General features: G+C 41.1%; 1 protein-coding gene across 1 annotated transcript; it reads left to right on the top strand.

Moving 5' to 3' along the window:
* The first annotated feature begins 1,631 nt into the window (after positions 1 to 1,631).
* Positions 1,632 to 54,336, top strand: RAMP3 (receptor activity modifying protein 3). Its single transcript, XM_072330195.1, has 4 exons — positions 1,632 to 1,866; positions 25,137 to 25,166; positions 27,283 to 27,415; positions 50,939 to 54,336. The coding sequence occupies exons 2-4, from the start codon at positions 25,148 to 25,150 to the stop codon at positions 51,192 to 51,194; spliced, it is 408 nt and encodes a 135-aa protein (XP_072186296.1). The 5' UTR covers positions 1,632 to 1,866; positions 25,137 to 25,147; the 3' UTR covers positions 51,195 to 54,336.
* Positions 54,337 to 72,089: the final 17,753 nt, after the last annotated feature.

Below are 72,089 nucleotides of genomic sequence, written 5' to 3' on the forward strand. Positions count from 1 at the left end.
ATATCTGAGGTTACAAGGGAAATCAAGCTGATGTTGTTAGGAAGGATGCTATATTAAGTATGCAGCATACAGAGCTTCCTGCATGTTACTATTCTGTGTTCTGTAGTTCCCTCTGGCAGAAGTGGCTTGCAGATGCTCTTGGAAGCAGTCCCTGTGCTGAATGATGACCTCCCTCAGCTATGGGATATTTATGGCTTACAGTATTGTGCAAGATTTCCTCTCAGCTGAGAGGAAATGTAGACAAATAATAGAAAAAAATCATTATAACTGACACACGTCTGCAGAACTACTTCAACACTTGGGATTCACAGCCCTCTCAGTGGCTTCCCAAGTTCTGTCAGTCCAAGTAACTGCATCTGTTGAAGAGTTGCTCTTGATGCCCTGAGTCACTTGCATTTGAATGCATGCAAGGTGTATGTATGGAATGCAAGGTGTAGTTTTTCTGCACAAGGGTCACACTACCCAAATGAGTTTGAAAGCACTTTTCTAGGCATTTGAAGTCCATGGGAGCAAAACAACTAAAAATTAAAAGCATCTCCAGTCTTGTTTATGGCCTGGAAATCTTTCTGAAGTTTAGTTCTACAGTGCACATAGCCTGTGACGATGATGTCTGTGATTTAATGCTTGACTGAAAGACAGTTACTGAGGTGAATTGTGGATTTTTATTCTAGAGCAGTACAAATACTTCTATCTTAGAAAAAGCTTCTTTAGCAGGTTCTCAGCCTTCTGTTTCTTTGTGTACTTCCTTATTTCCTAGAGAGAGAAAGAATTCAAGTTCACAGCATTTAAGTATTTATAAAAACGAGGGTCTTACCATTCTCCCTGTGGGCAGGGCCAGACAGAGATGAAACAACAACACAAAAATAAATCAGGCACTTATACGGAACTTGTGGCTGCTCTATTCTGGGTGTTAAGTTAGCTTTCTGCACATGCTCAACTCTAGATATTAGTGAGTTACTATGTTGGTGCTGCAGGTGAGCTAGCACATGTGGGTCTCCAGCCCTTCATGCCTTCAACGCACTGCTGAGTTGCAGAGGCAGGAAGTAGAGGCTGCTTCAGCTGGAGCAGGTGGAGAGTTCTATACTTCCCCCCTTGGATGCTGGTAGCACATGTTTCCTGTAGATGTGAGAGGGTGAACCCCCCCTTTTAGTTCAGCTTTTTGGGAGTGGTATCCTGCTGCTTGCTTGCTGTGGATTTAAGGGGCCTGGAGGCATGGTTGCATGTGCATGTAGGCATGCATATTGATGTACATGCATGGGTGCACACATGAACCATACAGCTGTATAAATGTATAGGATGTATAAATGCTTGCAAATGGGTGTGCACGTGCATGCACATGGATGTATATTCACTCATTCATGTGTACGTATGCGTGCACACATGGATGCGTGCATATGGATGTGCACAGGCATATGCATGGGTGTGCACATGAATGCACACACGTGCACCCACATGCATGGACACAGGCACGCTCCTGTACACCTGTCTGTGCGGTGTCGTACATAACCGCACACACAAGTACCCGCCCGCTACTCGTGCTCACGGAAAACGCACACACCCGTGCGCACGCTCCTGGCGCACCCCCACCGCATCCCCCGCTCAGATCCTCGCAGCCCGCCCTGCCCCGCCCCGGGAGCACCCCGAGGGCGGAGACGCTGCGCGCTCCCGCACCCGCCTCGCCGCCGCCCGAGACCGCCCGCCGGGGCATGAAGGAGAGCCTGCCCTCTGGGAGGGAGTGAGACGGCCGTGGCATTGCGCGGCTACGGACACTCACCCCATGTGGACTCCGTCCTTCGCGGCCCCATCCGCGCCGGGATGGAGGCGTCCGTCCGTTGCCGCGACACCTTCCCGTCCTACTGCTTTGGGGTAAGCGGGACGCCGGGCCAGGGCGAGGCGGGGTAGTGGGTAGCTGCTTGTCGTGCCTAGGCTTTCCGCCCTCGCAGGCGCGGGGCTGAGCGGCTGCAGGGCGGCTGCGCTGCGGGTGCGGAGCGGCTTCTGCCCCCGAGCAGCATCTCGCAGGGAGATCTGTTCGCTGCAGTACGGTATGTGCATCCCTCCCGAAACTGAGCTGAGCAGCACTGCTTGCCGTTCCAGCTGGGAGCCCCAGTCCGGTGCCTCTGAAGCAGGTCCGAGTGCAGGAGCGGGGAAAATTTTCAGTGGTAAAGGAAGGGCTATTTTGTGTTAGAGAGGCTGGGTTGCTCACGGGCAGTGTTAAAAGTGCAGATATATTTCAGATCTTCCACTTAAGGGGAGATCAGCTCTATTGCCAGAACTACTTGAGTGGCTTATTTATTTATTTTATTATTCATCATGAGGTAGGTTGTGGTCAGTCAGAAGTTTGTGGCAGATGACAGCTCTGAACTTCACTCCACAGTAACCTCCAAGATGCAGCTAATGTGTCATGGATAGGAGAAAAGAAAATCAGCCTTGTAGATTTAGACTGAGTGCTTCATAAACTTTGTTTGTTAACTTCTTACTCTTTCCAAAATGCAAAGCTGGTAAACACCGAAAATACCAATAACTATATTGACAGTTACATTGATAGTATTGGGTAACATTGTCTTCATCTCTCTGTCACAAGAATGTAATGTCAAATAAATAGAGTTTGTGATTCTCTGTGTCTTGAGGACTGCTAAAGCCTTACCTTGATCATTTGGATTTTTTTTTATTTATTTATTTATTTATTTTTTTCCCTTTTCCATCTGTAAAGGAATAATAATAGTAAAAAAAAAAAAAAAAAAAAAAAAGGCTAACACCTGTCTTGGCACATGATAATTTGTGCAACCTTGAGCTTAGTGAACCAAACAATAATTTTTCTGAGTGGGAAATCCTCCTGATGTTACTGTGATTCTTGCAATGTGAAATTACAGAAGATTTTGGAGAGTGTGTAATGAGGAGCAATATTGCTGTGGTTCTGAAAACTAGCACTTATTTTTCACCAGGAAGGAACAGGTGAATCAATTGTAACAGACAGTTTTTGACTGTGCTAGTTGCTTGCTTAATAACACTAACTAAATGGTTTTAAGGATATCTGATGACTGATAACGTGTTACTTTTGCTATAAGTCAGAAAGGATAGATATATTCAAAAACTAGACTAAATCATAGACATTTCCTGGTAGAAAAGCCATTTGGGAGCCCTGCAAATTTTGAAACATGAAATCTTGCGTGTGTATTTCTCTCTGTTTTCTAATGGCTTCTTTTGATCAACCAGAGAGCCATAAATTCTCTGTAAGCTGAAGAGTTGTCCAAGACTGGTAAGGAGTATCTCAAATCAACACTAGTCAATCAGCATCACTTTGTGGATAGTTCTACATTTGACAACATTTCTTTTTGGAATTGTTTTCCTTCAAATGGGAGAGCCCAGGAGTGTCTATTGGCTGAAAATTTGTCCTGTGAGCAAAGAATTCCAGCTTGATACAGAAGACTGGGAAATGATACCACTGTACCCTGTGAAGATGATACAAGCTGACGTCTCCCTGCTTCCTCTTATCTCCTGATTTAAATTTGCAAAGCATGGAAGACAGGACTGAAGGAGAGCTGTCACTCTCTTGAGCAGGCTCGACCACTTTGGACTATAAGTAAGAGGTTGTACTGTTGTCCTACTTATCATCTGAACGGCACAACCTCCTATGAACTACCACTACTGAAGATCAGAATCTGACACCAAGACATCACTGGTTCGAAGAGTTGTGAACCTCTTTGCTTTGCAGTTTGTACATCTGTCCATCTGTGTCTCTTTCCCCATTTTCTGTCTTTTATCTTTACATTCTTTTACTCTTTGTAGTAGCCGTTGCCTAATATTTTCTTACCTATAATGCTCATGAATTGTAATTAGAGAATTAGCCGTGTTTTTTTTTTTTGTTTTTTTTTTTTTTTTTTCTTCCTTCTGAGTATTAGTTGTCGTTAAGAAATCTCAGTAATAAATCGATGTGTATTATTCCTCCGAGTCTGGGATAGCTCCATCGCGGTAGCGACCCCTGCTGACTAGGGGAGACGCGACACGTGAAATAGATTTACCTCTTGAAACCTGCAGAGCGGGACAAGAGTCCTCAGTGTTAGCGCTCACAGAATGCTATAGGAAGCTTGTCTTGGCAGGGACTGGAACCTGACATCCGCATACTCACACCACTGCTTTCTGCCTGTCTTTCTGTTTATGGCTTTTAAAATATTATCATTACGTAGAACCATCTTTTGCACTGTCCCTCTTTGCAAAGAAGGCAAAAAGGCAGTGTGCGTGTTTCCTGGAAGCACAGAAATTATAAAAGTTGGATTTGCTGTGGCATGTATGCACGTCTGTTGGGACAAAGGAATCTGTGAGCTGAGGTAGCTGACACATAGGCACGTAACTGATACTGTTCCCATATGAAGTGTAGATGCTTAGAAGTTATCTACCAACTGTAGGGTAGGATCTAAGCAACTCAGAAGTAATGATGCATCTACAATAACATCCTCCTGGGTTCTTTTGTTCCACTTCTCTGTATGGAAACTGAGACAAAGGCTTGATCAAGATATTTAATAGAGTAATCAGGCTTTTTAAAGAAGTGCTTATTGCCTTGCTTTTGCTCCTTCATTGTTTGCAAGATGTTTGCATTCCAGTGATACTACTTGTGTAGGAGTTGAATGACTTTCTCAGTAAAGCTGGATATTTATCTAAATTCTAGAGAAGTCTGTCAGTATATGTATGAATGCCCATATTGAAAGGGGTCATGTGGTATTATCTGGAATGGTTACTCTGAAGACTTCAAAAATTGGATATAGTTGTTCATGTTTTGTAATCCCATTTCACTGAAGAATCTTTGCTTTATGGCCAGAGGTGAAAAACCAGTCAGATGGAGAGCTAGGAAAAAAGCCTGGCTCCAGGCTCCCATTCTTACTATCTTTTTAAAAGACCATAAAGCATCATGAAAAAAATGCGTACTGAAATCTGAGTTCTCTTAAGTTCCTGTGTTCCCCTAGCACTGAATACAGTGTCCATATCTCCGAGGAAATATGGACTCAGCTGAGGGGGGGGAAAAAAGCAACAAATCGGAAATGAGATTGTTAACCAAACCAACATTATTATTATTATTATTATTATTATTGTGTGTGTTATTTCCTTATAAATCTATCACGCTGTTCTGCAGCTGTGAAGGGTACAAAAAGAGAAAAACAGTGTGGGAGTGTTGAATTTCAGAAATCCATGTGGGTCTGTGAGTAAAACAAACAAACCTTTGCAAGTCAGAACACCTGATTTTGAAACAGAATGGAAAATGATAGCAAAGATGCTTCTCTAACAAAATGAATATGTTTCAAATTCTAAATATGTGTTTTTCAGCACCAAATGAATGGGGAAATAATTAGAAGACCTCACAAACATAGTTTCTGAAAGAGAAGCATCAAATGTAAATGCAACCTGTATTCCAACTTGATGCTATATCCAAATATGCTTCCCACTGTCCTTTGCTCTTTCTATATCTCCTGATTCCTTTTCTGGAAGAAGGTGTTTCTCTTTCACTGAGGTCTGCTGAGGCCATAGGAAATGAGTTCATGCTATGTGCAGAGGACACGGTGACGAGCAGTATTTTACTGTTAGGGTTCAGTTAATCTGAAGTGGCTACAGGTGCACTGTAGGTGGTAGCACAGAGCATTTTCCACAGAGCCATTTCCACCTTTTCTGGTCCTAGAAGCTGGCAGGGACGACATCTGCAGGGCTTGAAGGTAACTCCAGACTGCAGGGCTTGAAGGTAACTCCAGACTGAAGGTGGAAAGGAAGGTGGGCTTTCTCAATCTGATTTATGCCAACATAAGTGAGATCCAATCCTGAAAACTATTTAGGCAGTAAACACTTCTCTTGAGTTAGTAAGATTCCACTTGCTAAACAGTAGTTATTTTTCTAAATATTCCTAAGGTTGAGGTCCTAGCTTTTAAGTTAGGTTTAGCCATCTCTGCAAGGCAAACTATGGGAGCCTGTGGATCTAAGTTAGAAATCTTTACTGAGATAGCCAGGTAGTGCTGTAGGGATGGACATTCATAAGGAGTGAGATTTTTAACAAAAGGCTCTCAAGCAAGACTGAATTGTATCAAGAGGAACTGTGGGAGGCTTTGCCTCAGAAGATTTTTTTAATTTAACCATTGCAGCGATGCCTGCAGTTTTGTATAGCTTAAGTTTTTTTTTTGTTGTTGTTTTTTTTTTTTTTTTTTCCTACCTCTTTAATGGTAACAGATATTATTTATGGATTAGGTTAGAGGCAAATGAATCAAGTCCCAGTTTGTCCTACTTAAAGAAGGAAATGTAGTGAGGGGATTCTTTATAAAGCAGCTTTTACTACCATCTGTGCCTTGATGTTGAAGTTAACACTTGAGAGAGAGATGGGAAGAAAGCAAACTGTATTTTCATTTAAGGCTCATTAAGAATTTATTTGTCACAAAAGCAACAAAGCCTATCTTAATTCACACCTTTTTATTTTGGCAAAAGCTGTAGCATGAATCATCTTATTTCAGAATAGAGGTGCACTATTTTGTGCTTTGTGAAAACATCCTGTGATCTTTCTCTTAAAATAAGGGTCCCTTCATGGATTTCCATATTTTCCATATTTTTTCAAGACAGGCCTGATGGAAAAAAGACAGTTTTTATTGTGACTGTACATGTAAAAAATGTAAAAAGCTGCTTGATGAACTTTTGGGTCATTTGGGAGGAAGATGTGTGGGTATGAGGAAAGAAAGTAGCAGAAAGCAGAATAGAATTAAACCTTCATTTCTAGAAATTTTCAGGCCTGATCTCTGTTCATATTTACACTTCCTTGGAACCGCACTGAAGAGAGGAAACAGTTATTTCTTCTCTAAGGGCTTTAAAAGGCAGTGAGATATTGCAGTTTAAAATGACCTGAAAGTTAGAGAGGATTCCTGACTTTATCATCAGAGCATCTTGACATGAACTACTGTACTGGCTTCAGCAAGGAGTCTGCATAGGAGCTATGGGCCTATTTTTAACACTAGAAAAGAGAATTTTGTTGTGTGAAACAGATAGTCAAACTCATGGCATTTTGCAGAAAAGATTCTTCTTTGTCCAACCTATGCTCCCAGAGAGACTTTGATCTGAAGATGATAATGTGATAGGCTCTGCTGTGGCTGTAGCACAGCACTGAACTGACAAAGGCACATCTTGTTTGCATCTAGCAGGATTAAGCTGAGTAAGCAAAAGACTGTGCAGAAACACCACACCCTACAATAAAGCATCTGTTTTGTTACTTTCACAACCTAATAAATGCAACTAATTTGCCTTTATTTTGGAGAACATGATTTGGGGGAAAATTCTGCAGGCAGTGCAAAAGGAAATGCTGTAATTCACATTGGCCAAAGTTTTGTTTCTAGGTGCTTTAAGTAATCAATTTCTTTTGCAACCCTTGTTGTGCAGAGAGATTATAGTCCTTAGCATGAATTTTTAAAATATCCTTGCATTTCAGTGTCTCAAAAATACAGAGTTCTAGATGCAACAGGATACACTGCCCTCCTGTTTCATTATTATTATAATAAGAGAGTTCACAGCCATCAGTTGTTGTGAACAGGTAGAAGATACTATGACAAAAATAGCACTTTGTGAAGTCATTCAACCCTCACCAAAAGGACATATAATCTAGGTATCTTCCAAGACTTTAGCTCAGAGAGTACTGAGACAAAAGAGGCTTAGACACCGTTGGATTTGATTCACAGTCCTTTGTTTTGTTCTCTCCCTGTTTCTGCCTCTTTGTGTACTGAAGAATATTCTAAAACCTGTGTGAAGATGTCCTCATAGATGTGGTTGCTCATCAAGGTCACGTGGGTGCTCACAGACTAATTGAAAAGGTCCAGCTGTCAGGCATTCTGCAATTTAGAAGTGAAAGGGATCTTCTTTTGGCGGGTATCTCAGCCTTGGCATCTGGGCTTTTCTACCTGGCAGGCACACAGGGCTGTGTTACAAATTTCTTCTTTATGTTTGCTTTTGGGGCGTCACTGCAAGTGTTGAACAGACCTTTTACATTTCATCAGTTTGTGAGCTATTCCAATATGGATATCCACATATCAAGAGCATAACTTGTCCAATTTAATATTCAGAGGTTTATTTAGTTTTTTAGCAGTGTGTCATCCATGTTTATTATGTACATCTTGAAGTTCATATCTTCAAGTGAAAAATGAAAAAAACATATTTGAATTGCTTTCAGTTTTGGGGACACCCAAAACTGTTATTTCCATGGAGTCATTGATTTTAATGCAGCATGTATGAAATCTCCTATATTCCTGTTTTGTTTTTGTAAAAACACATCAATATGTAGTTTTTTTAATAAGCTAAGTTCTTAACACAAAATAGCTCAAACTTAAGCACTTACTGTATCATATTTAAAAAAGTCATTTAAATCTCTTTTCTTGCTTTTAAGCAGGATTGGATGTGCATTCAGGCAAGACAGCCTTTGTGATTAGGTTAATGTTGCTACTGAATGTATTTCCAAGAATATGTTTGGTGTGGGAAGTGTTATGCAATAAAATACTTAGTAATGCACAATGAAATTGAGCTAGTGTTGCTGAACTTTCTTTCTAACTAGCTCTCATAAACCAGAAATAACATGTAAGTCAGAGCAATGTGAACAAAAGTTTAATGTTTGTGTTTTCTTCATATTTTAAGGTTTTGGAAAGAAATTCTAATGCTCTCCTAGAAATAAATTGTATTTTTAATAATGGGGGAAAATATCTGAATGTGTTAATGTAATGTTTTCAGCCTAGGACTATTTAGTAAGTTTTAATTAGGATAGGTTCCAGCTCTACCTTTTTCTTCCTTTTCTGTCAGGACAGTACAGGCCAGGAAGACTGTATATTTTTGGTAAACCAATCTGCTGAAAATTTTAGTGTTGTATGCTTAGACACATTTTCTTTTTCTTCCAGCTACTTCATATTTTGTCATGTAATGAATTAGAAAATACCTTCCTACAAAAATACTTTTTAGGCAGAAACAGTTAAAAAACCCTACCTTTTGTGGGAAGTAGGAGGTTCTTTATCAGTTGCAACCTTGACAGCTATGCTGGAAATATTTGTAAATAATATGCTATCATTTGAGTAGAAGTTAATGGCTCAGTGCAGAAGTTATTGAAAGAGGCTTTGAAAGAGGCTTTTTTCCTACTACCTTTTCTACTGCTCTCTTACATGCCCCAAAAGTCTTGAGGAGAATTTTCCTCAGACTTCAGGGAAAAAGCAAAACAAACGGTGGTTAACCCACAGATGATATCAAAGCCATGGAAAATTTCAGCCTGAGAAGAGTGCATCAGAGACTGTTAAAACAGACAGATTTAGACAAGGTATTTTGCAGCTTCACTGATACACTCTTCACTTGTGCTAAACAATAGGGAATAACAAATATTGGTCAGATTATCCTGTTATTTATTTATTTGTTTGTAATTTATATAGATGGTTATTTATGCATCCTTCCAAAAAGGAGCCTTTATTTTATTCTTAAATTTCTGAAGAAGTTTATAGTATTTATAATGTGTTTGAGGGGATAAAACAAAACAAAACAAAAAAACCAAACCAACCAACCAACCAAACAAAAAAAAAACTGAAAAAGTGAAAAATGTTTGGATAGTGTAACAATAGGATTGCTGTGCAGTACGAAACTCTGATGAAGTATCAGTCATCACAGAGCTCAGAAAATCTTTGGATCTGAGAATCTTCTCAGAAGCTTGCTGCTTGGGGTCAGTTATGTTGAGTAATTCAACCTGACTCCACGTATAGCAATGAATCTGCACTCCCTCAATGTTCTTTTAGTTCAGGGGATGCATTGTAGCATTTTTCCATACAATGTTTACTTTCCACATAGTGGTTTCCTAGAGATAGCACCTGCATGAGCTGTGTCAGGGGAGGGTCAGTTTGGGTATTAGGGAGGGTGGTAGCCCGGAGGGTTGTCAGTTGTTGGAACAGGGCAGCAGTCACAGCACCAAGCTGCTGGAGTTCAAGGAGCATTTGGACAGTGCTCTCAGACATTGGGTTTGAATTTTGGGTGGTCCTGTGTGGAGTCAGGAGCTGGAATCAGTGATCCCTGTGGGTCTTTTCCAACTCAGGATGTTCTGTGATTCTAGGATTCAACTCTGGAGCACTCATAGATGACTTTGAGTACTTAAAAAAAAGCAACCTCATGCTTCAATAGTCAACCCAATTTACTCTTTCATGGTAGGCATAGAGATCACTGAAAAATTGACTCAGTTGAAATTACACTGATAAAATGATGCAACATGGTAAGTAACAACATTAGGAGAGGAGAACTACATGTAGCATCAAAAAAAGGTGGATATACAAGGAAGGAATGTCTTCAAGTGTTCCATGGTTTTAAAGACTTCCTCAGGAGGCAGTGTTTTGTATGATCCTTGACTGTGAAACTTTGATGGGTTGTTTCCCCTTCTCAAGGTTATTTGAAGGGAAAGAAAACATAAATTAAGTTCAGGTTGCTATTCAGGAGCTGATCAGTGGTGTTATTTGCCTTGAAGGACTGGTCATTCATGGGTGGATAGGCACTAAGTCAGTATTGTACTGACCTTACGTTTCCTTATTACAGAGAGTCTTTATGTCCCATCATGTTTTCTTTCGTATTTTTCTGTCTCTTCAACTAATGTCTGGCAGCTGAGTTACCATAATAAGCACCCATTACATCATATAAATGCTTTCAGGTAAGCAGATGCTAGAGTGCTGGACAGGTCCTGGGTATGAACACAACATCTGGTAGATAACAATGTTCTCAAGTAGACTGGGAAAGTCTCCATTGCAATTGCAAGCTGAAAGGCTCTTTTGGGTGAATAGATTTGAACTGTGTTGCCTCATTTATTGATGCCTCTTCTGCAATTAGGAGACACATTTCACATCTGTGTTACAGGCAGAGAGAGGTTGTCATGTAATATGTTTTCTCTGGCAACATTATTTGAGGAAAGGGTGCAAGTGTGTATCAGAAGTCCTCATACAGGACTACTGTACTCATTGTGATGTTGATTTCTATTAGTGGCTTTGGACAAATTTATTTCTAGTTGCATCATTATTTCCATAATTGATGTGAAACAGAGGCTGTAGTAGCAGTACTTCACAAGGCCATAATAAGCCTGAAGTAGAACAGATGTATAGGGGAAAGAAAAAACAAGCTTTTCACCTCCTCTTGCTAGTAGCATATTTATCTGTAATCATTAATGACTAAGAGCTATGATCTGGTGTAGAGATTAGAAATCTGTGTGATTCTTAGTGTATCCTGATATCTCAAAGACCAGGTCTCATGGTGGAACTTTAGATGAAAATGAGCACAATTTTGCAAGATCTGTAGATATATCCTAAATATATTCCCTTCCTAAATTCCCTGGGAACAGGGACAGAAATAATTTCAACCAGTGGCAGTTTGAATTTGTTTGTGTAGTGGAATTCCAGGGTCACAGACTGAACCAATGGGTGAGCTGAGAGAGTATGTGAGTGCCTGAAGCGGCAGGGGGGTCTGGAGCCACCCTACTTCCGCACAGTCTGAATCTGTGTGGGTTCCACCCTCCCTTTTCTCTTGCTGCATGACTGTATGAATGGGGGAGGGTCACATTCCTCATCTCATCCCTTTCTCCAGGCTGGAGGGGTGAGTTCATTCCTTCTGATATCTTTTCCTCTAGCACCTATTTCTCAAGTAAAGTCTTTGCCACTGCCCTCATTTGCCCTGCGTTTTGGCAAGCTAGGCAGCCAAATATCTTTAAAGGTACTCAATTATAAGCCTCCTAAAATAATTACCACGGCATTTTTGAACAATATCATGGGATGGTTTGCACAGGAAAAGACTAGCCCTATGAGTGAAGTTTTGTCAGGGCACATCCTGGGATTCCTAGGATCCCCATATCACAGGATTGCTTGTATCACTGAAAAATGGGGCCCCCTGTGGGACGGAGGAAATGTTCTGGAGTCCCCAGCCATCCTGGCTGAGTATTTCAATAATATAAACAAAAATGTACTCACTACTTGAGAACAACAGTTAGCTGCCTCCATGATGGCGTGGCCACTGCTGATGGCCTCGAACCAGCTAAATATAACTGAAGCAGCTCTCACTGACAAAAATCAACTATTGTATGACTGTACTTAAGAACTGGAAAGACAGGTTGTAATTTTGAGAGGGAAAATACCTAATCCTATAATTCCCCTACAAAAAATCAGGAATATCTCTCTAGAAATTACTGGGGACCCTGCACAGAATCCACAGAATCTGGACTCTGTAAATGAAAGCACATTGAATGTTAGGAAACACTTCTTTACAGAAAGGGTAGTTAAACACTGGAATAGGCTCCCCAGGGAGGTGGTTGAGTTGCTGTCCCTGGATGTGTTTAAAAGCCACTTGGATGTAGTGCTCAGAGATATGATTTAGCAGAGGGTTGTTAGAGTTAGGGTATTATGGTTAGGCTGTGGTTGGACTTGTTGATCTTTGAGGTCTTTTCCAACCTGAGTAATTCTAAGGTTCTATGATTCTAAAAGGTTGGGTCTTGAGGCCCCACTAGAGCCGGATCCCTTTGAGATCCGACCAGTTGTAACTCCAAAAATGAAAAACGAAAAACAAAAAACACAGCAAAGACCAGCGGGGCTGTCTCCTGACCAGTGGCCCCCTGCCCAGAGCACGCTGCATGTTACAGTTCTCCCATACACGGCATCTGAGTTAATGGATTTAGTTCAGCGGTTTAGACAAAAGCCAAGAGAGAGTGTGCCAGTGTGGCTGCTCCAATTGTATGACATGGGGGCAGAGAGCGCTGTGGTGAATGGACTGGAAATTTCAAAACTGGCATCCATCACCACTCACCCTGAGCTCAGGCAAAGACTATATGCAGCCATCCAACATAATGAAGAAAATCATTCCATGACTACATGGTTAATGGCTGCATGTCATGCATCATGGACAAACAAGAATGATATACCATTAATTACCAGCTTATGGTCCTCTACGGAGGACTTGCAAAACTACATTCAAGAATTAGGCATGAAGGAGGCAATCTATGAGGAGGATTTTGAGAGCCTGGACATTGCAGCGGGAATGAGGGACGTCATCTTGCAGCAAGCTCTGCCACATCAGTATGGTACTTTGGTATCCACAATGAATAACCTAGTGGCCTCAGAGGCCATAATACAACAGGCTGCCCAACTAGTGGCAGATCTGGGGGAGACAGAGCGCTTATGGGCCAGGTGCATTGCCCGAATGGTGGTGGAAAAGTCATAGATTCATCCACCACCATGACCTAGGAGACCTACTCCTAAGGTAATTCAATCTGGATCCATCAGGGTCTGAAGAAAACAAATGTTCAGTGACCCGATTAGAGCTGGAGTTCAATTTCAAAACATTGATGGGCAGCCTAATCAGGTCTTATTACAACTATGGAAACAGTTACCAAACAGTCAGAGATTCCAACATTCACCCAAAAGGGAAGGAATTAGACCCATAGAGTGGATTCCACAATACACATGGAATCTAGAAAACTTCATAGTCCCATCGAAAAAACATAGATGTCCTCAGGTGGTCTGGGCAGCTGCAGTTGAGCCATCAGAGGAAAATGACTTGGGGATTGCTGATGGTGAGATAGAGAAGCCAAAATTCCCAAAGAGTAGGGTCTCTAGAGGTGACCAGAGACCCTATGTTGAACTAACGATTCATTGGTCCTGAAAAAAATGTGCAGCAGGTTATGGTATTAGTAGATACTGGGGCAGAAACATCAATTATATATGGTGACCCAAAGCAATTTTCAGGCACTAAGGCAATGATAGGTGGGTTCAGGGGGCCGGTGATCCCCATAACCCAAAACGTGGTTGAAACTGGGGGTTGGGCATCTACCATGCTGGGAGTACAAAATGTCTATTGCCCCAGTTCCAGTGTACATATTGGGGACAGACATCCTGTTGGGTCTGATAAGAAGGGGATAGACAAAGTAGTCAGTGGGCTGAGCTATGAGCTGTGTGGATGGTGATAACTCAAGAGCCTGGCAACAGCACACTGAACATCTGCACAGGTAGTTGGGCAGTCTACCGAGGTATTGTGCTCTAGATAGCACAGTAGACCACTCAGGATTGGGTGATCTATGCCGAGCCTATCTGGGACAAAGATATGTGGGCTGATATATGGAGCGTGGTTAGGCATGGAACTGTACAAGCATACCACGTCCCTGGACATCAACCCTTGCAGTCACCAGGCAACGATGAAGCTGACACACTGGCTTGAGTCCCGTGGTTAGGAAGTACATCAGCAGAAGACACAGCCCACTGGCTGCATTGGAAATTCTGACATGCAGGACAGAAAACCATGTATGCAGTGGCTAAATCTTGGGGGCTGCCCATACAGTTATCAGATATTGTCCAGGCATGTCAGGACTATGACGCTTGCTCATGAATGAGACCAAGACCTCTGCCAGAAACTACAGCCCATCTAACTAGAGGACACAACCCATTACAGTGATAGCAAATTGATTATATAGATCCCCTTTCTTGATCTGAGGGGGTCAGATATGCCCTAACTTGTGTCAATACAACAAGTGGATTGATCAAAGCCTATCCTGTATCAAAGGCAAACCAAGCCTATGCCATCAAACCTCTAACTCAGTTGGTGGCATCGTTCAGGACTCCTGAGGTCACTGAAAGCGATCAAGGTACATGTTTCACAGGTGCAACTGTGTAGAAGTGAACTGAAGACAACTACATCTAATGTCAGTTTCACCTGCCCTGTAATCCAACAGGAGCAGACCTAATGGAAAGATATAATGGAATCCTTAAGGCTGCTATGAAGGCAGATTCACAGTCCTTGTAGGGCTGGACCAAGAGGCTTAATGAAACTGCAAGACTTGAACGAGAGACTGAGAGATGGCAGATACAGTGCTTTCTTTGAGAATGATGCAGACAACTTGGGATTCCCTGCTTAGGAAACAAATTACAGGCAAGGACACCTCATGCAAGCCACAAGTTGGCACCATGAATCATCTTCTGCTCCCTGCCCCTGAGGACCTAGAGCCTGGGAAACACAAGGTAAAATGGGTTTGGAAGGTGCAAGTAGGACGAAAATGGTGTGATATCCTTGTGCCTTAGGGGATATTGCTAGAGGCTGGGGGATCAGTAAACCCTTCAGTAATCAGAGCATGGCCAGCAGAGTATTTGACACTCCTGTTTTCATTACAAAGGGGACTTTAATCATGTCCATGGGGCAAATAAGAACCTGATATAATGATTCAGCCACAGACATCAGGCCAAAGGATGTGGTTTTGAAGACCAGGACACACCCAAGTACAGGCAGAGGTGTTGACTCAAGACCAAAATACAGCCTGTATCTTACCATGGAGGTCAGACCTACCCCTCCTTGTACCTATTAAACATCTGTTTTACTCCCCTTGAGGTCCTAAGTTCACAGGTTAGCCGGCAGGAGCATCATCACTCCAGGATGCTCCAGTGTTCATGAGGAAACATCCTGACACCCTGTGATGCAGTGCTGAACTATTGGGAACTGGTGAGCATGAATACAGAATCACAGAATCACAGAATCACAGAATTGTAGGGGTTGGAAGGGACCTCTAGAGATCATCGAGTCCAACCCCCCTGCCAAAGCAGGCTCCCTACAACACGTTGCACAGGTAGGCATCCAGGCGGGTCTTGAATATCTCCAGGGAAGGAGACTCCACCACCTCCCTGGGCAGCCTGTTCCAGTGCTCCGTCACCCTCACTGTAAAGAAGTTCTTGCGCACATTCGTGCGGAACTTCCTATGCTGAAGTTTCAGCCCATTGCCCCTAGTTCTGTCCCCATGCACTACTGAAAAGAGACCAGCCTCGCCACTATAGCTCCCACACCTCAGGTATTTATAAACCTGGATCAAGTCCCCTCTCAGCCTTCTTTCTCAAGGCTAAACAGACCCAGTTCCCTAAGTCTCTCCTCATAGGGGAGATGCTCCAGGCCCTTCACCATCTTTGTGGCCCTCTGCTGGACTCTTTCCAAGAGATCCCTGTCTTTTTTGTACTGGGGAGCCCAGAACTGGACACAGTATTCCAGATGAGGCCTCACCAGGGCAGAGTAGAGGGGGAGGATCACCTCCCTCGACCTGCTGGCTACGCTCTTTTTAATGCACCCCAGTATGCCATTGGCCTTTTTGGCTACAAGGGCACACTGCTGGCTCATGGCCAACCTGTCGTCCACTAGGACGCTCAGGTCCCTCTCAGCAGAGCTCCTCTCCAGAACTGCTACTGGTTCTTGAAGAAGGTATGCCTCAAGAAAGAACATCAAGTGCTGGCCCAACAGAACCACAGAAAAGAATATCAGTAATTGCCTTTATTGTCTTAACATTCTACATTGTGGTGGATATTGTACATGCTTCACCAGGTACATTATATTTTAAGACATCAAGTTGCAGGAGCTCACCCTTTACCTTCTCAGTCGCTGGTTCATGCTGTGAAGAGGTGGAGTATAGTGGAATTCCAGGGTCACAGACTGAACTAATGGGTGAGCTGGGAGAGTATGTGAGTGCCTGGAGTGGCAGGAACATCTGGAACCACCCCTACTTCTGCGCAGTCTGAGTCTGTGTGGGTTCCCCCTTTCCGCCCTTCCTTTTCTCCTGCAAGGTGACTGTACGAACGGGAGAGGGTCACATTCCTCACCTCATCCCTTTCTCCAAGCTGTTACCAGGAGAGGTGAATTAATTCCTTATGATAATCTTTTGCTATAGCACCTATTTCTCAAATAAAGGCTCTGTCATTGCCCTCATTTGCTCTACAGTTTGGGAAGCTGTTCTTACATTTCTGTGTGGCGTTTCCTGAGGAGCATTGTCCTCTGGAATTCAGTTCTCTTTCAGAAGCCACCTTAAATTAGGTTCTGGCCCCTATACTTTTGCTGAGTGTAATCTCAAAACAGTTTCTAGTACCATGAGTTAATTATTCTTTTTCAGTTTTCTTCTCTGAAAAGATCTTGAGCTGGGATTTTCATTAAGGATCATATATGTCCATACCACACTTTCTAAAATAGAGTGAAGAGTTGTCAAACAAATGGTTCTGCTCCTGAAATATTTAGTTCATCCACTGCCTGAAAACCAGAGGTTGTAAAAATACTATTTTATGTTTCAGTTCAGTGTGCTTCAACAAAAACATAGTAGAACAGAAGAGAGTTGAAGAAAGTATTATTTGACATTTCAGATTGAGCCACATGACTTCCATATAATATAGATCTAAATATTTGATTCCTAAGTCTGTTGTTGAACTGGTATGCTTTATTTAAATTTATTTAAGTGCGACTTGTTGATTAGATACTTCTTTAAATAAAACACTCTGGTTTCAAACAAAGTAGTACAAAACCCATCTGGCAACTTTGGAAGTATGCAGAGGCTGTTCAGACAGTGTCAAGTATTATGCTGGCAGCAGTGCTCTAAGCACTTTACAAAGGAATACGTAAAATAAAATTATTTGTATTTCTGCTCTGAAAAAGTCACAGTTGAAGTATGAATTCACAATAAATGGCATATTTCTTTGTAGTCACTGGATAACTCTTCATCAACATGAGACTGAACAGTTGATGCCCTCACTAATGCTTCCAGTTGATTTGCACTGATCAAATGAAAAAGCTTAAATTGCTTCCTTTCATGCTTTTCTTGCTCTGAAGAGTGAAGGCTTTAATGTCCAAAATTGTTAACTGACTGGAATTATCTTACCAATTCAAAAGCAGTAACATTATATTCCCCAATGTGATGACACACAGTTCAGTTCTGTACTTTTAGTTTTAAGTATTACCTTTCCTATTAAAAGTATTAAAAAGTATTAAAAAGGTTTCAGCATCAGAACAAGAGATAATGCAAAACTGACTTCTGTGTTAGGCTTCATCTTCAAATAATCTCTTGGTCACAAAGAAACCACTTTAAATTACAGGTTATACTCTTACCAAAACCAGATGTATCAGTTACCTGTATCTATTCTGCCTGCATTCCTTTAATGGAAAACATAAACTGTTTGTCTTGATTAAAAAAAATATCAACAACAATAAATAAACAGCCACTAACAAGAACTATTTTTCCTACACAAGATCTCCCACCTGCTGTCAGCACTGAGAAAATCCATCGGCGTTCCCTTTGAGGTCAGCCCAGGAAAAATCGATTTTACAAGTGCCACATTGTATGCTTACATCTCCTGGGTAGACCATTGTTCCTTTCCAAACCCAGGTTGCTTTGTTGTATATTACTGTTATTCAGCAGGAGTTGTGGAGAGCTGGGCTGGTACTATACTGATGCAGCAATATATAAATCCATCCTATAGTTTACCTTGCTCCTGTGTGATACATTCATAATTCCTTTTGGGACAATTCTGAACACGTCTAGTGTGTTTTTTCAAGTGCTATATTTATTGCAAGTTTCTGTTTATTCCTAGCATCCTTCTTTTGTGTTGTATTGTTGTTGTTACTTGGCCCTGTGAACTTCATTTCCTCTGCTGCTTTCACACTATATGGTTATGTTCCACTATCCAACCACCCTCCTTGTTCTACTCTTCTTATAAACAGAAGCATTAAAGGGACAGTTAGTAACTGAGAACAAAAGGTGACCTTTTGAGCCGTATGTACTGTAATGAGCATTATTTAAAAATGGGTAAAAAAAAAAAATTACTTTTTTTACCAAGTGTTTTTTTTTTGTTGTTGTTTTTTGTTTTTTGTTTGTTTGTTTGTTTTGGTGTTTTGTTGTTTTGTTTTTTTTTTTGGTAATTTACACCAGTTTCTAGACTTGAAACAAAACAGGCATTGATGTTAGCTTTCTCTTTGAAGTTAGGCTGCCTGAGCCTGAGAAGATGTGGTTCATTTATCCCATAAGTATATGCTAACATTTCATTGCATAGCAGGTAGAGAGCATGCAGCTGGACCCATTTTTGATGGTGGCAGAAAAATAAGTGAGCAGGTCTGCTTGCAGTGCTTTGTATGGGCAGACAAGACATAGCAAAAAGTTGTGGTGGGGTCAGGGGTGAGATAAATTCCAAGTGAATCTGAGGTTATCTCAGATGTGAACTTATTCCCTCTGTCAGCCAGTGGCCAGGAGGGCTCAGGTGATGGATCATCATGGGCTTTCCCATCAAGTTTCAGGATTGCTCAGCATTGTCATCATCTGAGGTGTCTTGGCCACATACATTTGAAATCTCCCATGTGGGGCTTTTAAAGAGGTCTTTGGAAGAGACAGCCATGTGAAACAGATGTTCACTCATTTTTTCTTCTATACTTATACAGACTCTACTGAGGTGGAGCTCTTGATCTTGTAAAAGCCCAGGACAAAGGATATCAAAGAAATCCTACCTCAACTGTAACCAAGTGCACTAGGGTGCCTGTTCACTTGTCAGAACACAGGTGAAGATCTTTCCACAGAAATTTCTTAGCAGATTAGATACTCACAGTGTGCATTTCTTCCAGAAAACTCAAAATGGCATGTCTTTGGGTTTGATTAAAAGATTGATGAATTTGCTGACTAAGCAACAGGTAATTTTATGTAACATTTTCTTAGTTTCATATGACATCAACTAGAAAGAATTTTTAAGGGAGTGGGAGGGCATCTCACTTTCTTCTGCAGTCTGGGGCTGCCTGGGCATCAGCTAGGGGGGGGTAAGTGATTGCTTGTGCATCACTTGTTGTATACAGTCATATCTATTTTCCTTTTCTCTGTCTTAGTAAATAAACCTGAAAGTTCAACTTTTTAATTTTTTATTTTATTTTATTTTATTATTCTCTTCTTCCATCCCACTGGGAAGAGAGGGAGTGAGCAAGTGTCCATATGGTGCTAAGCCACCTTCCAAGTTAAACCACAACTGTCAATTCAGCACCTAGTTTGGGGCTTGAAAGGTTGAGATAACAAGAGATTGTGTTAACACAGGGTGTTGTGGTAGTTTGATAGTTGCTGGTCATGATATTGAGCTTGATTTTTTTTTTTTTCTTCCCCCCCTCCTCCCCCTATTTATGGAGCTCTGTGAGAGTCTTTTCACTGTACTATACTATAAAGCACCTTGCTTGCTGTTTTTCTCCTGCATTTTTGTCATCTCTGAGAGTTGGATTAAGAATTTTATATTGCTATGCTGTGTGGCATTGACTTACATTGTGATAAAACTAGCAGTCAATAAATGAGTGTTTTGTGTGTATCTGACATTGTAGTCATCTTTGAGTTTTGGTAGCAATATTGTTGATGCTATTAGTAAATATATTCTGCTTTGTCTCCTTGGGGAGACTGTGGAGGAGATAAAGGAGAATGCTTTCCAGCTGTTCCTCAGCTGCTTGTTCACTTTTTATTCCCTAGAGCTCGAGAGCTAGTTACAACAGCTCTTGAGAATTTTGAATATCCATTGGACATTCAAACCAGCATGCTCCTTTGGCTATGTGTCATGACTGTGTTTCAGGTTATGTTTTAGATTAAACAATTATGTAAGACCAGCATCCAGTGATCTGCCCTGAGGCAGGATAGAGTAGCAGGGAGTGTGGGAAACTATAGGCAGGTGTCTAGGGCAGCGAGCACCCCCAGTGGTTTGGAACTTCACCTCTGAACAACTGCAGAGTCTTGAAAAACTAATAGAATATTTGCTGTCACCCTGGCAATCCTAAAGAGGCACTAATCATTGCGGAGTGCTGGAGCATGGCCAATGCCTATCAAGGTCTGTTCAACACTATTCAGCATCCTCAAGGGGAAGAGAATTCTTCAGGGTCTGATGACAATGTCTCAGGCCCTATGTCTGCTCCAGTTCCCAGGATGGGCCCTGTGTCTGCTCTAACACTTCTCATGTGTCTAGGAGGTACCACAACCCTCACAACCACTCCTGTGGTCATTCCAGTCTCTGTGACAAGTCCCACACTGAGTTCCAAATTGGTTGTTGTGGTTTAATCTGGTAGATGGCTCAGGACATTTTCTCACTCCCTATTCCCAGTGGGATGGGAGAGAAAATAAAAGAAACAAAAAAAAAAAATAAATAAATAAAAAAAAAAATTCAACAACAACAACAAAACAAAGTAGAACTTGTAGGTTGAGATAAAACCATTGACTAAGATAGAGAAAAGGAAAATAGTTGACTATATACATGTGTATATATAAATGTATGTAGCAAGAGATGTATGAGAAATTAGAAATAACCTCTCAGCCTATGCCTCTCAAGCAGCAGAAGAGAGCAAGATGAACTTGCTTCAAAACTCCTTTTGCATGATGTCCTATAGAATGGAACAGTCCTTTGTCCAGTTTAAGTAAGCTGTCCTAATCTTCTTCCCTCCCAGCTCATTGGGCCCTTTGCTGTGAGTGGCCTTGGCACAATACTGCTTAGGAGACAACTAAGCCAACATCGGTGTGTTATCAACTTTGCTTTTCTCCTTGAACCAAAACATAGCATCATACTAGACACTCTGAAGAAAACAGTTCTGTCCCAGTTGAAACTAAGGTAGTCTGGAGCACAATTATTGTGAGAAGAGACTGAGGGAATTGAGATCATTTATTCTGGAGAAAAGGAGGCTCAGGGGAGACTTATTACTCTCTACGAGTACCTGAAGGGTGGTTGTAGTGAAGCATGGGGTCAGCCTCTTTTTCCACATAACTAATTGTGGGATGAGAAGTGATCACAGAATCACAGAATCACAGAATTATCAAGGTTGGAAAAGACCTAGAAGATCATCTAGTCCAACCATTACCAATACTTCCCAGCAAAATCATATCCCTCAACACAGCATCCAAACTTTTCTTGAACACTCCCATGGTTGGTGACTCCACCACTTCCCTGGGTAGTGCATTCCAATGCCTGACTACCCTTTCTGAGAAGTAATACTTCCTAATGTCCAGCCTGAATCTCCCCTGGTGCAGCTTGAAACCATTCCCTCTAGTTCTATCATTGATTACACGAGAGAAGAGGCCAATCCCTAGCTCACTACAACCTCCCTTCAGGAAGTTATAGAGAGCTATAAGGTCTCCCCTGAGCCTCCTCCAAGCTGAACAATCCCAGTTCCCTCAGCCGCTCCTCATAAGGCCTGTGCTCCAGACCCTCCTCTGAACGCGTTCCAGGGCCTCAATGTCTTTCTTGCAGTGAGGGGTCCAAAACTGAACACAGTACTCAAGGTGCGGCCTCACCAATGTGGAGTACAGGGGGAAAATCACCTCCCTGTTCCTGCTGGCAGCACTGTTTCTGATGCAAGCCAGGATGCCCTTGGCCTTCTTGGCCACCCGGGCACACTGTCGGCTCATGTTCAGCCGAGCATCAACCAGTACCCCCAGGTCCGTTTCCTCAACACAGTCCTCCAGCCACTTTACCCCAAGTCTATAGCACTGCCTGGGGTTGTTGTGGCCAAAGTGCAGGACCCAGCATTTGGTCTTGTTAAACCTCAGCCCTGCTCTCCAGCCTATCCAGATCCCTCTGCAGGGCTTCACTACCCTCAGGCAGATGAACACTCCCTGCCAATTTGGTGTGGCTTTAAGTTGATCTTTTGAGGCTCACTGCAACAGTAACTATGAAGCATTCAGATACTAGTGATAGAAAATGATAGAGGAAGAATTGTAGGTACAGTCTGTGGTCTTCAAGAGGACTTGCTATGTTTGTGCTTCTGGACTGTTTCCTCAAAATGGGAGGGTTTGGCTTCCTCATAAAGTGAACACTTTCAGTTTGATCTTCAGATTTCTGCAGTTGATAAAAGTACATTTTCAAGTACAGATTAGAGAAAAACCTGTCCGGGGACTCAAGTAGATTTACTAGTACAAAAACTTATAGCTTTGGAAAAACAGGGCTTTGTGAAAGAAGTGTAGTCATCAGAGTGTACAGTGATATTTCTGCTCTATGTGTTTGGATGCAAAAAAGATTTCTAATGCTTTGATTTGCACTCTCTGGTTTCAGTACATACTGGTTCGTTAGTAACTAGCATAAATGTTATTCCTTGTCTAGAAGACAAATATATTCTGTAGAACAGGGGTGTCCAGCCTTTTGGCTTCTCTGGTCTGCACTGGGTGAAGAAGAATTATCTTGAGCCGAATATTAAATATGTAGGTCACAACAAAAGTAGTGCCTCCTTTTTATTCCCATGGAAATGACAATAGCTACAATGAACACAATTACACTATTTGATAGAGCACATTACCAGCTACTAGTCAACATAGTCACCACTATTCTCTATTGCAGCAGTAAACAAGGGCCTGCATTCCACACTCATAAAAATCTGCACCGGTGGAGGTGACCTACTGTTGCTACTGCCAAAACCCATCATCCGCTGACTCATTGTGCTTACATCCACTGTTCGGTCTCCAGAAATGTTCAGTGGTCACATTTTTTCTGCATGGAGTAATTTCATTACGCATAATTGATTCATATGCACTTCCATGTCAGATTCCATTTTGTCACACTGTCTCTCTGTTGCTATCTGTCACATGGCAACGAAACAGAATACAGGTGAAAATGGTCAGTCTCTACTGTCATGCCACCAACATCTGAAAGAATCACCAACTTAACGGGTCAACATATTACAATGGGAAGCATTACTTTCAGAGCAGCACTTGTATGTAATATAGTTAATGTAGATAAGCAACAAAACTTACTTTTTATTTTTATTGAAATGTAAAGAAAGCAACAAACACATGAAACTAGTGGGCTATTTGATCTTATTTTTGTCAACCCAATGTGTCAATGTCTGGTTCTATGTAAGTGGTTGCAATTTCTAGTGACTTCTCAAGGTGCTCATCAGAGATTTTTAATGAAATTTTCCTCTTCCCATACTTCACCCTTGAAAAGAGTTGTTCATAAATGTAGGTATTGCCAAAAGCAATGACATGAATAAGACATGATGGTGAATTAAGGGATGTTTTTCTCTGCTAAGCTAGGTCTATTGAAAATTTTTGGGTTGAATATCTGATTGTAACTCAGTACATTTCATTTCAAAATTTGCAGAAAATGTATTTATGTTAACTAAAATGGAGTGGCAAATACACAAAAAGCCAAGATTTTTTCATCAATCTTGAAAGCTATTCTCAAATTTCTGTATCAAAATATGCAAGGCTGTGCATTCTTCTTTGTTCACTGATCTGTGTTTAGTCAGTGCATCAAAATGCATAAACTTATTTGCCCTAACTTGAGTTAACTGCACAGCACCCTCTCCATGTCCTGGTTTCAGCCTAGACAGTGCCAGTCACACACTGATGTTTGATGGCTACTAAGTCATTGATAAGCGCCCAGATCCAGGCTGATACCACTAAGTGGGGAAGAACCACCACTGTAATTGTGCAGAGCAGGAGGTGGGCCACAGTGAGAATGCAAGAACCATCACTGTGAAATTACTCATTTCATTTCTGATGCGAAGTTAATGCTATAAAGATTTGCCAGCAATTATTTTATTTTATTTTATTTTATTTTATTTTATTTTATTTTATTTTATTTTATTTTATTTTATTTTATTTTATTTTATTTTATTTTCAGTAGGAGAGCAAGATTAATCAAAGCCACATCCCTCTTAGTAAAATCCAAAATGTGACTGGAGCTGTGATAACACTTCAGGTTCCTGTTGATTTCATCCACCTGGTTGTACTGCAGATTGCTGATGAGAAGACTCCTTCTGTTGGCATATTTCTGTTTGGATGCTTATCTGTATAAGAAAGTCACAAATTTTAACTTGTGTTTTTTCAAAATGTGTGGTGAACAGTGGTATCTGAAACATAGGATTACATTTCCAAATGAATAGAGAACTCATTATTTATGATTCTGTGATTGCTTAATTTTACTAGCAAAAGGATTTTTTTTTTCTTTACACTTTAGAATGTGCAGTAGATCTGCATTTCAAGTGAATGTGTTAACTTCTCCAGTTCTTTTATGTCAGCACTTTAAAGAAGCTAATTTTTTTTTTTTTTTTTTTTTTTTTAATTGCTATCCTCACTCTTCCCTGTAGTTTCCAACTTAAAGGAGTAGTATAGGCAGACCTGTGGTAAATCTGTATGGCTTACCCATTTAAAGAATAGAAAAAAAGCAATTTAAAACATAACATTCTCCAGATTTTCCTTTTCAATATTTTTCTTTCAGATGTATTCTTTAATTGTGTTCAAAGGAACATTTTGAATACTCTCTTGAGTCAAGAATTATATTTAAGTCTGCTTATATCTGCACTAAATCTCTTATATGATAGAATGAAGATATCTAACTCATCTTTCTCTTTTTTCGTCCCACTAGTTAACGGTCTAATGATGCTTGGACTAGCAGGTGAGCTTTACTTCTAAAATTCAGACTCACAATTTTCTGTTTTGTTAACACCAGCCATTTGAGAAGCACTTTCATTCTACCTAATTTCAAAATTATCTAACTTTCCTGCAATCTTTTTTTTTTTTTTTTTAATAATTGATCTTTTCTACAGTCTGAACATAGGGTGTTTTAATATTTTGTAAATGTCAGTCTCAATAGAAATGGTAAAATTGTAGAACTGTGCATAATTTTGAACTCCTTTAGCCAGGGATTTGAATAGTAACAATATGATGACACATTAGTCTCTATCAGATGTCTCTATCTGAGTTTCTTTCACAACCTGTAAAATACTGAAGTTCTAACAAGAAACAACCAAATACACCAAGGCCGTAGGAAATCCATTTTAAACACCTCACTGAGAAAGAGCTGGAACAAATTTTCAGTGCAAATTATGTAATGAAGAAGAAACTTGTATTATGAATCAAGTGGTAGTTTAGATTACCCTTCCAGAGAAGTCCAATTTGCCTAATTTTTGTCTAAACATCAGTATGAGACTTATGTTGATGGGTCTACAACTTTTATATCTAGTTTTGGATTCTGCCCAGATTTAATATTTATCTACACATCTAATTTTGGAAAGTATAACTGCTGCAGCTACCAGATGAATTAAATAGAAAGATTCATAGTATTGCGCTAAGTTTTGGATGTCAAAATTACTATGCCCTTATTTAATAATTTTCACCATATTTTTCAATGGTGATTAATGAGTACTGCCTCCAAGAAGAAGGTATGGTCAGATGTGAGGGGTTTATTCTGCTGGTCTCGATTAGCTGTACACATGGAGAAGTTTGCAGCCAGTATGAGACAGTAGGGTTAAACGTTGCATAGACTATCCAGTTATGGGCCTGTTGCTGTTTGAATGCATATTTTCATGCTTCCACTGGTTGTAAGAGCTGTCTCTCACTTGACACATGGCATTAGTGAGCCAGTGACTTCCCTAGCTGAAGTCATTTGCCTGAACAGATGGAAGTCAGAAGGCGACAAATCCATAATATATGGAGAGTGTGGTAGGGCAAACCAGCCAAGACTGACAATGTGCTCTACAGTCTTCAAACTGGGATCGCACCAGATGTTATTGTGTTGCATGAGAAAGGTTGTCTTCTTCACTGGCCTGATCCCAGTACTGAAAATCTCTAGCTTAGTCAGCATTGTGATGTAGCAGTCAGAGTTGGCCTGGTTTGTCTGGGTTCCAGGATATTCAGAAGGATCGTCCCTTTCCTATCCCACATGACAGCACACATCACTTTACTGTTGGGTGCTGTGTCTTGAACTTTTATTTGATGGGGAGTTCACATCATCACTCCATGTATTGCTGTTTTGACTCTGGCTTGTAGTGGCTTATCTTTCATTTTGCTCTTGTCACTGTGGAAGTGTACCACTCACCACCTCATTGTTTGGTCAACAAAGACATTCAGCAAGTGTCAAAGAATGTCAATGGGCAGAATTTTTTCTGCATGGAGGTATTCAGTTCCACACCTTTGCTTCAGACACAACTTTGTCAGACTGCTGCTCTGCTTCTGTCTGCTACATGGCAACAAAATATAATTGAATATTGGAGAGAAGGTTCAACCTCTACTGCCATACCACCAATATCTGCCTCTGCTGTTATAGGCCAACAGTAAAAAATAGGGAGCATTACTTTCAGAGCAACATTCATTTAATGGCTATACTAAGGGAAAATGTTAGTGACTATAAGATTACAATCAGAGGTAATCAGATGTTTCTTGCAAATATTTCTAGCTCAGTGGGACACATCTGTATAAGCTTAGAAAGTACTTTCTACCCTACGAATAAACTGCAGTTAGCTTTAAATTATAAGTGCAGATGGGTTGTAGTACGTTAGTAAAAAGAGAAAAAGATGTCATTAAGTATCTAGGCAGATTTCTCTGTATTAGATCTAATGGATAACACTTTAGATAGTCATATACTGAGTGACATTTCATATACATTTATGTGAGTTTTATCTAAAATTGTGTAGAAACTTGAATGTTATGTCTACAACATTATTTGTCAAACAGGAGGAGTCTGCAAATCATGCATTCATGTTTCTCCCATTTCAATACTTGATTTTATGTAGGTGTGCATCAACAGATTAATCTCTGCAATGAATCTCTCATGTTAGAAAAGTTGCCTGCCTGTGGAAAGTTCTTTGAAGAGATGATGAAAAAAGTGGACTCCAAAAAATGGTGCAACCTGACAGAATTTATCATGTAAGTTTTAGTTTTGGTTTTAATACCTTTCACTGTACAATGATGTTTGTTCTTAAAAAAAAAAAAAAAAAAAAAAAAAAAATCCACAAACCTGATGACCTCAAATATCTTGGAAACACCTACTAAAAATGTGTACGTTCATTAAAACAGAATAGGTTGGACATCCCTATTTTATGCCTCAAATATCACTGGCTAGGTTTGATAACATAGGAACATAGGAATTTCCCTACGAATATGAGGAAAAGACTTATTTACTTTGAGGGTGACAGAATGCTGAAACAAGCTGCTCAGAGAGTCTGTGGAATCTCCTTCTCCAGAGATATCCACCTGGACACTTTCCTGTGTAACTTAAAAAAATCTTTAGCAGGGGGGTAGGACTGGATGATCTCCAAAGGTCCTTTCCAACCTTTATGATTCTGTGATATGGTGACATTTTGGCAATATTGAGGAAAAAGTTCTGATTTATTTTACTTAAAATATCTTGAAATCAGTGGAGGATTTTGCTTTAGCCTTTCACCTGCCTTTGTATTATTGTTCAATTAATCATGACAGCAGTGAAAGTTCATGATAGTACTTGATGAAAGAATAATTTCACTAACACTAATTCACTAATTTCTTCTGTTTTGTTTTGGTCTGTGTTTTTTTTTTTTTTTTTTTTTTCCCTTCCCATTTCACAACACTTTTGTTTGCTGCTGGCTGTCTTTTTCACCACATGGAATCATTTGTGTTCCAGACAAATTGAAATATTTCTGTATTTGTTTTGAAGTTGCAAAGTGCAAAGCCGTAGCTCTTAAGTCCCCACATTATGGTCACATACACACAGATCAACCAATTTTATGAGTGCATATTAGATCAAATCAATGAATACTAACCAGAATGTTAATCAACACTGGAATTGTTTTTACCCCAGAAAGTTGTTTTTATATATAACTTGAATTTCAGTACATGTTAGACAAATGTTACTTCCCATTTTTCTTGAAATCACTAAAGCAAGAATAATCCTGGTCTGTAGTCCCTGTTGGCAGTTGTGCAGTCCTCTCAGTTTCAGAAATCCACCTTTTCCATGAAATCATCCTGTCCAAATGTGAAACCATGTGTTGTGTTGAAACTGCTGCTGTTTGTTTCTGTGCCTGCCAGATAGTGTGGGGAGAGTGGGCACAACCTGTTTTGTTTGAATGACTGCAGTACTGCAAGAGTGGCAGCAGTGAGAGTAACATTATTGCTTTCTTATCTCTATTTCTGTTTCTTTTTGCTGGAGATATTTAAACATATCTTTACAAAGCTCCACACTTCAAACTCTGCTCTAGGGGAAACCCACAGGACTTGTGTAATTTCTGGCTTTATGTGTCATCAACTTCTTCGGAGAGTGTATACTCATGAGGAACGCATGGTTTTTGAAAGCACTGAGTACCATTCACACCAGCTGAAATCAGGAGAAACTGCAGATGTTCAGCATGTCAGAAAACTAGACTCAAGTGAATTAGCTTTCTTGTGATATGAACCAGCCTGAATCAGAATATCTTCCTGGAAAATAAACTTTTTTTGCATATTACTCTTGGGGTGGAGTGGTCACAAGCTAGTTATCACCATATCCATTACAACAACTTAATTTAACCCCAACTATGTTCTTTGCTCATACAATCTATGATCTTCTCTCATATTCAGTATCACCTCATGTGCATTATGCAAGATTTTAACCAATTTGTCCCCAATAGATACAATAACAAAATGTTGCACTGATTTGCTTTGTGCAGTTCCCTGTGTTTCTCTATTGCTGACAACCATGTTGACATGTCCCTCCTATAGAAAACATTTCATAATTTAATCTGGTCAATTTAGATGCTATTCCCTCTTAGCACTTCTATTTGTGTACCCTAGATAACTTTACAAATCTACAGCCTTTTAAAACATACAGTCTTTAAGATCTTGCATTGGAGTGTAATATGCATTCAGAAATTACTTTTCCAACTGTAGGAAAGAGCAAGATGAGGTAAACTCTTCTTACCCAGCTGGATGAAACTGCACTAAAAACAGACAAAAAAAATCTGTGTATTCAAAGTCTTGCAATTTAGGTACTTCAAGATGTATTAATCTCCAGTTATTTATTAATGCTCTAGTTATGGAGCAGTAATTTTCATTTTACAACTCATAATGTCGTAGAATGATTGGCATTGTACTCATCTAAGTAGTTTGACTTATTTTCACATCATCACTGTAGCTTTGCCTCAGTTAATCTACATGCAATTATTTTACAACTGTGTTATATCAAAGAACTGTATTTTTTGTTATCTTTTTCATAATAACTATCGTCAGCTAACAGGATTATCTGCAGTAGGAAAGGGTACCTAATGGAGCCAAGTGTTAGACTGTGTTGTTAATGCAGGTGAAAAGGCAGGCACCTTTTTTGCAAACCTTATTCTAAAATTTACTAAAGAGTTTAAGTGTTCTGGCACAAGATTTTTCCAAGGTTTAGGGGTAACCAAAGTGTGCAAATTCTCCTAACTATCATTTAGAGTTGAGAATTCTTTGATAGAGTTAAGAATGCTGTTGTCCTTTCTGATAGTGCTTCTCCTTTCGTATTGTTTTCATTCCTTGTACAAGAAAATTCCTGCCTATTTATGGAGATTTCTTTGTATGAAGATGTCCATCATTCCTAGAATCATAGAACCATAGAATGGCCTGGGTTGAAAAGGACCATAATGATCATCTAATTTCAACCCCCTTTCCATATGCAGGGCTGCCAACCGCTAGACGAGGCTGCCCAGAGCCACATCCAGCCTGGCCTTGAATACCTCCAGGGATGGGACATCCATGACCTCCCTGGGCAGCCTGTTCCAGTGTGCCACCACCCTCTGTGTGAAAAACATTCTCCTAATGTCTAACCTAAAACTCCCCTGTCGTAGTTTAAAACCATTCTCCCTTGTCCTATCACTATCCACCCTCATAAATGGGCATTTCCTCTCCTGTTTAAATACTCCCTTCAAGTACTGGAAGACCGCAAAGAGGTCTCCCCAGAGCCTTCACTTCTGGAAGCTAAACAAGCCCAGTTCCCTCAACCTTTCCTCATAGGAGAGGTGCTCCAGCCCTCTGATCATCATAGTGGCCCTCCTCTAGACCCACTCCAAGAGCTCCATGTCCTTCCTGTATAGCAGGCCCCAGGCCCGCACACAGTACTCCAGATAGGACCTCACAAGTGCTGAGTAGAGGGGGATAATCTCCCTGCTGGCCGCCCCTTTTTTAATGCAGCCTAAAACACAGTTGGCCTTCTGGGCTGCAAGCACACACTGCCAGCTCATATCCAGCTTCTCATCCACCAGGACCCCCAAGTCCCTCTCTGCAGGGCTGCTCTCAAGGAGATCTTCCCCCAGTTTGTACAAATACCTGGAGTTGCCCCAACCCAAGTGTGGCACCCTGAACTTGGCCTTATTGAACCTCATTAGTTTAACATGGGCCCATTTCTTCAGCCTGTCTAGGTCCCTTCAGATGGCTTCCCTTCCTTCCAATGTATCGATGGTACCACTCAACTTGGTATCATCCGCAAACTTGCTGAGGGTGAACTTGATGCCATTGTCTGTGTCACTGATGAAGATGTTGAAGAGCACTGGTCCCAAGACTGACCCCTGAGGGACCCTGCTCATGACCAGCTCCAACCCTGACAAAGAACCATTAATCACAACCCTCTGGCTGTGTGCAGCCAGCCAATTCCTAATCCATCAAACAGTCCATCCTTCAAATCCACACCTCTCCAAATTTAGAGAGAAGGATGTGGTGAGGGACCATATCAAAGGCTTTGCAAAAGTCCAGGTAGATGACATCCATCACCCTTCCCCTGTCCACCAAAACCATCACTCCATCATAGAAGTCCACCAGACTGGTCTGCCCTCGGTGAAGCCATGCTGGCTGGCTCAAATCACCTCTTTGTCTTGTATGTGCCTTAGCGTAGCTTCTAGGAGGATCTGCTCTATGATCTTTCCAGGAACAGAGGTGATGCCCACCAGCCTGTAGTTCCCTGGATCTTCCTTTCTCCCTTTCTTAAAAATGGGAGTAATATTTCCCTTTTTCCAGTCTCTGGAGACTTCACCAGACAGCCATGACTTTTCAGATATGATGGAGAGCGGTTTGGCAACCACATCAGCCATCTCTTTCAGAACCCTAGGATGGATATCAAGGACTTATACACATTCAATTTCATGAGGAGGACTCGGACTTGTTCTGCAATTACAGTGGGACAGTATCTGTCCCCCACACCATCACCTAGAGTCTCAGGGTCCTGGCAGACATGAGAAGCCTGACCACCGGTGAAGACTGAGGCAAAGCACTCACTGAGTACCTCAGCTTTTTCTATGTCTGAGGAAGCCAGCTCTCCAATGCTTTTTAACAGAGGGGGAACACTCTCCTTGGCCTGTCTCCTCCTGCCTATGTAGCTGTAGAACCCCTTCTTGTTATCTTTCATATCCCTCACCAAGTTTAGCTCCATTTGTGCCTTGGTTTTCCTAATCCTATCTCCACACACACAGACAACAGCACTGTATTCCTCCCAGGCCACACAACCCTGCTTCCACTTCCTGTATATTTCCCTCTTTTCACTCAGTTCAAGCTGCAGGCTCTTGCACAGCCACAATGGCTGCCTGCCTCCCCAGCTCAGCTTCTTTTGCTGGGGGATGGAGAGCCGTTGTACTCTCAAAGGGATGTCCTTAAAGAGCTGTCAGCTCTGTTCTGCACCATGCCCTTAAGGAGAGTTTCCCAGGGGGTCCCACTCAGCAGTTCCTTGAGCAGCTGGAAGTTTGCTCTCCTGAAGCACAGGGTCCTAGCTCTTTTTTTTGCCAGGTCTGTTTTCCTCCAGATCACAAACTCCACCAAAGCATGGTCACTACAGCCCAGGCTGCCTCCAATCTTGACCTCTCTAATGCTCTCCTCCACTTCTGTGAGGACCAGGTCCAGTAGGGCTTCACCTCAGGTTGGTTCATCTGTTACCTGGACCAGGAAGCTGTCCTCGTCAGACTCCAGGAATCTCCTGGATTGCCTGCCACCCACTGTGCCACTATCCCAGCAGATATCCAGGTGGTTGAAATCTCCCATCAGGACAAGAGCCCACATGCAGGGCACCTCCTGCAGCTAGAGAAAAAAGGCCTCATCAGCAGGCTCCCCCTGATCAAGCAGCCTCTTGACTTGATCATGGCTGTTCCTCAGACACAGCTCTTCACAATCTATCCACCCTTCTTACCTTGCCTGTCCCTTCTGAAGAGCCAGTACCCCTCAGTGGTGGTATTCCAGTTATGGGAGTCATCCTACCATGTTTCCGTGATAGCAACAAGGCCATAACTTTCCATGTGCAACACGGTTTCTAATTCGTCCTGATTATTACCCAGGCTGTGTGTGTTGGTATAAAGGCACTTCAACTGGGTTTTCTGTCTCACCACCTTTATAGAGGATCTAGGATCCCCTAGAACAGCAACATCCCCCTTCCCTACTCCACCCTCTTTACCATCAAGTTTGGTATGAGGCCTTGAACTACCTGTTCAACCTCAGAGGCCCTCATTTTATCCCCTTCCCCATTTATACCTAGTTTAAAGACCTGTCAATGAGTCCCGCCAGTTCCTTGGCTAGGATCCTCTTACTCCTTGGAGACAGGCTACTACTATCTGCAGCCATTATGCCAGGTGCAGACTAAATTGCCCCATTGTCAAAAATAAAAAATAAAAAATTCCTGTGTTTGCACCAGCCTTTAAGCCATTTATTTATGAGGTGGGCTTTTTTGATCCTCTCTGTGTCCTTCCGTGCCAATGAAGATATAGAAGAAAAAACAACCTGTACACCTGTTCCATCAATTACCCATCCCAGTTCCCTGAAGTCTTTCTTGATAGTCTTCTGTCTTTTCTCAGCAACTTTGTTACTGCCAGTCTGAACTATCAATAGGGGGTAATAATCATAAGGGTGAATCAGTCCAGGAAGTGTCCTAGAAATGTCCCTGACTCATGCCCCAGGGAGGCAGCACACCTCCCTACAATAGGGTCAGGCTGACATATAGGGCCTTCTGTTTCCCACAGAAGGGAGTCACCACTCCTCTCTTCTTCTGGGTAGAGGCAATCTTGAGGTGTGAGGCCAGAGGCTTCACCTAAGGCAACCTAACAGGTGGGCCTCCCTCCACACCTCCGCTCACTTCTCCCTCAAGTTTCAGGGCCTCAGACCTATTTTGCAGAGGCACCTGGGGAACTGAGGATGGTCAGGATGGGGAATGCCCACTTTGCCGAGCCGGTACACATTTCCACTCCTCATCTCTCAAATTGCCTCGCTGTGCTCAGCAACAGCAGGGCAGGGGGTCCACCACTGTCCAGTGAATATCATCTTGATGCCTTTCAGGAAGAGAGTTAGACTGGTTTTGCCACTGGCCCACACCCTGCAACCTCCCACTATTGTTGCTAGGGGGAGTTTCCTCATCAGTCAGGACTGTATGACTGTGACTGGGCAGATGGTCTTTTCTGGGGGTATCCCTCTGGCATTCTTCCCTTCAGCACACCAGCCAGTCACCTGTCAGTCTCCCTTTCACACTCCCTGATGGCCCTTAGCCTTCCCACCTCCTCCTTGAGCTCCACCAACAGGCTGAGCAGCTCATCCACCTGCTCATACCTCACACAGGTGGAATCCATTCTGAGGCATTTCTCATTTTTTTGAATCCAACAGTAAATATTACTCTACCTGGATCAGATAGTAGGTTAAAACTTTGAGTTTTGTGTAGAAGAATCTATTCTGTTATGCAGTAATTCCTGCATGGCACTTTTCACTTACAGAGATCTTAAAAAATTTCACTCTGAGTCTTATCTCAAAACGTAATTGCTTATAGAACTCCAGCTCTGTATTTTTCTTCTCCCAATTTTCAGAGGTAGAGATAGGGATGATGGCATTGCCCTATGGCATTTGCATGCTCTTTCCGTGAAGAGATCACCAGGTACCTCTCTGGTATTCAGAAGTTCATGGACTTCTCACTGATATGGGGTCAAGTTCTTTCGTAATGTAAAAGTAGTAAGAATATAGAGAAATATTACTGGAAAAGCAAAGGTGGACATAACATAGATACTCAGTCATAGGACATCTCCTTTCTCTGATTCAGCTGTTAGAACCGATGGTCGTTCTAGTGAGCTGCTGGAAGTGTCCCATTTTGTATAGAAAATGATCAGTTTATTTCAGAGGTGCTAAGAAGCAAATGCCGCTAAAGAATTTGACTCTATAACCATCACTTAAGCAAATGTACTTGGGAGAGAGAAAAAAAAAAAAAAAAAAAAAAAAAGAAAGAAAAGAAAAAGAAGGATGTATGCTGCATGAGTCCGGATAAAGTGAGAGAGCATCATTAAGTTTCTCAGTGTTTGAATATGCTGGCCACTTCCTGAGGGGCAGACCAGCCACAGTAACGTGTATTTGCTCTTGGGTTGAAACTCAGAAACACAGGACTTGATTGTTTTCCTTCTTCTTTGATTTAGTGTTGTGTCATCTATCTCACTGTAAAGCATTTTGTTATTCCAAGCCTATATTACTGTCGGCAACACTCACCTTGCAAATGTCTGGTTACATAGCTGTTACCCAGGGAGCTTCCATTCAATCAGTGTGTGTTCACTGCTGGTGAAACTGGATAGCAGTGGTGATTATGTTGAAAAGTAGTGCTTTGTAGCTGCGAATGTACCCTATCAAATAGTATTATTATGCTCTTTGCATCTTTGTATCTCTGTAAGGAAGCATCATTTTTGGATCCCTGTAGAAGTGACTGGTTTGCAAATAACTAGTCAAATATTTAAGAACAGAAAGCCAGGTGACATAAGTATCAAGGGAAAAACAAAAGGAAGAAAAAGGAAGATACTGTATGCTCCCAGTTCTTATAGCTTTGAACTAATACCCTCTGCTGGTTGAAGCATGTATGCAAGAGCCCACCAAACTGAGGCATTTCCTTTGTTGTACAGTTTTTCTTCATCTTCATCACTGATACTGCATTAGTGACTGCATTCAGCTGCTAATGTGAAAACATCTGTAGAAGAAGAATACACTGTGAAAATGTCAGATCATTGAGTTTGTTTTGCTGCAAAAGTGATTCATGTGAGTGAACTCTTTTCCACAGCATCATGTTACACTTATAAAATGGTTACCTCATGCTTACTCTTTTCAACATTGTCTGATAAGCCTAATTTATAGATTTTGGAATGCATTTTTCTCACATGAAAGACAGAATGGAACAAAAATGATTGATCTAGTAGGAACATACTGCTAAAAAGGCAGAACTTTTTGAAAATGTGTGAACACTTTGGTGTGGAGTGCAGCTCCAGTGTACTTGTGGTCACCTACGTGCCTGCACCTAGTGCTGACAAGGTGTCCCTGAATGAGAAGAACCATTTAGTAGGAAACACTGCTGAGTTCTGAAATGGAAGCCTGGAGCCAAACCTTTGAGTGGTCAGTGAAAATGTGATTTTAGATCCAAGTAATACTGATTAAAAGGAGTCCCACTGTTCCTCAGTTATACTATATAAAGATGTGTACATTTTTGTCAGGATTTATATCCCAGTTGACAAATCATAGACAAACAATGTATAACCATACAGTGGTTACACATTATTTTAGACAAATGAATATTAAAAAGTGGCAAATTAGCAATGTACTTACTCTGAATTGTTGCTGGGTCTCTGGATTATCTTCTCTAATGTTTTTGAGTAATGTTTTATATGTCTGAAAAGTATTCTTTTATTCCTCAAAAGATTGACTGGGGAAAAGAAGCAAAATTCCTTATTTAGCCTCCCAGTTTTGGCAGCCCAAATTTTGAAGAAGAAAATGCTTTTTATCAGCTTAGTGTCTCTGTGAGAAGACTGAAGAAACTTGCAATTTGTTGCCAGATATTAGGTGTCATTTATTTACTACAAGGTATTTGGTGTCCAGCTTTAGAAAAGCAGAGACTGCTTTGGTAGAATGCTAGCATTCCATTCTCTGGTAGTGGTTTTCTTTCAAGTTGCTGCTTCCTTAGAGTTTCTCAGTGAAATGCTGCTAGTGCTGATTTATTCCTTCTTTCTCTATCTTATTTCTGTTTCACCTCTTCAGATAACAAAACTCAGCTTTTTTTTTTTGTATGAAAAAAAACACCTAAAATTTCATGTGGGTCATGACAGCAGTAGCAAAATCAGGATAATGCTGATTACCCCAGCAAACTTGTTATGTTTCTTCTGTCATTCAAACTTTTCATAAGAAATCATAATCATTTCTTTCATAAGAAAGAAATCAATTTATAAATCAGTTAGCAAGTAAACAAGCACATAGAACAATGGAATGTCATGTTTGAGAAATAGCGTTGTCATCATGCTGGTAGCTGATAATAGCAATTCTTCATTTAAAAAATAGTTATCTATTATTTAAAATAATCAAATCTTTCTCCTCAGAGCTGCTCTTAAGCCATTATCTGCCCACCCTGTATCTCTTCTTGGGATTAGCACAACTAAGGTGCAGGATCTTGCACTTGGCCTTGCTGACATTCATGAGGTTGGCATGGGCCCACCTCTCAAGCCTATCCAGGTCCCTCTGACTGCCATCCCTTCCGTCTAGCATGTCAACTACGTTTCTCAGCTTGGTTTTGTCTGGAAACATGCTGAGCATGCAACTGATCCCACTGTTTTTGTTGCCTACGAAGATATGAAATAGTACTGGTTCCAGCTGAGAAACACCACTTGTCACCAGTCTCCGCTTGACAAGGAGCTGTTGACTGCAACTCTCTGACAACAACCACCCAGCCAATTCCTTATGCAACTCTCTGACAACAACCACCCAGCCAATTCCTTATCCAGTGAGTGGTACATTCATCAAATCCATTTTTCTCTAATTTGGTAAGTAGGATGTCATGTGGGACATTGTCAAATGCTTTGCACAAGTCCAGGTAGATGACCTCGAATGACCTTTTCCTTTATCCACTGATGCTGTAAATCAATCACAAAAGGTTACCAGGTTTGTCAAGCATGACTTGCCGTTGGTGAAGCTGTGTTGGTTACCATGCATCACCTCATCTTTATTTTCCATGTTCCTTAATTGGACCTTAAGGAGGATCTGCTACATGATCCTGCCAGGGACAGATATGAGACTGATTGGCCTGTAGTTCCCTGGATCTTCTTTTTTCCTTCTTGAAAATGGGCATTATATTATCTTTTCCAGTCAGTGTGAACTTCACCAGGCTGCCATGACCTTCCAAATATGGTGGATAGAGGTTTGACAGTTTCATCAGCCAGTTCTTTCAGAACCCTTGGATGGATCTTGTCAGGTCCCTTGGGTTTGTGCACCTTCAGGCTCTGCACTTTTAAAAAGATTGGAGTTTTGTTTCCCATAATCTGTAAAGTGCAAGCATACATGTTGCTAGCTGCACTGATAAACTTGATAGTAATGTATAAAATTACTGTAGTATCTAGTCAAGATTATACTTGAGATCATAGTATCGTAGTATCGTGCGAGTTGGAAGGGACCTTAGAGATCATTGAGTCCAACTCCCGGGTTTCGAGCCCCCTGTGTAGCGAAGCGGCACTTCTACCCCTGCGCCACAGGGGGGGGATTCGAACCCGGGCCCTCCAGTGCCGCAGGCAGCAGCTTATACCACTGCACCACTGGGGGCAGATATAGCAGCTTTGTAAAATTGAGGTTTTTTTCCTATGAAGAACCAAAAATTCCCAAGGCATAGTGCATAGGTGAACAATTGGAGTATAAATCTTCTACAGCTTTCAATAAATTGATGTTTTATGTTTCTTTTGGGTGTACAGATGTCCTTCACACATTTCACTGACTCTAAATTTTTTACAGATTGTTCTCTCAAATCTTACGTTAAAATATAATTATGTACTTGAGTTTTAAAGCAAGACTTTTCATAACTCTTCCTTAATCTTCATGCTACACGTTGCATACTTTTCTGATGCTGTTACTGTTTTACTGTTAATCTAACTCTGTGGTTAATTTTACATCAGTTTTGATCTTGTTTCTGAACACTCCATGCACAAACTGAAATTTTAAAGAATATGTTTGTTATTGAAGGCTGCAAAAAACACTTTTCATAATCAAATAAAATACTAATAGATAATAGTAATCTATTAGTAACAGTAGATATATGATTTGAAGTTAGTGATCTGTAATTAGTTGCCTGATTTTTGACTTCTTATTATGTTGTGGAACCCACTTGGCACAAACGTTTTGATATTACAACATCGTCACCATTGTCTGTAACTCACTGAAGCCAATACTGAGATCTGTATGCAGTTCCATGGTCATAATCAGCAAATTTGCATGGACGAGCTGATATAAACACTTCATTTTGTGTTGTGACAGCTCTGCGTGGCCATCCAGAAAGTGGCTTTTCTTTCAGTTCACTTCAACCACTGTTGAAACAAAGCACCCACTGCCTCACACTACTAACATCCTCTGTTTGGTCTGCAAAAACATTCAGGAAGAGTCAAAGAATGCTGATGGGTTCTGTATGGAGGAATTCAGTGACACATCTTTGCTTCACATGCACTTCCATGTCAGACACCATTTTGTCAGACTGCCCTCTGCTTCTGTCTGTTTCATGGCAATAAAATATAATGGAATACTGGTGGAAAGCTTCAGCCTCCACTGCCATACCACCAACATCCACCTCTGATGTTATGGACCAGAATAATAGAACAGGAGGCATTACTTTCAGAGCAGCCCTCCTGCAATATACAATATCATCAATATGTAAGTAATAAAACAATTTATTATATATATATATCACAGTATCACAGTATCGTGCGAGTTGGAAGGGACCTTAGAGATCATCGAGTCCATACTCCCGGGATTAAAAAGAGCGTAGCCAGCAGGTCAAGGGAGGTGATCCTCCCCCTCTTCTCTGCCCTGGTGAGGCCTCATCTGGAATACTGTGTCCAGTTCTGGGCTCCCCAGTACAAAAAAGACAGGGATCTCTTGGAAAGAGTCCAGCGGAGGGCCACAAAGATGGTGAAGGGCCTGGACCATCTCCCCTACGAGGAGAGACTTAGGGAACTGGGTCTGTTTAGCCTTGAGAAAAGAAGGCTGAGAGGGGACTTGATCCAGGTTTATAAATACCTGGGGTGTGGGAGCTATAGTGGCGAGGCTGGTCTCTTTTCAGTAGTGCATGGGGACAGGACTAGGGGCAACGGGCTGAAACTCCAGCATAGGAAGTTCCGCACGAATGTGCGCAAGAACTTCTTTACGGTGAGGGTGACGGAGCACTGGAACAGGCTGCCCAGGGAGGTGGTGGAGTCTCCTTCCCTGGAGATATTCAAGACCCGCCTGGACGCCTACCTGTGCGACGTGGTGTAGGGAGCCTGCTTTGGCAGGGGGGTTGGACTCGATGATCTCTAGAGGTCCCTTCCAACCCCTATAATTCTGTGATTCTGTGATTCTGTGATTCTGTGATTCGAGCCTTTCTGTGTAGCAGAGCAGCATTTCTACCACTTGCACCACAGGGGGGATTCGAACCCTGGGCCTCTGGTGTTGCAAGCAGCACCTTATACCACTGCACCACCAGAGGCACACACACATATATATATATATGTATATTATATATATATATATACATATATATTATATACATATGCACACACACACATATATATACATATGTATATATATATATACACATATTATGTATATATATGTATATTATATAAATATATATATATATATTTTTTTTTAAGAGATGAACAAAAAGCTTAGGTCTAGTGGGAAATTTGACCTTGTTTTTGTGAAAATAACACAGTAGTCTGGTTTGACAGAAGTAGCTGAAATTCTTAGTGAGCTTTCATTAAGTTCATTAGAGATTTTTGATGAAATTTTACTCTTCTTGTACTGTATCTTTGACAATAATGGTAAAAGGCGTTGTGACAGAAGCTTAATTAACAGGGATTTCACAAAGTAAGAGTAGTTTTCAGTACTCCAGTTACTGTTACCAGAGAAGAATTCAAGTTCAGTTTTCATTAAACAGACATCAGAAATCTTAACCATCCAGGGCTTCACAGTTTCCTTGTGTACCTTTTAAAAGTAACAGTAAATAAGTGACAGTAAATAAGTGACAGTAAATAACAGCATCTTCATGAGTGTTGTCCCTCATATTAGTATCATCAAACAGCATGAGGTAGGCTGAATGTCATTGTATCTGGGGTTACTTCTGAAAGTGCTCTGCAAAATTATCCATACTTTGCCGTAGCTCTGAAGTCTTTATGCTTGCTCTTCTGCAGTCTGCAGTCTTAACTGCTTCCGTATATTTTGGGCATGTAGAAAACTTATCCTGACATTGAAATCTTAGAATGGGCTTCAAAATTGAGTGGAAGATGATGATGCTATATTCCTTTCTCTCCCCCTTCCCCCTTATGGATATAGACATGGATTAGTCTGGGAGAATACAGTTTTTAGTCCCTTAAACATGCATGGTTTGTGTTCTTGCACTTGTGAGAAATGCTTGTGTTTAATAATCTAGGCTCAGGCAGAATTCGTGATGAATCACAGTTTATTTTACACTTTTGTAAAGTGAGTATCTTTCTGGATGTAGGCACCAGCATGCTGGAGAGATACAGCAGTTTATATTCCCTGTGGCCTGACTACAAGTGAGCCCTTTTCCCATTGGCTATGGTATTTGGGGTTCACATTCTTCCTGGTCCATCTATCTTGGCTCATCCCCCCACAGTAGTTTCCCCCTTGGTTTCCTTTGTTTATACATTGTTTTTAACTGAGATTCAGAGTTTGTTGCTTTGACCAACTAGAGTTATCTTTGTGTCTTGTTTGACTAAGTCCATCCCCCTCTGTCCTGTCAGGTGGGAAATATTCTGCCTATTTCTGTCTTGCCAAGGAATCAAGATTTATGAGTAGTTGCCAAGCTGGTTTTTTTTAACCAATTCTTCTCAGTTTTTATTTTGCAAGGACATCTTATCCTTTCTTTTTTCATCTCAAATTCCCATTTTCCTTTTTGCCATCTAATTGTTAACACTCATAATCTTTGCATCTGTGCACAAGCAGAAACTAGTCTGATGCATATCCCTTTGGTTTCACAACATTCTATTGCTATGCAAAAATATTTATTCTCCCACATACCATGTGGGAAGTCCTTGCTTCACCTTTGTCTGTTTCAGCATGTGACTCCCTGTGAAGAATTAACCAGTAACAGAAACAGTTTCACTAGATTAAGTAGATATAGCCTCTGTTAATTACACGATTCCTGTGTTGTGTTTGTGCACTTTATGCTCTTCAGATTTTTTGAGTCTTCATAAGTTTCATGGGTTGTATCTAGACAAGGTATGTCCAACCTGTGGCCTGCAGGCTGCACACAGCCCCAAACAGCTAGTAATGTGTCCCCAAAAGATTGCGAAATTTTTAACAATATTAAGTGATTTTTCAGTGATATTTTTCATTAATTGACTGTGCATAGCTCAAGCACAGACTGCATAGGTGGCAATGAAACATTGTGGAGGGAAGGGCACTGCTAATTCCACCTCCTGTACCTGCCACATACAGTCAAATTAAACCCATTTGTGTTACATTTCACATGCACTTGTACCACTTGACAAGTAAAACACAGTGATGAATGATAGTAGTATTCCAACCTACCTACATGTGTGCAGGCCTGTGCTGCCCTAGCAGTGATTGGTAAAAAAAAACACCCAAATGGGACTTACAAAATTAATAGAAGATTATGCAATTGCCATCAGCAGCTCATGTTAGATGAAATGTCCCCACATCTTACTGTCACTGGAAAATCCAGGAAGAAAACTCTGTAACTCCAATATTGTGTTAGAGAACAGTCATTCTTTTTAATTCACAACATGTACGGGGTGACTTGGCAAATCAAGTGCACTTTATTGGAATTTAGATGCTACATTTATTTAATCAAAACATACATATGTGATATATTTCCTGAAAATAACATACAAATTCATTCTTCTTCCAAGGACTCATTAACGTATCCTAATGTTCTCTAAGCCTGCGCAGTATAGTTCTTTGGTGGCCTTAAGACCCAGTTCTTCATCCCGTTTATTCCATCTTGAGCTTCTTCACCTTAACCTTTGACTAACTTTCATCTGTTTTTCCCTAATTTGGCAAATTTCGCTTGATTTTTATGCCATTATGAGCAACTTCTTATCTTGGTACACTATAACTCAAAATAACCTATATGAAAACCAAGAAGAGTCCTTGAACCTGGTGGATATAAAGACCCAGTACATATTACATAGATAAGAACTGGATGTTGTGGCATCAGTGAAGCAAGGACTTGTTCATACAAATAAGACTGTTAGGCCTTCATATACTAAGCAAAGCTGAAGTGGAAAATCTTATTAAAAAAGCACACATCAATTCCTTTTGCTAAACTACTATATTGGTCCTTAAACTAATATGTATTAATCCATAATCATAATATGTAATGAACCAGCCTGTATCAGTCCCTTCTTTTCTTTTGAGGATTATGATGTTTATATCTAGGGACTGTGATGTTTATATTTAGGGATACATCCCTACACTGAATCATACAACAAGCAAGAATGCATATAGTTACTACATATGCTATCCCTATGAATACCTTCTTTAACCAATCCAACCCAGGAAGCCAGGAAATCATTTTGGTCAAAAGGTTTGTTAAGCTGTAACTTGCATCATCCTGCCTTCCTTCAGGCAGTACTTTAAATGAGATCTTGCCAGGGCACATCCTGGGATTCTTAGGATCCCTATATTACAGGATTGTTTCCATAATTGAAAAATCCTTGTGGGAAGGAGGAAATAGCCATGTGGCCAGAGACTTTTGAATCAGTATTTTTGTGGCCTTAGCAAAGATACACTGATTACTAAAGAACCACAGTTGGTTGTATCCACCATTGCATGGCTATTGTTAATGGCTTTAAATCAACTGAACATTTCTGAAGAGGCTCTGGCTGATGAAAATCAACTACTACATGACAGAGTCGAAAATTTTGAAAGACAGTTAACAATATTGATGGTGAAAAAACTGAATCTGGTCATTCCCTTACATAAGGTCTGAAACATCTCTTCAGAACATACCAGGGACCTGAACAAGGGAATGTGCATAAAGTAGACTCTATAAATGAGGGAACTAAAAAGCTGGATATTGAAACTCTCTGTGAGCTGGATTCCCTTGAGATTCATTCTATCATGATGCAAAAAAAAACCCAACAACAACAACAAAACAAAAAAAAAATACAAAACAACGGTGCAAGATAGTGGTTGGAGGTCCATCAGCAACCATGACTTCAGAGACAGGCCCCTAAAGGATTCCAGTCTGGATCCACTAGGGTCTCAAGAAAGCAAATGCTCAATGATCTGATTAGAGCAGGAGTTCAATCTTTAAAAAGATTGACAGACAGCCTAATGAGGTCCCATTACAATTATAAAGGCTATTTCAATCCTCCCCTAAAGGGAAAGGAGTTAGAATCATAGAATGGATTCCATGAGAAATATGGAATCTAGAGGATTTCATAGTCCCAATAAAAAAGCTTTAACATCCTCAGGCAGCCTGGGCTGAGCCATCAGAGAAAGTAGGACTTGGGTATTGCAGAGCTAATGTCATGATGGGAACAGAAATCCCTTGGACTAGGGACTGCAGAGGGGACCAGAGGTCCTTTGTTAAATTAATGATTCATTGGTCCCAAAATAATATTCAGCAGGTTATGGCACTAGCGGATACCAGAGCAAAAACACTGGTTGCATATGACAACCGAAATCAATTTTCAGGCACTAGAGAAATGATAGGCAGATTCAGGGGACATGTAACCCAAACATGGTTGAAATTGGGGGTGGGCATCTCTCACCCTGGAAGTAAAGGGTGTCTATTATCCCAGTTCCAGAGTGAATATTGGGAATAGACATTCTGTGGGGTCTGATGATCCAGACCAGTGTGGAAAAGTTCAGACTAAGCGAAAGATGCATTAGCATCCAAATGGCACAGGCAATTTTAAGGGGCCACACAAAATTTTACCCCATTTGTTTGCTGTGACCACACCCAACTACAAATACAAAACAATATTGATGCCTTGGTGGGCAAAAAAAAATCACCAAGACTGTGCAGGAGTTGGAGAGTGTAAGAATTACAAGACTTCAGCCCATATAATTCCCCCATATGGCCAATCAGGAAGTTAGATGGTACATTGCAAATGATGGTAGAATACAGCGAACTACAAAAAAGTCACACTTTTCACTCCATGCAAACATACCCAGTATTGCCTCTCTCCTGGATAGAGAAACAGAAACATATCACTATATTCTGTACCTACCAAATGCATTTTTCAGCATTCCAATTGCTAATGAAGACAAGCTTACATTCGCATGGGAGGGCAGATAGTTTACTTTTCAAGTCAGCCTCAGGAATAAAAGCATTCACCTACTTTTTGCCATAATCTGGTGGTGTGTGACTTGGCAAATTGGAACAAACTGTCTAGTGTCAAAATGTGCCACTATATATCAACTATCTGACTTAAAGAAGGTGTTAGAGAAGGCACTCACTTCACTAACTGCCTATTTAGAGGAGAAAGAGTGGGCTATAAGCCCACAGAATGTACTAGGATCAGGGCTATCGGTTACATTTCTGAGTGTTGTATGTTTGAGTAAGACCAATGTCTTACCCAGCATGATCATAGATAAGGTCTAAGCATTCCTGGTCCCCACAATACTTCCAACAGGCAAAAATAGTTGTTAAACAGACCCAGGCACTGCGTATATTTGATCCAACCTTTCAGCTGAATTAGATGCACATGTAACTCAAAGAAGGGTTTGGCTGGGGGTTGTGGCAGAGCCAGATTTCCATTTGAAACCCAGTTGGGTTCTGGTCGCAGGTTTGGAGCAGAAGAAAGATACATTAAGGTCGAGAAGCAGTTATTGGCTACCTATTCTGCACTGCAGGCAGTAGAACCAATAACTCAGACTGTAGAAGTTATTGTTAAAATAACTTTGCCAATCCAGAGATTGGTAAAAGATCTAACCCACATTCCTAAAACAGGGTGGCCCAATCACAAACAGTGGCATGCTGGCTTGCTTACCTTAGTCAGAGAAGCTGCCTGTCACCATGGGAACCAGTACCTGAAGGGAGCATATAAACAGTGGGGGGAATGGCTGTTTATGAGGGTGGATAGTGATAGGACAAGGGGAAATGGTTTTAAACTAAGACAGGGGAGATTTAGACTAGATATTAGGAGGACGTTTTTCAGTCAGAGGGTGGTAAAGCACTGGAACAGGTTGCCCAAGGAGGTTGTGGAAGCCCCATCCCTGGAGGCATTCAAGTCCAGGCTGGATGTGGCTCTGGACAGCTGGATCTAGTGGTTGGCAGTACTGGAAGGCCACAAGAAGGTCTCCCCAGAGCCTTCTCTTCTCTAAGCTAAACAAGCCCAGTTCCTTCTACCTTTCTTCATAGGAAAGGTGCTCCTATTTTAAAAAAATTCTATTTTTAAAACTAAGCAGTAGTTTAAAAGCAATGAGCCAGAAGTGACCTTGTCTTTACAGTGAAGAAATGTTCAATCATAAGACTGAAATGCAATGTCCAATGTGCATGTTAAGTAATTGAGCAGTAGTACACCTTGTGTCAAACTTGTGAAAAGATTTGCCTCAACTTGGCAAGTTCTAATTCAATTTATGTTCACTACAGTGACCACTGCCATTAATATTTACAAAAATCAATAAGTGCTTTTCCTACAATATGTGGTGGAATACTGTTTAGTTTTCCATGACCCCTGAGGGTCAGCTATATGCACACATGTATGTATGCATACAGAAAAACTCACTGCCAGCAGTATTTTATTGTGATGGACATGAAAATGATACATTTTTTGTTTTTTCTGTAAATATTGTGCACAAACATATTTTTCCTCTAAAAGCTAGATAGCTGTTAAGCCTTCTTCATTTTAGGCCTTGTCCTTGAGGAGTCTGTGATTAAGTAATGTGTTCTGACATATCTCATTCATGTAACAGCATAGTAAATAAAGGTTTAGACAAATTATATTGAAGCTCTAGTTCAGGCACGTACAACCTGTTGCCTGTGGGCTGCATGCAAACCAGAGTGACTTGCAATACAGCCCCCTCCCTCACCATGATTTAAAGGTGGCAGTTCTTCCCATGGAATGGCCCTGGGCACGCACCCATTACTCAGCAAGAACTAAGCAGTCAGTGCACTATCAACAGGGTCAGCTGAAACCAAGGGCATGGCAAAGGCAGTCATATCAAATAATTGCATGTATTTTGATACATTCGCTAAACACAGAGCTCTGAACTGCAAAGAATACACAGCAGTGCTTTCCGTTTTGATAAAGGAATTTGAAAATGGAATCAAAGAATCCTTAGAGCTGTAAAAGATCCTTACTAGTCATCTGGTCCAACTCCCATGCAATGAACAGAGACATCCATTGCTTGAGCAAGAGCTCAGAGCTCCCTCCAGACAGGCCCTGAATGTCTCGAGGGATAGGGCATCTATCACATCTCAGGGCAGTCTGTTCCGGTGCCTCATCACCTATGCAGTAAAAGACTTTTTCCTTATACCCAACCTAAATCTCCACTCTTTATGTTTGAAACCATTTCACTTTGTCCTGTCACTACAGACTAGGATAAAGAGTCTGTGCTCTCCTTTCTTATAGCCCCTCCTTAGATATTAAAAAATCACTACCAAGTCTCCTGGAGCCTCCTCTTCTCCAATCTCAACAGCCCCAGCTCTCTCAGCCTGCACTCGTACAGGAGGTGTTTGGCAACACTGTGCTCAAACATTTCATCTCCTAGCTTGTATTGGTAGTGGGGGTTGCCTCAACCCAGGTGCAAGATCTTGATCAAAATGACGTAGCTATTTTCCTTTCACAGTGTCTGTAATCTGTAAGCATTTGTGTTGGAATACTTCCAGGCAGAGGCCAGGATTTCTTTGTCATAGTTTTCTTTTAGTTTAAAAAATGAAAATGAGTTCTTGTTTTAGCTAGCCTTTACAATTTGAATTAAGGGAGTTACTTAAAACACAAGGGAATTAAGCATTGGTAAGTTGAATTTGCATTATTTATTAACCTTCACCTCCCCTTAAAAAACAATAACAAATAAAATAAAATAAAAAAAACTTTTGCAGAACAATCAAATACTGAACGCACATGCCATTGTAATTAGAACTCTGTTGTTCCCTTCTAAAGAAGTTATCATGCAGTACCATGTAGAGGACTTTTTTCTTTTGTTAAAGTGTGAGATATTTGGTGCAGTGCATAAGCTCCAAGTTATTAAACTTCGTCAGTATTTGAGTGAATTGAGCTTTCCTGTCAGACACATAGTTCTCATTTGAGTTTTTTCTCTTACCTTCTTACAGTTCCATGGGAAAAGTAGCTAACTTCTTTGTTTTGATGGATAGAGGGAAAGTTATGAGGAATTCAAACTCTTGGGATAACATACTGTGTTTTGATTCAGTCTTCCAATACAATACAACTCCCTAATTTTCTTTATATGACCTTCTGGTACAATTTAACCAGATTTTTCTGGCTATGTTTGGACATGAAATGCAAAATTGGTGGGATATATTTTGGTTATACCTTCTAACATTATGTAAAAAAGCCTAACAACTCTTGAAGGAGGAGTGAATTTTCCATACAACCTTATAATTTGTACTCTGCACAAGCAGATAGGCAAACTAAGGTGGCAGCAAAGAGCTGAAGTAATATTAGTGGGACAGCTTGCTCACCAGAGTGTGGCACAGAGTAGGGCTGGAGCGGGGTCTGACTCACTCTGGAGCCCTGTCTGGTGTCTGTTCTAGACAGAGCACTGACCTTTTTGGGCAACTCAGTGCTACCTCTGGCACCTCAGCATTGTAGTCTGTTGACCTCGGTAGACATGCCCTCAGATGTATTTTTCTTCAGATCCTCTGGGACTGTCTCTCCCACACTCAGCTAGACAGCTTTAGAATCTAATTTAGTCCAAGGACAAAAAGAATGAATGCTATAGGGTTGCATGGAAGAATGGCACTATAACTACAGCAAACAGCTAGCATTCATGTTTTATTTTAAACTTATTTCCTGTTTTTGCCTGGCCACTAACCTTGTCACAAAAACTTCCTTCCTCACTGCTTTGCTTAAAATATACACACATTGTTTGTGTATGCATCTGTGTGACAGAGCATCTAAGAGTGAACTTGTGAGATCATTCTGGTATCAACTCAAATTCACTAAGAATGAGAACTGCAATAATGTTGCAGAAGGAGCTTTCTGTGATGCCTTTTCACCTTCTGCGAACACAGCTCTAAGAATATTATGCAGCCTGTATTCCCAACCCATTCTCTCTTAACATGGAGAAGTAGACATTTCTCATGATAGCTTGAGGCAGTCTTCAGACTTGACCCAGACACTGAATCTCTCTCCTTTACTACTTCATAACAAGGAATTGAATCTGCATTTGTCTTCTGTGGTATATAGTGAAAAAAATGTCATTAATCAGAAGTTTATTTCCATTTGAAGTGAGTTTCAATCACAGAGAACAGAAAGATATATATAAAATGCAAGAGAATAATTCATCTTCCTATTTCTTCACCTATTCGTGAACTGACCAGAAACTTTGCTGTCTAAATTTCCAATCTCTTCCCTGGTAATTCATTTACTTCCTGAGTTTGCCTTTTCCGATCCCTGGACAAATGAATTTCAGCACAAGCTATGTTGAAATAAGGTTTTAGTCATTACCGGGGCTCCCACTCTTCGATGACTATTGAGAACACTTGCAGATAGGAAAGGCTTTTTTTCCTTTTCTGCATTTACTGGAATTGAGAAGGTTAACAAAGATTAAGGTTGTCAAAAGTGGACTTCTTTGTGTTTATTGCCCTATTATTTTCTTGCTGCCTAAGAGTACAACAGGACTGAAGTTTTTTCCAAAGTAATGCATGCTGTGTCTCAGTTCCAGCATTGCATCATAAATATTGCCAAAAACCTCGTGTTCAGTGGTGGATGAGGTATTAATTATCCATATTTTCCTGAAAATATCTCATCCATGCTCCATTTGTGTTCATGTCTTTATATGATACCCTAGAGGTCCACTGTGGGAGTTCTAATTCTGCAAAACTTAAATAGTGTTAGGAGGTGCTGGCCATAGCAATAGTATTCAGGAGACAGAGTTTTGACTGCTGTCTGTCCAGGTTTTCTGGATTTCACATGAAATTTCTTGGTTATGTAAATACAAATCAGTTCTCCATCTGACTTACTATGTTTGATACCTCCAGTTTCTGTTGATCTTTCTTCATCAGTACATCAAATTTTATAGATTATATATTATTATATATTATAATCACAAAGATTGGCACAGCTGGGATTGTGCTACAATCAGAAAGATTAACGCAGATGACATTACAAAAGGAAAGGTACTCACCCATCTCCAAAGACCTAGGCTCTCAGGAAGGACTCCACAAAAGAGGGATCTCCAACCAGATTTTCTTCCATAGTGGCAGTCAACCCTTGAATGGGTCTAATATTGGTAAAACCAGTCTCCACCCCTTCTGTCACACAGGTGAATTGCCTTCACCTGTGTTCCCAGGGTTGACCTTATTCTTTCCCCAGGTGATCAATCAGTGATTCAGGCTGAGACTCAACAGTTCCCATATGTTGTGGTTTTATGATTTTTTGTTATTGGTATTCCACATCAGAACATCATGTAGTGCACTGGGAGCTAAAGAGTTAAATCTCTGTGAGCTATTGATGTTTCCATCTACCTGCTTCTGAGAAGAGAAGAACTACATACCCCAGGGCACTTAGTGTTTCTTTTTTCCATTCAGAGGGAAAGATAAAAACTGCTTGCAGTTCATGAGACATCACCTTTTCCCTTTCTGGTCATCCCAGCACTACCTGTGATCATCTTGCTTTTGGCACTAGAGTTAGACCTTTGGTTTTTAGACATTTTCTCTCATTTTTTTTTGATTTATTAGCTTCAATTCCAATTAAATTCCTGTAGTGGAATCCTAGGTTCACAGCCTGAACCAATGGGTGAGCTGGGGGGTGGGTGGGATGCGTGAGTGCCTGGAGCAGTGGGGGGTCTGGAGCCACCCTACTTCTGTGCAAGGAAGGGTTCCCCCCTTCTACCCTCCCTTTTGTCCTGCGGCGCAACTGTACAAATGGGAGAGGGTCCCATTCCTCAGCTCGTCCCTTTCTCCAAGCTGTTACCAGGAGGTGTGAATTAATTCCTTCTGATATCTTTTCCTATAGTGCCTATTTCTCAAATAAAGGCTCTATCATTGCAGTCATTTGCCCTACAATTGCATTTTATTGTATAATATTGTGTTATGTTGCATTTGCATATATTTTCTAGTAAATTAGCTTTCCTCCTCAGATTGTTGCCACTGTTTTGTTTTCAGGCCCATCCCTCTACCCTTTCCCCTTTTCCCCTTTTTCCTTTTCTCAGGGCATGGGTTCCCCTGCCCCATTAGTCACAGAACAGGGCTGAACCAGCCTGTAAAACACTGACATATATAGCACTTATTTTTTATTTCTTTGTGTGTAACATAGATACGTGTTCAATTGAAACTTCCTTTTCTTCTTCTCCTAGGTATTATAATAACTTTACCCAGTGTACAGAACGTGAAGCCAACAATGCAAGTTGCTTCTGGCCAAACCCTCTTGCAGAGAGCTTTATCACTGGAATTCATAAACAATTCTTTTCAAACTGTACTTTGGACAATGTTCACTGGGAAGACCCACCAGATGAAATTCTCATAACTTTGATCTTGATTCCAGTCATGTTAACATGTGCCATGATAATGCTGGTAGTATGGTGCAGTAAGAGAAGTGATATCCTAGTGTAAGTTGTTCCCAATGGCTTTGTTTTTAGCATCTCCTTCATCAAGAAAAACAAACAAACAAACAAACAAAAAAAACAACCCAAAAAACAAAAACAAAAAAAAAAAAAAAAAGAAAGGATAAAAAAAGAAACTTCATGTGAAAATGTTGTATCTGCAGAAATGGAACCTATGAGATGCTGTGACAGAGATGATGCTTCTGTGAACAAACAGCTGCTTGCTTCTGCCAAAAGTCAGTGCTTCTGAGGTTGGTCATCGCTGTTCCTGGTGCAAAGCTTTTCACTGTCGTTGGGTCTCATAATCATAGAGTTCACTGTATACTCTCTGCTCTCACTTCAATTTGTGCAAGTGACGTCCTTCAAATAAATATAAAGGTGTGATGTTGATTGAGGTGCCTTTTAGAGAGTAATTTTGTACATAATTTGTTTTTCATCCTTTGAAGAATGTGGGAAATATGTATGGATATCAAAGAGGTATGAACATAGCTTGGAACAGACATAGGAGGAAAGTGAAAAAAAAATCTACTCAGAAGTCTTTTTCTATAAAGTTATCCTAATGTAACAATTTAAATATACTTCATATGTATTCCTTGTTTGTATTATAAATATATGTTTTTTGTTGTGTTTTTTTTTTCATTTCACAAAATATATAATCCAAAGCCTTTCCATTATAAGCAAATAATGTCTGTTACAAGTAATTGTTAATTTTACTATATAGTACGCAGACAAATAGCTTGAATGTCAAAGGAATGATTTTCCGTATCTATTCTAGTTAGATACTCTTTTTTAAGATTCTAGTCTGTTGTTTAATGACCAGGCCTGAATCAAATTGGAAGCACTCCCTATATTAAAAATGTTTATGTGTAGATAACAAGTGTAGATACACTGTTTTGTGTTGACATTCTTTCACAACAGATAGAAACATTGGCTTTTTAAAAAATTACCTTATATGGTATAATGAATAATTTTGTTAGTTCCTATATGTTTTTCCAAACATATTCTTTCATTCCCTAAATGCTATGGAAAATCACTCTTTGAAAATGAAGTGTGAAATATGTTCTAAATATTTCTATATTAAAATGTTTTGACCCTCAAAAACCTGTGATAAACAAAATCAATCAAAAATAAAAGAGCTTTCATTTGAACAAAGAGATACATGATGAATTGATGACCTTCCTAAGCATCCAGCAAAGTCTTCACTTCAGTAGTATGTGGGATTTTTTTGCATTCAGGAAGAACTGCAAAAACATGTAGTTCTATGGGACATAAGAGTCTGAGCAAGGAATTTCACCGGACTGTATCAGATAGCCCCATTCTTGGAGACAAAAGACTGGGGTTTGAATCTGTGATCCTTCTAAGACTTAAAGGATACTTGAAAATATGCTTTATTTAGCCTTTACATGGCTTTCCCATTTGAACTGAGCAGACTATCTATGTTTCAGGCTGGCCTGGCTTACAGATTTCAACACATTGATCACGGCAGAGATCTTTGTAGGATTTCCTGAGAAATCCTGGAACATGTCCAGAGAAGGGCAATGAAACTGGTGAGGGGTCTGGAGTGCAAGTCTTGTGAGGAGCAGCTCAGGGAGCTGGGATTGTTTAGCCTGGAGAAGAGGAGGCTCGGGGAGACCTCACTGCACACTACAACTTCCTGAAGGGAGGTTGCGATGAAGGTTTGGCCTCTTCTCCCAAGCAACAAACAGAACCCGTCGCAAGCTGTACCAGAACAGGTTTAGATTGGACATAAGAAGGAACCCTTTCTCTCAGAGTGATCAGGCACTGGAATGGCTGCCCAGGGAGGTGGTTGAGTCACCGTCTCTGGCAGTGTTCAAGAGGCATCTGGATGAGGAGCTCTGAGATATGGTTAAGTGGTTTGCTGTAGCTACAGTAACAGGAGGACAGTTGGACTAGATGATCTTGTAGGTCCTTTCCAACCTTGTGATTCTATGCTTATATATATATACACACAGACAAGACTACTGGGCCCATGACTATGTTGCTTGGGAAGCTTTAAGTCTGGCAGGGATATAACTGGAATTATTCCATAAGATTTGCCATTCAGAGGTATCTTAATTCTAAACAAATCCTGTTCCAAGTACCAAGGACCTGTTCCAAGAGCTCTGCATCTTTCTTGTACTGAGGGCCCCAGGCCTGGACACAGTACTCCAGATGGGGCCTCACAAGAGCTGAGTAGAGGGGGAAAGTCACTTCCATCTCCCTGGCTACTCTGCTTTTAATGCAGCCCAGGATAAAGCTGGCCTTCTGGGTTGCAAGCACACACTGCTGTCTCATATCCAGCTTCTCATCCACCAGGTCTTTTTCCACAGGGCTGCTCTCAAAATCTTCCCTCAGTTCATTTGAATACCTGGGGTTGTCATTTTCATCTCAGTCTAAAAGAGATACCTCATTAGATTATATTAATAGCTAGAAATTCTCTCTAGAATCCATCAATTTGATATTAGTAGTAGTCACACTGTAGCCTCAGATACAAAGTAAAGGAAATTAATGCTCACAAGTGAACTGAACTTTTTAATGGAAAGCTCACCAAACGGCCTGAATACTGCATAAATACAGGCAGTGAGTAGGATTACACAGATAATTCCACTGGCACAATTTCTAAATTCTTCACTTTGTGAAATTGCAATACATTAAATGCTCACCTCATATAAACATATAATCATTCAGAAACAAGCAAAGGAAGCCTAACAATCTCCATCATGTACTTAGGAGACTCTTGTTTCTTCCTTCCATTTAACAAGACTGTAAAAGAGCTGCATATTGATATTGTCCAGCTGGGCTAATAGTTTATGCATATTCTATGGAGACTCCACTGTGCAATCATTTGTATGTGATTGTGTGGGAACGGTATATCTACTCAATATTTGATGCACAAGTCCACAAATTTATCTAGATCATAAACCCATTGGAGGCTCTTATTTTACTTCAGCATGTTTCAGCTATCTTCAAGAACACAGCATCTGAACCAAAATACTGTTGGTTCAGTGATTAATAATAGCGATTAAGCATGTTTGTCTGGTCATACTTCTGTAATGATGCTGTGTACAGATCTAGTCAGATAGGGTTGGAGAGGGCTTTCAGGTATTTTATATTTGGTTAACTGCTGTGAAAATAAATATGTATACTTCATCAGAATTGAACAAACTAGTATTTTTTCTTTTTTGCATGGGAATTTGAATGTGAACTAGTTTCAGGGATATGATTTAGCAGAGGTTGTTTTTTTTTTTTTGTTTTTTTTTTTTTTTTTTTTTTAGAGATGGGGTACTGGTTAGGCTGCGGTTGGACTTGATGATCTTCAAGGTCTTTTCCAACCTGGATAATTCTATGATTCTATGATTCTATGAAATTATTCCAAATGAATAGAGACAGGCTTAGATTTGAGTCAGCTGTAGCCATTTAGTTCAAGTAAATATCCACATTTAAATGAAATGATACATGTCAAGTTTCATAATAATTTTTAAATGAATCATTCACTATCTGAGTAAATGTCTGAGCACTGAAGCTACTTTAAAAAGCCTTTGGTTAAATACCAGATTTTACAGTCATGTTGACAGTATATTTGCTGAGTTTCTTCACTCCTTCCCCCCCCCCCCCCCCCCCCCACACCTTTCAACAATTTATTTATTTGTTCATTTATTGCTAGCAAAAATAGATTGCTTTAGAAATAGTTACTCTTCTTTAGCAGAGCAGAAGTACTGGCAGTAAAATCTTGAAAACATATTGAAATAACTGTAATACTTTAATCAAAATGCTCTGATAACTCTATAAATATTTATTGTCACTAGCTGAACATAAGAATGTCAAAATTATTAGCATAATTTTTCATGCTTCTATTATTGTCATTAATTAGTAGATCTTCTTCATCTGCATGAAGTGTAGGACCTGAAATAATGAATAATTTTGATTTAATAGCTCAAGGAAAGAAAATGTCTCTGGATACATACAGTGCATTCAATAGATTATAAGACTGAAAGATCCAGTTATATAGCTCACAATACTGTCAGTTTATACTGCAGTTTAGAAATCAAGGACAGTAACAGGTTACAAATATTTCTGATACTAGAAAAGTACTGGTGAAACTGTGGGGATTTCATTAGGGAAAGAAAAATAAAGTACATGACAATGTCTGTATACATAGGACAAGGGTAAAGTATGCAAATTAAGACTTTTAAAACAAACAAAACAAAAAACCTAAAATAATAAAGAAATCTCTAGCAATGAGCAAGAAAACACTTATGTGAATATTTGTAAGAGTACAGTTGTAGACCTGTATCAGCTTCTAACACATCTATTTGATTCTCATAAAAGTTTTTTGGCATACTACATCTTTAATAGTCCTGATAACCAGAAATTTAAGAAACATTAACTATGAGAGAGCAAATAAAGCCAATTAAGTAAAATCAAAATAAAACAAAAGAGTGCAGCTAAGTCACTTTGTTTCCAGAGTACATATGCAATTAATTCTGCATTTTAAAAAGCCACGCTTCTTTATTTTTTTCCTTCCCAATATTCCCACTCACAGACTCCTAACTAGCCTCTGAATGTCTGTTGATTTGGATGTGAGATATGAAAACCAAATAATCTGATTCTAGCTTGAAACAATCCATATAACAACAAAATTATGACAGACTATCTACAACTTTGGGTGTGCCCCGGTGGCACAGCAGTAGAATTGCCGCTTGCAACACCGGAGGCCAGGGTTCGAATCCCCCCTGTGGCACAAGTGGTAGAAGTGCCACTCTGCTACACAGAAGGCTCGAATCCCGGATGTTGGACTCGATGATCTCGATGATCCGTGAGTGCTTAGGAAACATTAATGTCCATAAATCCATGGGACCTGATGGGGTGCACCCACGGGTGCTGAGAGAGCTGGCGGAGGTTATTGCTAAGCCACTCTCTGTAATTTTTCAAAGGTCTTGGAGAACTGGGGAGGTGCCTGAAGACTGGAGGATGGCCAATGTCACCCCAGTCTTCAAAAAGGGCAAGAAGGATGACCCGGGTAATTATAGGCCAGTCAGCCTCACCTCTGTCCCAGGGAAGGTGATGGAACAGCTTGTGCTGGATGCCATCTCCAGACAACTGGGAGAAAAGGAGGTTATCAGGAGTACTCAGCATGGGTTCACCAAGGGGAGGTCGTGCTCGACCAACCTGGTGGCCTTTTATGAAGATGTCACTGGCTGGATGGACGGGGGGAGAGCGGTAGATGTAGTCTACCTTGATTTCAGTAAGGCTTTTGATACGGTCCCCCATGACATCCTTATAACAAAGCTGAGGAAGTATGGGATAGATGAGTGGACGGTGAAGTGGATCGAGAATTGGCTGAATGGCAGAGTGCAGAGGGTTGTCGTTGGCGGTGCGGTGTCTGGCTGGAGGCCTGTGACTAGAGGTGTCCCCCAGGGGTCTGTGCTGGGTCCAGTCTTGTTCAACATCTTCATCAACGACCTTGATGAGGGGATAGTGACCACCCTCAGCAAGTTTGCTGATGATACGAAGCTAGGAGGATTGGCTGACACGCCTGAAGGCTGTGCGGCCATTCAGAGAGACCTGGACAGGCTGGAGAGCTGGGCAGTAAGAAACCGGATGAGATTTAACATAAGCAAGTGTAGAGTCTTGCATCTAGGTAGAAATAATTGCATACACCAGTACAGGTTGGGGGAAGACCTGCTGGAGAGGAGCTCTGCTGAGAGGGACCTGGGCGTCCTGGTGGACGACAGGTTGGCCATGAGCCAGCAGTGTGCCCTTGTAGCCAAAAAGGCCAATGGCATACTGGGGTGCATTAAAAAGAGCGTAGCCAGCAGGTCGAGGGAGGTGATCCTCCCCCTCTACTCTGCCCTGGTGAGGCCTCATCTGGAATACTGTGTTCAGTTCTGGGCTCCCCAGTACAAAAAAGACAGGGATCTCTTGGAAAGAGTCCAGCAGAGGGCCACAAAGATGGTGAAGGGCCTGGAGCATCTCCCCTATGAGGAGAGACTTAGGGAACTGGGTCTGTTTAGCCTTGAGAAAGAAGGCTGAGAGGGGACTTGATCCAGGTTTATAAATACCTGAGGTGTGGGAGCTATAGTGGTGAGGCTGGTCTCTTTTCAGTAGTGCATGGGGACAGGACTAGGGGCAATGGGCTGAAACTTCAGCATAGGAAGTTCCGCACGAATGTGCGCAAGAACTTCTTTACGGTGAGGGTGACGGAGCACTGGAACAGGCTGCCCAGGGAGGTGGTGGAGTCTCCTTCTCTGGAGATATTCAAGACCCGCCTGGACGCCTACCTGTGCGACGTGGTGTAGGGAGCCTGCTTTGGCAGGGGGGTTGGACTCGATGATCTCTAGAGGTCCCTTCCAACCCCTATAATTCTGTGATTCTGTGATCTCTAAGGTCCCTTCCAACTCGCACAATACCATGATTCTGTAAACTACTGCTCTGAAAGTAATGCTTCCAATTTGATTACGTTGGCCCACAGCATCAAAGGTGGATGTTAGTGGTATGACAGTAAAGGTTGAACCTTACAAAAACAATGCACTACATTTTGTTGCTGTGCAACAGATGGCAGCAGATGGACAATCTGACCAAATTGTATTTGACGTAGAAGTGCACATGAAGCAAAGGCATGTGATTGAATTCTCCCACAAGGAAATAAATGGTACTATTGATATCCATGCATGCTTGAAGAGCATTTATGGAAACCGAAGAAAAAAAAAAAAAAAAAAAAAAAAAAAGGATGAAAGCATGGTGTCGTGGGTTACCCTAAAATCTACCGGCAACCATGACAGGGGGCAGTTGGCCTGCAGGCCGCTGGCCCTGAAGGAAAAGAAAACAGGGAAAAGGAAAATAAATACAGCGGCAACGATCTAAGGAGGCACACTAATTTACTAAATACTATATCGAAATACAGAATAACATAATATAATGCAGTATAATTGGAATTAAGGCTCACGAATTAAAGTAAAATAAGAGAGAGTGAGTCCCGAAACCAAGAGGCCTACTGTAACTCTAGGCGAAACGGCTGGAACACTCCCACACAGCTCCCCCCAGCTGGCAAGGTCCAAGAGAGCGAGTCCAGCACTGAAGTGAGATTATATAGAGTCCATGTCATATGACTGACCGTGGTGTTCCCTGGGACATTCAGTCTTCTTTTGTGAGCAGCAGATTGATCAAAATTATCTATGCTTAACATGATGTTATGATGTGGAATACTGATGGCAAAATTACAAAATTGCAAAACCATGACATTCCACCCCTTATTCTACATCATTACATTATGCTTATTACACACACACATATATATATATATAGTTGTGAGCAATCAGCAACCTTATTTTCTTAACAACTTATATCTACTTCATGCAAATCCCTAAGCTGAAAATAAAACTCCGTAACTTAACACACTATTATTTACTAACTCAAGAAAATGGCAAAACTGCCGGAAAGAGGAACATGATAACGGTGGAGGGAAAAAAGGGGAAAGGCAGCACTAGCGGGGTGTCCCCCACATCAAGGTGCACTCATCCTTTCCCTAAGCTACAGGGCCGCTGCACGGAGGACTTCTTGAGACTGTCCTCCTCTGTCTCCATCACTGGACCAATCTGGATGTCAGCGCAGGAGCCCAGAGCACAAGCAGAGGGGAGAAGAAGATCAGCATCACTGCTGGTGGTATGGCCATCCTCCAAGTATCTGTTCCCTCCAGTGGAACAGAAACATCAAGGAGAGACTCATCAAGAAACTCCCCAGCAGGTGATCACAGTATCACAGTATTGTGCGAGTTGGAAGGGACCTTAGAGATCATTGAGTCCAACTCCCGGGATTCGAGACTTCTGTGTAGCAGAGTGGCACTTCTACCACTTTGCCACAGGGGGGATTTGAACCCGGGCCTCCGGTGTTGCAAGCGGCAGTTCTACCACTGCGCCACCGGGGCACACGATGGTACCAGCAGCTTCACATCCTGGCCTGGAGAGTCCAGCTCCAAACCCTCATAGGGGAACAGTGAACTCAGGCCTCGTGGCTGCAGGATGACCCCCCTCACTGCAGGGTGGCTCACTTGGCACATCCACACCATCCTCACCATGAGCTCCTGCTTCTTGCCCAGGTGACGTATTCGCCAATTAACCCACCTTATCCCGGGACCTCGACTGTCTTGGGGAGAGACACAAACATGGATGCCATGATGTCTTCTCTCAATTTATTGCTGCGTCACATTCCTTATATACCATCCTAAATCCCACGCAGACGCATACACCTGCTGCACAAAACCCGATGCACGCGAGAGAACCTGTGCACAAACCTATCTAAACCCCCCGCCCACTCTTAACCTACAGGCCTAACTTAGCTATTCTAGAACACTCCATCTACTCAGAACTACTGTATGCACTCATAAATCCTTGCTAAGACAACTCAGTACCCCAACACCCAGGTGACAGGGATAGGAGTGGAATTGCTGGGGCAGTGTCTGGAGTACCATGCCTCCATGGAACTTGCTTCTCCAGCCCTTATATGGTATTTAGGGCAATAGCATGGGGTACTGCGTATGTTTCAAGCCACCCAGTGGTTGCCTCCACCATGGTAAGCACATAACGCTTACCATTGCAAGATCATGGCAAGGTGATATAATCAACCTACCATGCCTCCCCATATTTATATTTTTGCCATCACCCTTCCCCCCAAAAAGGTTTCCTCCTCTTGGCTTGTTTAATTATGGCGCATATTTCACAGTCATGAATGACCTGAGGAATAGCATGCATAATTAAGTCCACCCCTCGGTCTCTGGCCCACTTGTATGTTGCATCTCTTGCTTGATGACCTGAAGTCTCATGGGCCCATCAAGCTAGGAATAATTCAGCCTTGTTCTGCCAGTCCAAGTCTATTTGAGCCACCTCAATTTTGGCAGCTCAATCGACCTGATGATTATTTTCATGTTCTTCAGTAGCCTTACTCTTAGGCACGTGAGCATCTACATGGCGCACCTTTACAACAATGTTTCTTATTTGGGCAGCAATGTCTTTCCACAGTTCAGCAGCCCAAATAGGTTTACCTCTTCGTCGTTGCCAGTTGTTTTGTTCCCACTGCTGCAACCACCCCCATAAGGCATTTGCCACCATCCATGAGTCAGTATAAAGACGAAGCATTGGCCACCTCTCCCGTTCAGCCACATCTAAGGCCAACCCCTCATGCTGGACGGCTGGGCCTCCAGCAGGCTGGACCAGGGGCAGCGCGGCCTCCTGCTCTGTGGCCATAGCGGTGGGCGCCTGCTCAGCCCGGAAGTGCACCAACCCCTTCCAGATACGGAACAGACCCATCGGGGGAGCCGAGACTGGTGTTGTCCGCTTGGGGTTACGCTGCTCCGCTACAGGCTGCCTCACCTGGGCTCAGGAAGGAGCCTTGCTCTGACCGGAGGTTGTTACGCTCAGACTGGAGGTTGTTACGCTCAGACTGGAGGGCGTCACACAGACATAGGAGGTCATTTCTCTCAGCTCTGAGACTCTCCATCTCAGCTCTGAGACTCTCGCTCTCAGCTTCAAAATTGAATAAGGCCCGATAGGCATTAGCCAAGGCCCAAATCATCTGCCTGTGCCGCAACATTCCTGCCTCAAATATGTGATCAAACTCTTGGGATTCTTCAAGTGTTCAGGAGTAAAGCTCCATGACGCTGAAGATGTCTGTCTTTTTAAAGTCTCCTCAAAGCCTCTCCACACTCCCTGCCACTCAGTATTCTCTGGTTCTGGGGAAGACTTCCTCAGAATGTTATAAATCCAGATACTGAGTGAGATTAATAAAATAACCAACAGTATGTTCAGGGAAATTAACAGTGTGGTCAAATGGGCATTCAAAAACTGCATAAAGGATTCAGGGAAGGGACAAGGAGCATGCAGTCCCCTGAAAAGCAGTTTTACAAGCAATTTTGCCAGAGCACACATTTTTTTTCCTCTCTTCAATAACAAGATAGCAGAGCTAAAAGTTTACAAAATATTCCGGGGTACTGGCAGTCCACCTGGACTTTCAAGGTCAAGCTCCCAGGTGCAGAAACATAAACTTTAGATAGCTCCTTAACGGGAAAAAAAAAAAAAAAAAAAAAAAAAAAACACCAAAAAAACCCTTGTAACAAGGATTCTCTCTGTGGGCTTAAAAGAACAGCAGAAAAACGGCAAATTAAGCAGTATTTGCCCACTTTTTGCCCATTTTTGCCCAAATTTGTTGGCAGACTGCCCGCATTCTCCACCAATAATGTCCTGGGTTACCCTAAAATCTACCGGCAACCATGACGGGGGCAGTCAGCCCGCAGGCCGCTGGCCCAGAAGGAAAAGAAAACAGGGAAAAGGAAAATAAATACAGTGGCAACGATCTAAGGAGGCACACTAATTTACTAAATACTATATCGGAATACAGAATAACACAATATAATGCAGTATAATTGGAATTAAGGCTCACGAATTAAAGTAAAATAAGAGAGAGTGAGTCCCAAAACCGAGAGGCCTACTGTAACTCTAGGCGAAATGGATGGAACGCTCCCACACGGCTCTCCCCTGGCTGGCAAGGTCCAAGAGAGTGAGTCCAGTACTGAAGTGAGATTATATAGAGTCCGTGTCATATGACTGACCGTGGTGTTCCCTGGGACATTCAGTCTTCTTTTGTGAGCAGCAGATTCATCAAAATTATCTATGCTTAACATGATGTTATGATGTGGAATACTGATGGCAAAATTACAAAACTGCAAAACCATGACACATGGTGAAGCAGTAGGTAGCATATTTCAGCAGGTTCAACAGTGGGTCACGTCTACTGGTATACAGACGCTTGTTCATCACTGGTGAAAATACATACCTAATGCTGGTGACTGTATTCAAAAGTAATGTTTTGTAGTTGAGAATGTGCTCTATCACATATTGTTATTGCATTCTTCATTTGTGCAGGGGAACTGGCTTCTATAAAACATCACATTTCACTACTAGCTAGGCCAGACAAATTATGTCCTTGGTCTAAACTTACTATGATGTTAAGAAAGTAAAAGAGTCTCTACATGGTCCTTCCAAGTTTTTTTGTTTGTTTTGTTTTTTCAGTCTAGCCAGGAGGAAGGTTTATAGAATTGCTTGAGCTGGAAGGTTGATTTTGCTCAGAAGGAATTGGTTGCAAAAGTACTCAGGACAGCAGGATGACAGTTAGTCAACACTGTGACCTTGTGGCCAAGAAGACCAATGGTATCCTGGGATACATTAGAAAGGCTGAGACCACATTTGGAATGTTGCATCCAATTCTGGACACAGAGCCACAAAGATGACTAAGGGAGTGAAACATCTCCCTTATGAGTTAAGGCTGAGGGAGCTGGGACTCTAGCTCAGAGAAGAGACAGAGGAATAACCTCAGTATTTATAAATATGTAAAATGTATGTTTCAGTAAAACGGAGCCAGGCTCTTCTCCAGTGATAGGAGAAGGGGTGCAGGATGGAATGTAAGAGGTTCCACATAAATACAAGAAAAAATTCTTTACAGTTAGGTTAACAAAACACTGGACCAGGCTGCCCAGAGAGGTTATGGGGTGCCCTCCTCTGGAGACATTCAAAACATCTCTCAACACGTTCCTGTGTGATGTAATCTAGGTATTCCTGCTCTCTAGGTGTTCCTGCTCTGGCAAGGATATTGGACTAGATGATCTTTTGAGGGCCCTTCCAATCCCTGACATTCTGTGATTCTGCAACTATATTGATAAAGATAACTTTCTAGACTTCAATCTTTGTCAATTAAACAACAGCAACAACAACAAAAACACACCAAACCTGCTGTTACCTTAATCAGGTAACCTTAAGAGTCACGTCCTTCGGTAATGTGCTTTGACGGCCCCTGGCCAAGTTACACACTGGTCCTTACACCAATATGGTGAGTGGTAAAATGGTGTTTATTAGATTGTGTGAGTCTCTTATATAGGTTTCCTATTTCATTTACACCTCTGATACATATGCATGACTCCTTCTACATATACATGACCCCATCTACATATGCATGACCGAGCAGGGGAGGGCCTGTCTCCGTACATCTCAAGTGACCATCTAAGTCTAATACAACAACCTGCATATTTTGATGCTGGATTTAAACACATTTATCTCAGAATTTGAATTCCATGAAACAAGGTTTAGAAAGACAGCATACTTATAACTTCACTGACCTCAAGCCCTGTGACTTTAGATCAGGTATTGCCTTTTTTAAGCTTTTTTCATCACCAATTTAAAGAAATGTGGTAGTGATGGTTATTGGTGGTGATTTGTGAATGTGTCATGATTTGTGATAATAATTTCTTCATTCTTTAGTCACAGGATTGCTTTCATAACCTTGTCTTCAAGTTCCTTAACCTTGTCCTTCAAGTTCCACTAGATCTGTGCTTCTTAAATACCCCTGTGATCACCTGTATAAATCTGTTCAAGATATAAATACAGAAATCCAGATTTAAAAATACCAGTACAGGAAATTTATTGACTGCAAGAAGACTGCAGCAGATAAATTACTTGAAATATTGAGACAATGAAATTTTGATTTATCACTAAATTGCTCCAGTTTTATGCTACTTAGTTCTACTGGCTCAACAGAGTAACTCTGAAGCCTAATAGTGGCATACTATGGTTCTGTTACTTACTATAGAAATTTTACACACAGAAAAGGGAAAAGAAAATTTACACCCCACTGTATAGTTGTAATTATACAAACATGTAGTTGTAATTACAAAGTGAATGGATAGCCAGAGGATATATAAGGACGAGACTCACCAATGCTAAAGCTCACAGTCAAGATGAATACACACCAGTGTTGAGGTTTGCCACAAAACTCCACACAGGAGCAATCTCCAGGAAGAGATGCTACCTTAATGGTGGTCAGTCCTTAAATGTGATCTAGGAGAAGTGGTGTCAGGCTCCACCCCTTCCAGGAACACAGATGAATTACCTTCACCTGTGCTCCCACAACTGACCGGTCACTTGCCTGAGACGGTTAATCAGAGTATTAATCAGTTAATAGTTTCCCATACACCCACAAAGTTTCTTGAATACTCAAAATTGGCAGCAGTTAAAAGAAAAGTATTAAGGTGTTGAGGATTGAACTGGGTAGAGAGGTCAGAGAGTTATTTTCTTTACAGTGCTGCTGCTGACATTCTTGCTTCTCTCAGAACCTCTTCAGAAATTTCATTTGGAAAGAGGTACACAAACAGAGGTAGGGAAGTGCCTTGCAGTTAAATGAACTCAGCTGTAACTTGAGTGCATTTCATTTCTGTAGACAAAGAAGGATCCTCCAAAATCTAACACTATGGTCTTTGATTTTCTATTACCCTATATTGGCCTACTTCTCAGACTTTGAATGTTTGTTGCTTCCTAAAACTATGGTCCCTTAAGGGTAATGGTGGAATCAAGCGCCCCCAAGCCTCATTCTGTTGCTATATTCTCCAGACCATCTTCCCTTGAATGCTTATTCTGTTTTCCAACAAATCTTTTAACTTAGTTAAATTTCCCCTCTTCTTCTTTTAGTGCATTCCTTCTTGCCTGACTATGGACAGGTTCTTTATGTTTTAATTCAGCTTCCTCCTGATAATTAGTTTTTAATTTCGCAAGCAGACTTCAGGCCATTTAGTCACACTACATTTATGTTTCTAATAACTGCTACACTCTTTTGGCTTCTGCTTTACTTACCCAAAAACCCCACAGTGATTTTGTATGCTTGTCTACTGAGGTGGTTCACTAAGTGAGAATACTTTTATTTTACTAAGTGGACATATGGATTTGTGCACTTATGAAAGGTTCACAAAACTTCTCTTAGACTGTCCACAACCGGTGCCATAAATTTCAACATTATAAAAAATATATGCAATGTTAAGTGGAAATGAATTACAAAGTTATGACAACTGAACTCAAATTAGTAGTGCTAGATAGAATAGTCATGCACAACCTGAAAGCCTATAAGTGACAGCTAGAGACCAAGGCATCAAAGTGAGCCTTGTGGTTGCCACTGCAGGCCACTTGATCAAGCAGAGGCTGTCAATGCCTTCTACCTTTAGCTACAGGAAGCATTGCAACAACAAGTACTTGTCCTGCTGGGGAACTTCAACCACCCAGACATCTGATGGAAAAACAGCAGGGTGAGCTGTAAGCAATTCAAGAGGCTCCTGCCATGCATTGAGGATAACTTCCTGAGTGAAGTAATAAATTGCTCCACCAGGGTGGATATAATACTAGACCTGTTGCTCACCAGTGCAAATTAACTGATTGGTGACATCAGTATTGGAGGCTACTAGGGCTGCAGTGACCATGCTATGTTTGAGTTCATGTTCTAGAAGGATATGAGACAGGCAAAGAACAAAATTAGGATGCTAAATTTAAGAAAAGCTAACTTCCACCTCTTCAGGGAGTTCATCAACAAAACACCCTGGGAAACTGTTACCATGGACAAGGATGCAGAGCAGAGCTGGCAGTTCTTTAAGGAATCTCTCCTTAGTACTCAAGAGCTATCCATCCCTAAGTGTGGCAAATCAGGAAAGTAAGGCAAGAGATCAGCATGGCTGAACTAGGACCTGCTGGTTAAACTGAAAAGTGAGAAGAAAATGCACAGGCAGTGGAATCAGGAGCAGGCATTGTGGGAAGATTACAGCGACGCAGCGACGGGTCAGGAAAGCCAAAGCCCAGCCTGAACTCAGCTTGGAAAGGGATGTCAAGAAGAGCAAGAAAAGCTTCTACAGGTGCCTCAACTAGGAAAGAAAAGTCCAGGATAGTGTAGCACCACTAGCAAGCGACACAGCCAAGTTGTTAACAGCAGACAAGAAGAAGGCTGAGATACTTAAAATTTCTGCCTCTATATTCCCTGACAGCTGCTCATCACACAGCTCTCAAATATTTTGTCTGGTAGGACACTTTGATAGAGAAAAATCCCAGATGCAAAACAGCATTTTTCAACATAGTTACTGCATTAAATTTGCATTTCTACCAATGATGATTAAGAGTTGGCATGTTCCATGCTCATATAATTCTGCAACAGTAGAGGTGAAACGCTGTTGCTGTTACCACTGTGGAAACACACCACCCACCGTCTCATTGTGCTAACATCCACTGTTTGGTCTCCGTAAACATTCAGTAAGAGTCAGTGAATATCAGTGGTTGCATTTTTTTTATTTTTTTTTTTTTTTTCCACATGGAGGAATTCAGCTCCTCAAATTTGCTTCATATGCACTTCCTTATCAGATGCCATTTTGCCAGACTGCTCCTCTGCTGCCATCTGTTACATGGCAACAAAACATAATGGCATATTGGTGGTAATGTTCAACATCTGCTTCTGAACCACCAGCATATGCCTCTATCACAGTATAACAAAATATAACAGAAGGCATTACTTTCAGTGCAGCACTTGAATGATAAGCATATGACATAAATTTTTCACTGTTATTCCACTGTGTTCCACCACAGATGTATTATGGGTCTCTAAACACATATAGGAGAGTTCAGGGTACAAATCAGAAGTATTAGTATCCAGGCAGTACAGTTAATTTTGCAGGAGTATGTGAAACACGAACCAAGTAGATCGCCCCAACTGTGCTAGATCACTAATATGAAGCAATACAGACTCCCAGGAGAACAGGCAGAAATCACCAAAACGATTCAAGAACTGGAAAAGGTGGGGATTATAAGACCTGTGCATGCCCCTACAACCCTCCTAGATTTTCTTCGGAAATCTGATGATACCTGGCAAATCACAGAATTGGAACTACATATATATTGGCTGCCATACTTGAGCCAGCTGAGGAAAAAGAACTGGTGATTGCACAGTTAGTTGCATGATAGGGGATGTCAACCATTCTGTACCTAGAGACCCCAAATGGGACTAGAGGCCCTTTGTTGAACTGCCTATTTTTAGGTCCCAGAAGAACATACAGCGAGAGATGACATTTGTAGACATGGGTGCAGAAATCTTGTTTATTTATGATGATCCAACTAAATTCCATAGAGAAAGGGCAATGATTGGTGAGTTCAAGGGACAGACTATCCCCACAACCCCGACATATGGAGGTTGGGTGTTCCTCACCTGGAGTTTACAAGGTGTCTATTTGCCTCAGTCCCAGAGTATATACTGGGCATAGATATATAGGGGTCTGACTCTCTGGATTGCCATAGAAGAGTTCAGACTGAGAGAGAGATGTATTAGTGGCTGGGTGGTGCAGGCAATATTAAGAGGCCATGTGAAAAATGAGCCTATTTGCCTGCAAGAGCTGTGCTCTTTTACTTACACTAAACAGTATAGAATACTGAAGCGGCAAAAGGAAATCTCAGGAATTGTGCAGGAACTGAAAAAAGTAGGAATCATAAGATCTGCACATAACCCATATAATTTCCCCATATGGCCAGTACAAAAGTCAAATGGCACAGGGAGAATGACAGAGAATTAAATAGGGTTAAATACGCCCATTCGTGCAGCTGTACCCAATGTTGCTTAACTGATGGACAAACTGAGTAGGGAGATAGAAAACTACCATTGTGTCCTAGACTTGGCAAATGCATTCTTCAGTATTCCCATTCATGAAGAATTCCAAGATCAGTTTACATTTATGGGGGTAGGCAGGCAGTAGACCTTTCAGGTCCTGCCTCAAGGATATTTGCAGTATCATAGTATCATCATCATAGTATTATAGTATTGTGCGAGTTGGAAGGGACCTTAGAGATCATCAAGTCCAACTCCCGGGATTCGAGCCCTCTGTGTAGCAGAGCGGCACTTCTACCCCCTGCTCTACAGGGGGGATTCGAACCCGGGCCCCCTGGTGTTGCAAACGGGAATTCTACCGCTGCGCCACCGGGGCAGTCACCTACATATTGTCGTAACCTAGTGGTGCATGATGTAGCAGACTGGAATAACCCCAAAACATAAAAACTATACCATTATATTGATGCAGTGTCTGATGCACGGACCCAAATGTGAAAAATCCAAATATTTTTATTACAAGTTTTCACATCACTTATACACATCCATAAGTTTCCTTTTTCAGCTTTCCTATCCGACCTTACAATTTTCCCATCTACCTTTACATGTCAGAGTATTCTACAAACACTCCTTAATCATGCATGTGGACACTTATCCAATCAGAGCCATAAGCTGCTCTTTTTGCTTTTTCTTTTCTAGAGGTGTCCTTGGTTCTCATGCTGTTTATTTCGCTTCACAGCAGGCTGCTCTGAAGTTTTTCTTGTATTACCACATACTGATGATCTTACGCTGATATTTGACTCATTGGAGGCATTAGGAAAGGCAATATATTTATTGACTACCTAAGAGAGAAAGGGTGGGCTATAAACCCACAGAAGGTGCAAGGACTTGCCAGTAAAATTCCTGACTGCAGTTTGGGCAGAAAAGACCAGACTACTAACCAGTGTGATAATAGACAACGTTCAGGCATTCCCAGTCACTAACATGCCAAAGCAGCTGCAAGAATTTTTGAGTAAATTGGGATATTGGCATTCCTTTATATCCCACTTAGAGTGGCTTCTGAGGCCTTTAAACAAACTCAGAAATAAAGGCCAAATATGGGACTGGGGGAGAACGGAACAAGAGGCCTTCTAGCAATCCAAACTAGCTGTTAAACAGGCCCAAGTGCTGGGTACATTAGATCTCACACTTTCACCTGTGTAACTTGGGATGGGTTTGGCTGAGGCCTATGGCAGTGCCAGAATTCTACTTGAACCACAGCTAAGTTCTGGTCTTAGGTCTGGCACAGAACAGAAGGGAAGAATAGTGTGATTGGAAAACAGTTATTGCCTGCTTGCTCTAAATTACAGGCAGTAGAGCCAATAACCCAAACAGACAAGGTTATGGTTAAAATGACCATACCAGTTCATGACTGGGTAAAAGATCTGACCCACCTTCCTGTGACAGGAGTGGCCCAAGCACAGACAGTGACACAGTGAGTTTCCTGTCTCAGCCTGAGGACTATTCTGTTTTTGTCACCACTGAAAGAAGAGCATCAGAAGATCCTAGGCTCAGTGACATATCACAGTGATGCACCAGAAGAGACAGTGGTTGCTCTATCAGAGAAGAGTCCCATTCAGGAAGAGAAATATCCCATTCCTGAAGATGCCTGGTATATGGATGAGTCCAGCAAGGGTAACCCAAGTAGGTGGAGAGCAGTAGCATACTATCCCTCCACTGAAACGACCTGTTTTGAAGAGGGGGATGGTCAGAGTAGCCAATGGGCAGAACTGTTAGCCGTGTGGATGGTAAAAAAAATCCTGTGATGGTATCCCGAATCAGAATGGCCTAGAATCATACTGAGAATGTTATTTGACTGCTCTGAAGGTGCTTCCTTTTTTATTTTGGTGGCCTACACCATCAGAGGCAGGTGTTGGCAATATGGCAGTAGAGGCTGAAGCTTCCCACCAATATTCCATTACATTTTGCTACTGTGAGACAGATGGCAGCAGAGGAGCAGACTAACATGTCTGACATGGAAGTGCATATGAAGCAAAGGTGTGTAACTCCTCCATGTGAAGAAAATTGCATCAGTTGATATTCATTAACACTTGCTGTATGCTTACGGAGATCAAACAGTGGATGTTATCATAGTGAGGTAGTGAGTGGTTAGTTTAAGATGTGGCAACAGCAAAGTGAAAGTCAAGCTTCTTTCCAGACAGCCATGCACATTTTTACAAGTGTGGCATGCTGGCTCTTGTCCGTGACTGGAAACAATACATAGCTAACGGTGGTGACTATGCTGAAAAAACAGTGTTTTATAGCTAAGAATTCTATCAGGTATAGTTATTGTCCTCTTTTTCATCATTCCCATATAAATAAATAGGAGGAATTAGTTTTGGAGTGACTTAACTGTTAAGATTTCCCTTCAGAAAAGTAAAAAAAAAAAAGCCTATCAATATTTACATTAGTTGTTATTATTACAAAATGAATAGCAGTTTGACATGAAACCTGATGTATTTGTGAAGTGAATAATATCACAGTCTGAAGTACAGTCCACTACTGCAATGTTACTGTAAACAGATTCATAAATCTTAGAACTCATGAGCATAAAAAAGGTAATAAATTATACGCATGGTAAGTAAATCACTGATATAAACAACAGGAAGATTTCCAAACTTTCCAAAATGTTTACAAGCTCACTCCTGAAAAAACTGAAGAGACAAGTGCTGTATGGAATTTCACACAGATGAGTAGCCATTTCTAGTCTAATCCAACTCCTTTTGAGCCTTTTGAGTTTAGTTCACTGATTCCTCTGAATTATTTATTTATTTTGCACCTTATTGCAGGCCTAGGAAGATGCTGTAGCTGTGCTTGGTGTTCTCTCCTTAAAGCATGCACTGCCAGGACTTTTCTGTAGGATTTCTAGAGACTTACCCAGTTCTTGCAACTCTTAAAAGTGGGCAGATCTGAAGAAAATGCTCCCACAGGCACTGATATATTTTAATCCAAATATATCTTTTCCTATGCTGGCTAGCTTGTACAGTGGACATAATTCAGAGCTCCATGCATTTCGTAAGTGGATATATGTACAAATACACTAAGTGAATATATTATATCACACAACAGTATAAGTGCAGACAACAAATGAATTACCCCTGGTGTGTATGCTGCCTGTTGATATGGGAATCTAGTGGATTTCTTTTATTCTCAGTACTGTAATGAGTAAATGTTTGTAAGGAGTAGTATGTCGGTGATTACATCTTAAGAGTCTCAATGGGTCTCAATTAAGACCACTTAGGTTCTGTAGCTCTCCTGTTTCATCTGCTTTGATTTTGTAGATTCTTTCTGGAACGAGGGGATTGTTTTCGTCAGCTGATTGTGTTTACATCAGAAATACAGAAAACTGACTTTCAGATGGAGAAAGAGGGGAAGTATCTGTGTCTCTTTCTATTTTCTACTAATGAACTAAACAGAAAGAAAAACTTGTTCTTGTGGTACAGTCTTTTAAGGTGATATTCTGTGAAATCAAGCTGTGAGAGGACTGCAGTTCCACAGCTTGTGACTTAGCTAGTGTAGTTGTATTTGCCTTCTCATTACCTATTCAAAATTCATCTGCACTTTAACAAGGAGTTATAATTTAAATGTCTTCTTGCATCAATGCACAGCATGTGATACTGAAACAGACTGATAAGGTAGAAGAGTAGAAACAAAATACATCCTTCACAATCTTTATATAACTCTTCTAACCAGAACAGTTTGTACTGTGCTGTCTGATTTCTTGAGCTGCTAGATTACCTCTGACATTTTGTGCTTTTAGAAAAGAAAGGGTAGAACTGGCAAAAAATCTATGAACTTCTCTATGCAAACTCACTTCAGATTTTTCCAGCTCAAAAGCTGTACACCGCCATCCTAAGAGTGGAAGTATGCTTCATTCCCATATTTTCAAAATGAGTTTAGTATGAGATTTGCATAAGTGGTCTTAAAAGAACACAAACTCCTATAAAACTAAGTAAAATTGTGCATGGTGCAGTTTATGTAACAGCATTTCTTTTCTTTAGGACCTTTTTATAGTTTCCCCTAACAAAAATTGAGTCAAATCTGAATAGCAACTGAAAACAGCTGTATATGTTCCTTGTACTCTTTCTTTTCTGCAATCAAGCACTTCACATCTACAGATAGATACATCCATTTGTTGGTGATATGCTCTCTAGGCTGTTTGTGTTTTATACCTTCACTACTCCATGCAGTTTTCTTCATCATTTGCCTCTTTACTGCCCTCTGTTATTTTTTTGGTTTTGTTATCTTAGTGGATTGGTATATAGCAAGAACAAGTACTGAAATAAATCATTTGCACTTGTATTTAATTTGTATTTGTTTGTTTGTTTTACATAAACAAGTCTTCTGCAATCAGCTGCTAACCAAGATTAGATATTAACTGTTGATGGAAGTTCAGTATTCAATATTTTAAATTTCACTGACTATAAAA

Source organism: Excalfactoria chinensis, chromosome 2, assembly GCF_039878825.1.
Source record: "Excalfactoria chinensis isolate bCotChi1 chromosome 2, bCotChi1.hap2, whole genome shotgun sequence".
NCBI classification, from domain to species: Eukaryota; Metazoa; Chordata; class Aves; order Galliformes; family Phasianidae; genus Excalfactoria; species Excalfactoria chinensis.

Bases quoted from the DNA above. Each gene is read 5' to 3' on its own strand.
- RAMP3 (XM_072330195.1), top strand. The intron at 27,416-50,938 runs GTAAGTTTTAGT...TTCTTCTCCTAG, and splicing joins AACCTGACAGAATTTATCAT to GTATTATAATAACTTTACCC.